General features: G+C 46.5%; 2 protein-coding genes across 2 annotated transcripts; one reads left to right on the top strand and one right to left on the bottom strand.

The window, feature by feature from the left end:
* Positions 1-30,786: 30,786 nt before the first annotated feature.
* LOC125945710 (uncharacterized) lies at positions 30,787-32,105 on the bottom strand. The gene has a single exon (XM_049667961.1). The coding sequence runs from the start codon at positions 32,047-32,049 to the stop codon at positions 30,787-30,789; it is 1,263 nt and encodes a 420-aa protein (XP_049523918.1). The 5' UTR covers positions 32,050-32,105.
* A 7,419-nt stretch (positions 32,106-39,524) lies between these two features.
* Positions 39,525-41,225, top strand: LOC125945711 (uncharacterized). The gene is made up of 3 exons (XM_049667962.1): positions 39,525-39,742; positions 40,806-40,879; positions 40,944-41,225. Exons 1-3 carry the CDS (start codon positions 39,712-39,714, stop codon positions 41,223-41,225), a joined length of 387 nt encoding a protein of 128 aa, XP_049523919.1. The 5' UTR covers positions 39,525-39,711.
* The last annotated feature ends 18,774 nt before the right edge of the window (positions 41,226-59,999 follow it).

The following is a 59,999-nucleotide window of genomic DNA, read 5'->3' on the forward strand; positions in this document are numbered from 1 at the left end:
GTCCCCGCCCGCAGGGTGTGGAAAGCGGCGTCATGGCGCGCAGGACTCAAACACAATGATATAGTTCGACGGGGACTGCAAAGCTGTTGTGACGCAACATAGCATTCTCTTCTGACCCAAACGAGTTATTGAATCTTTCCGGAAGTGAAGGTAAAAGAACAGCTTTTGTTTAAGGAATGCTGGCATTAAGGCGTGAGTTCAGTTGCAGTGCAAGCGGACCCAAAACTGATAACTGTAGTTGTGCTTGTCGGGAACAGGCATGCTTCGGATGACCAGCTTCGTCGGCAGCACCCCGTGGCAACAGTACCGTCAGCCTTCTTCTCGGCATTTTTGTGGAACATGCCCAATTGCGCTATAAAAAAAAAAAAAGACTCGTAGCCGACACCGGGCAGCATCGCTTGGTGGCAGGGGCGTAGCCAGGGGGGAGGGGGTCAAACACCCCCCCCCCCCCCCCCACTACCCCCTTTGTTCTCGTCGCTTCGCGCTGACATAATTCATGAAACCGGTGATACTATCACAATTTCATTCCTGGGGCTTCCGTTTGGGTTGGTAATTTACAGCGAATCATGTATGCATATGGAAAAAACTGGCACAGTGTTGTCAAAGCTTGACACTCTTGTGAAGTTGTGGGCGGAATTGTGGCGGCCGCATTTGAAGCAACAAATGCGCACAAATGCGCAACAAATGACGCAACAAATGCGGCAGCCGAATTTAGATTATGGCGAAACGCTCGAGGCCCGTTTACTTAGGTTTTAGGTGCACGTTAAAGACCCCAGGTGGTCGAAATCTCCGGTGTTGCGTCCGAATCGGCGGGCGCATTCTTGATGTTTCCCATCGAGGCGGCCTTTCATGAGCGTCGCCGAGACGGCGACAGTGCCAGACACCGACGAGACAGGCAAACAAGAGCCCAACTCGGCAGTGCATTCTTTAGGTGCTTCCCACGGCCACCACCTTCATCAGCCGCGCCTACTTGTCGACGCGGCGCGGACACCATGGGACGCGATGACAAGAAGCTCACGAAGCTTGCCCCTTCGTAGACGCGGGGATTAGTGCAAAGGCCATTCTCCTGACGGGCAAGCTGACCGTCGGAGGGCAAGAAACAGGTCACCGACTTTCGTAGAAGGAGTGTCAACCCCCGGTTTCCGGATTGGCCTCGTCCTTGCTCGAAGGTGCAACCTTAGAGGCGGAGTTCAGCGAACAAGACGGCCCGTCTGATTGGCCGCATCAAGGTAATCGATTCCCTAGTCGGGTCAACTAGGGAAGACTCGATGTTTATAAGGAGATACTTGCGTGCAGTGGTGTGTCCTGACGAGTTCTGACATGTGCTCAGACATGTAGTGAGCTTAGACTTTCAAAGTGCTCCCCCATGAGTGGCTTCGATATTTGGAGCCACTGTAAGTATGTAAAATAAACCCTTTTTTCTCTCGCCCTTACCACGGAAGTACATCCCTTTGGCTGAAGGATCACCGGCCCTAAACGCTACCGAGTCTCAACAAATGGCAGCAGCGGCGGATTAATCTCCGACCCGCAACAACGGATGGCAGCGCTGAGATGAAACGCCAACCCGTCCCTAACAACAGGATGGCAGCGCTGAGATGAAACGCAACCCGTTCATAAACCGGTATACATTTCCGCCGCTTCCCTTCAGGTGCCGGTTAGGCCGCGCTCGCGCAGATCGGATAACGTCTCTGGTTTGCGATTGCGCCCCTTCGGAAGGCTGGTAATTACTGTTGTGTTGTTGAATCCCAAACCAGCAATTACGGAAGGCTGGTAGTTGCTGTTTTGTTGTGGAATCCCAAACCAGCAATGTACACACGAAGGGGTTGATGACAGCAGTGAAATTCCACCCGAACTCGCAACAGAATGCACGAAACAGACAGCCACAAGGCATGAATTACTGCTGTGCGCAGTACAGCGTAAGTAAACTCTTGTGCAGGCCGCTGACAGTTCTCGTCGGAGTTCAACGCGTCCTGAGAAATTGATATGTGCACTAGCACTGAACAAGACGGAGTTCATTCCTGCATCACTAGTACACCATCAGTCGAGATGCTGCGAAGTACAAGGCCGCTTCCTGTTTTCACCGGCGTAAGTGAAGCAGAAATGAGTTGCACGCACTACTTAAAATGCGTACACATGCCATATCTATGCTGTGCGGTGAAATATCCTGTACAATTATGAATATGTTGACGTAAAGGCAAATGACGGCTGCACGCTCGCACACAGCGGAAGACACAGCGGCCCATGCACTTGCCGCAGGAAATGCAACCCTCTCGTATTGAGGGAGGCAGGGCGACGAAAGCTTCGAAAAAAAAAAAAAAAAAGCCTTACGCGTTTTTGCGCGTATTTAAGTTTTCTAGCGCAAAGACACAGCGAACAAGCTATTGCTATGGGAGTAGGTATAGCCTGGTCACACGTGCATTTTCATGCGTATAGCCGTCCTTGGCTTGTGAAACGCACTTCGCCCCGACGAGACGACGCCATCTACGGAAGTTAACAATTAATGATGTCTTCTCCGATCACCATGGGATCGTCTCAATGATGCGTTTTTCGAAGACTGGCCATTCAGTGGCGCGATGAGAGACCGTTGCTCCAAACGCCCACTGTACCTATCGTACTTACTGTATTTACTGAGCTTACTTTACTTTTTACTTAATTTCTTCACAAGCAAACGCACACGCGAGGGGGGTGGGGGGGGGGGGGGGGGGGGGGCGTCCCATGGGCGGTCCCATGTCTTTGATTACATGCATAGAGTCTGCTTAAACTACCGGTGAAACCCCCCCCCCCCCCCCCCCCCCCCCCCCCGAAAAACATTTCTGGCTACGCCCGTGCTTGGTGGTGTGGTGTATTTTTAAAATGTGTTTCTCTGTAAATTAGTTTCTGCACTGCTCAATAAATCAGAACGCTCAGGTCATAAAATACTGAAATGTTTTTTCAGGAGAATTGGAGACCACGTACTTACCTTTATTAAGCAGAGTGATTTAAAAAAAATCGCGCTTACAGAAGTATTCTTAAATTTTGGCCTTTATGGTGCATGAATTACACATGATTCAGCAAACGTGTCAAATATAATAATTTCCGGGGTTTTACCATAACCATATGATCAAGAGGCACGTAGACACTTTGAACATTAACTTTGAGCACCTGGGGTTCTGGCATTCGGCCCCCATCAAAATGGGGCCCCCGAGGCCGGGGATCGAACCCGTGCCCTCGAGCCTAGCAGTGCTACTTTTCAAATGTAATGGCGAACGCAGAACCACAAGAATAGTATCAAAAGATATCACAAACACAAAAGCCAATAGCCAGCGGATTTTAATATGCTCAGTTGAACGTGTCTACTGGTGTAAATTCTAGGATTACAGGAATTATGGGCTGTTCAACATGTTTATGATATTTCCCCAAAAACTGCTTTGGTAGCAAACTGAAATAAAATCTGCAAAATGTTCCAAGTCACTAGTTTCTTGAGGGCTGAAAAAACTAAGCATAGACACATATCTTGTCATCCTAAACTCTTTGCGGCCCCGCTTCCGTCTCGTCACTTGACACTCGGCATTACTCGGGACTCGGAACCACAGACGCGCAGTCACTGCTCGCGTGCGCCGCCATTCCAGTACGATTTCAAAATTTTCGCGCCATTCCTGTCAAACTATCGAAAACGATAAATCGAAAAGGTCTAATCGATTAGGCCGATTAAATGAAAGGTGGAAATCGATGAAGGTTAATCATTGTGCTGGATACATTTAATCGATTAATCATTAATCGATATTACCAGCCCTATCTCCCAGTTTCGGCGCTTGCTCGCGAAGCTTGGAGCCGCTTCCATAGAGTTACACGAGTTGAGACGTTAAATAATACGTTCTGCTGTTTTCGCATGCGTTTTCACCGTATTTTATATTGTGTAATACTTTTAGAAACACTTAGAGAGCGCTGTTAACCTGCCAGAAAGAAAGTGATTTTAGTGCATTTCAGCAGAATAACTGCGTTTTTTTTTTTTTTTTTTTTTTTTTTTTTTTGTCGCGTTGTGTTGGCTGTCTGCTGCCAGTCGGAAGTGTTTTGAAGCCAGTTGGCTTTCTCCAGCCTTGGCAAACTTGCGCGTACCACATTGCTGTAGTTTATACACTTTTGTCGTGTTCTCGGTATTCATTGTGCGAATGGCTCTTCCGCAGAATACTTCTCGTTGTTAGGCGGGCCAAGGGTGGAAAAATATTTCCTGCAGCGAAAAGAGTGCGGGTTAAATGCGCTCAAGCAGGCGAACAGAAGTCGCGTGGCGCTTATTTTTTAAGGCATACTACACGATCTCACAAGAGATCGTTACAGGGAGGCATACATATAAATACAAAAGAAGCACAATCAAGTAATTTATACAGTGAAAAACACCAAAACATAAGCAGAATACATTAAATTATTAGTAGCAACAGGGGCGGATCCAGGTTTTTTCTGAGGGGGGGGGGTCAGCTTTTGTCGGTGATGATGATGATGATGATGATGATAGTAGCTTCTCATTTACCGAAATTCACCGTTTCTGCTCACGATAAACCCGCGTTTCATACGGCTAGAACAACACCTGTAGCCCGCCGTGGTGGCTCAGTCAGCTCAGGCGTTGCGCAGCTGAGCACGAGATCGTGGGATCGAATCGCGGCCGCGGCGGCCGCATTTCGATAGAGGCAAAATGCAAAAACGCCCGTGTGCTTGCGTTGTAGGGCACGTTATAGAACCCCAGGTGGTCAAAATTAATTCGGATCCTTCCATTACGGCGTGCCTCATATTCAGAACTGGTTTTGGCACGTAAAACCCCAGAAAGATGAAGAAGCCCTATAGCGAAGCCAGGTATCGGTTTCTCCGAGCTTATAGGAAAATGACATTACCCAATACAGCCATGCGCTTGGCGCCTGTGCCTGATAATACAGGGTGTTCAAAACTAAGCTTGATGCTTTTCTTAAAATTAGGCACTGGGAGGCACGCGAAGACCACCTGTGCAAATAAGTTATGTGGCCAGGGGGGCACAAAGTGAGATAATTATCGCTGTGAGCAGCCCAATTAACTAAAATTGAACAAGAATTTTTGACGACTGCAGTAAGTGGTTATGTTTGTATTGAAAACTTAGAGGCAGTCGTGTGTCTACACAGCATCAGTCGGGAGAATTATTCTAGCCGTGTTCGTGCTCCGAGATATCCCACTCCAAATTTCAATTGTACTGCGCAGAGTTATCGAGTTGACGCGAGAGCGGTTTATGCTTTGCATTGCTGTGGAAGGGAGGCATTTTGAACATTTTTAGGGCATTGACATCTTGATGGGTGAATTGTTGTCATGAAATTTGTGCATGACAACACCAAATTTAAAGCGGCAGTATGAAATATTCGTTAGCATAGCTAAAAAGGTTTCTGCTGTTGATGGTACCGTTGTTGCTTTTGATTTCAATAAAACTTACAATACTTAGAAATCAGCAGTCACTTTATTTGCGTAGCCCAAGCAAGGACCATGCCCGGTCGTCTAGTCACCATTACGCACGCGCACTGCCCTCCGGCTTCTCTGCGCGCGCCATTATCTCGGCATGGCAGCTGCCGCCATTTTTACAGGCTGCGCGGTCGCGTGTTACGACAGCGGTTACGGGTTCTTCGATTTTTTTTTTCGCCAGCCGTGAGGGGAAGGGGGACAGTTATTATCTTGCCAATGCCTCCGCCGCGTTGTCAGACTAAGCGCCGTACCCAACAGCCGCGGCACATCAGGGAGGAGCTTTGCGCCGATCCTCACTCTCTTGCATGCGTAATCATGCAAACGACAATTACAATTTGTAGTTGGATATCTCGGAGCATAGACACGCCATACTCGCGGACAACTTTCTGTGGCAGTGAAGGGCAAGCTACGGGCGCGTGGATGCTGCACATGTGTTACCGCGCCAAGTAGTCCGGCAGCGTTTGACAGTGCTTTTGGTTGCTCGGAACAGACGCTGAATCGACGCAACTTCCACGTGCGACGATTTCGCGTTTGCCCAGACGCGGAAGGGAACAGCCGCAAAATGAGTAAACTTTTACACTCAGTGGTGTGTTCTGTCTTATTTAACTGTTGCTAATAAGCTGTTTATGTTTACTCTTCGCCAACATAAACCAACGTGGATTAAAACGCGGGACTCTTTTCAGAAGCACCCTCACTTGTGAGCGCTTTGCCTCCGTAGCTTTCCCTTCATTGCCACAGAAAGTTGTCCGCGAGTAAAGAAGGATTCTTCGAAGTGAAACTGTGTAGAAACACGACTGCCTCTAACTTTTGAATACAAACATACACACTTACTGCAGTCAATAAAAAGTTAATTATTCAATTTTAGTCAATTCGGCTGCTGACTAGCGATAATTATCATCTCACTTTGTGTCCCCCTGGCCACATAACTTATTTGCGCAGGTGGTTTTCACGTGCCTCCCAGTGCCTCATTTTAAGAAAACCATAAAGCTTAATTTTGAACACCCGGTATATCTAGCCTGTATTGTTTCTTAAAATAAAATTTGGGATCATCTGTCGCAGTTTCGTTATAAACGTGTAAGCACGGGTCCATCTTCGGAGTTCTGTTGGGACACCTTGTTTTCCTTAAGGAGATTCTTGGCGTTCGGCTGAGACACCTTCGTTTGCTTTGGAGCTCCAACGCGGCAACCACTACGCTGGTTGTTTACGATATGCGAATCACCGCGTATGAAGGCTCACGACGCCACCTACAAGAAGAACGATGTGGTGTAGTAGCCGAGAGGGCGAGCCAGCGTCTTCATGTTTTGTTTCCCACGCGACGTCATCCTTTTACACAAGGCGCGCATCTGCTCCCGTTTCTCTAATCACGCGACGCCATCCTATGCCCGCGCGCTGGCGTTGGCCGCTGACGTCACGCTCCCCCATTTCGCAGGCGCTGCTCGAGGTTTCGCCCCGCTCCGCGTGCACGGCCACTCAGATAAACGGATCCGGCGGCTTTGAGCCTCCTATGCTTAATGTACGACAACTGCGAAATTACAATGAAAAACTTGTAGCATACGAACGGTACTGTGCTCGTACTGGATATTGTCAACGTGTAACTGTGATCACAATTGGTGCTACAGTTAAAAAAAAGTCGCCTATGCGTAGTCCTTAGTTTAGCTGTTAGTTGTTATTGTTTATATATGAACACTTCAGCGAGAGATCTCTTTCATTAAGCAGGTTGGTCGCGGAACCGATGACAGCCAATGAGGCAACCGATGACACCCCGAGGGGGAACTAAGTTGATCAGGCGCGAAGGCGCTCGCGCAGACATCGGCATGCTTGGCAAAAGGGACGTCCCCTCGTTCATTCGACGCCACCGACGGTACGAGTAAGGCACGGCCGGCGCCAGGAGGTCCAAGGTGTGCATGAGAAAAAATAACTACGGCAACCTCGCGACACCACACCCCTACGGAATACAACTAAGCTTGTGAGCGAGCTAGCTTTACTTCTACGTGGCTGTTACCACTGGTACTCGCGAAAAATAATTTTGAAAAATGCTGGTGGCCATATTTTTTTTGCGACAGGGCCATCCCCTTGTCAGCGAGGGGGCGATGCAGAAATCTGAGGGGGGGGGGTCAGGACATCCGGACATCCCCCCTGGATCCGCGCCTGAGTAGCAATAAGCTTAGTATGAGTAAAAAATAGAAATCACGAAACATGCGACAGAATGTGCTATGATGCGATCAGATTATTGAAACAAAATTCCGACACAGGTTTAAAAAAAATGGTTCACTGAAACTGCTCAGCATGTACACTCATTTTCACCATGGTTTATGGTAGAGTGTACTAGAATGGGTACACTCTATTTATGGTAAGCTTCGCCTGTATGGCAACCGTTAGCGCAAGCGCAAAGCGCTGAGTCATTCAAAATCAGGAATGCGAAGACCTTTGCAGACGGCGCCAAAGAGCCGGGAGGCGTAAGGCCTCTCCGCTTTAGGGAGGCGCCGACGAGTCGGCGAGACATGACCGTCGGAAGTCCCGCGAGCTGTGTGTGTGCGTGCGTGTGTTTACCAGCGGCGCCTACTTTTCAAACGGACGCTCACCCCTTCTCCCCGTCTGCCGACGCGACAAGTTGGCGCCGGGTGCTAGCAGGTGCGCGCATGCGACGGTTGTGCCCATTTATGGTCCTATCTTGCGCCTGGGTTCCTGATTGGTCCAGACCCTGCCTCGTGTTCTAGACCGCCGTTTAATCACCGCACAGCTCTCATTGGTCGAGTAAATGCAGCCGCTCTTTTCGACGCTAGTGCCGACTGCCGAGGCCCGAAGGCGCCCTTCAGTACGGTCCGCGATACTTTATCAAAATGACAGCGCACATGGTTGTGTACGTCGTCATGACAACAGGAACAGCAGCCGCGCGGCACCTCCTCTCCATACCAGTATTTATTTATTTTTTGCCTGTGCCCGGCGCGTTTTTTTTTTTTTTTCATATTAAACTACACAAAAAATGCACGGCGCGCCACACGCAAATACACAGACAGGGTGTCCCAGGGTGTCACGCAGCACGATTTTAAAGAAGAGGAACGGTGTTACGCGAAGCAAACCTAGTGTGTATTGTTTCCAGTACAGTGGAGTTGCCGCCAGTAATTTCTTCGTTACTGAGATTTAATTAGGTAATTGTAATTAATTATCTAACTCGAGAAGTACTGTCCTAATTATCAAAGTGTCAATGAGAAAGTTGTAGAGCAACATGAAAAACTACCGATACAGCTTTCTGTTGTGCTAAATAAGAGAGTTTTTCCGAGTTTGAAAGAAGCCCGCAAATGCACGCAAAGTGCCTCGAGCGGCCAGTCGCGCGGCGATTCTGCGTGTATTCGCGGGCTTCTTTCACATTCGGAAAAACGCATTTATGTAGCCCGTATTGAGCAACAGAGAGCTGTATCGGGAGTTTTTCATGTTGCTATACAACTTTCTCATTGACACTTTGATAATTAGGACAGTACTTCTCGAGTTAGATAATTAATTACAATTATCTAATTAAACTCCACTGCTCCACTGTACTGGAAACAATGCACACTAGGTACCAATTATCAGTTAAGCGGAAAGATACCAATTAAGCGGAAAGAGTGAGAGCAAGCGCCGCGCTATCTGGCTGCACCGAATAATGCGCGACGATTTCACTCCCACTAGGTGAACTTGATGATATCGCAAAGCTGAGAGACATTGCGGTATCATCGAACTGCGTAAATGCCATAATGTGATCGCTTCTTGACGTGACGCGTTCGCTTTGTAGACATCGGTTTGCCTTGCGCAATCAAAGCGAGAAGATGCTCAGAAATATGCAGAAGCGAGCAAAATGCCACTCGAAGAGCGTCGGAATGCAAGCGGCTGTGTAAAAAAATAACATAATGTAGTGAGAAAATCACTGCAATAAATATCTATCGGCCTCTCAATGTCGAATATTAAAATATACATTTTCTCGTGTGTTGCTGTTTATTACTGCTTAAAATAACGGTAACGCGAACTAAACAACCATGTTTTAGCATATATTACCTTGTACTGCAGTCAGGCACCGTTTATCTTCGTCGAAGTCGATCTGTATCAATCGTTTCGAGCGCGGTAAATGTGCAGCCACGTTCGAAAGCTATTACATCCACGCTTATAAGCGATGCGTGGCAACGCTTGATACCTTTAGTCAGCCTGAAATATCCTCTTGATACACGAGCATCGGGTTCGTTTTGCATTTACAACGGGGGGCGTGCAGTTGAACGCTTCAATTTCCGAGTACATGTAATTTATATCGCGTCTAGCTAAGCAAAATACGGTTTTGCTTGTGGATTTCGCAGAGCCCACTGCGACAACTATCGTGCCGGTCTTCACTATAGCAAGCCTAAAAAACCCGAGGAAAAGCTGCTCGCGTTTTTCCTTTTTTTTTTTTTTTTTTTTTTTTTTTTTTTTTTTTTTTGCAGCGCGTCAAACAGCTTCGAGGTAGCTACGAGGATGAAACAGTCAATGTAAACAAACCCGACAGTCACGTATGCCTGCGACGTATAAAATGCTTGAAACCCCAGTAATGTTGCTTAATTATGCAATTAAGCAATTTAATATATGCCTTGGATAGCTTCCCAACGAGCACAAAACTTATCGGGAAGGAGAACAAACGAAAGGCCGGTCGCTCGAGCGCCCGTCTTTTCACTGGTCTCGCTGGTCTCGCTGCATGCAATTTGGCGCCCGTAAAAACCTTCCGATCGTACTTATCTGTACTGCTTCGCACGCATAGAAGATGCACCATCTCATTTTTTAATGTTAAGGGCGATGAAATCTGTCGATTTGCGATAATATAAACCGCTCAAAGCAAAACTACATAGCTGAGCTGCTGCCGCCCGAGAGATGCGTTGGACCAAATCTGGCAACAACAGCGCAGTGTTGCCTGCGCGCTCTCCGGTGGTTGCGGTACTTTCCAGGTTCCAGTGACTTTACCCCATGCAGCGGAAGACCCGGCTATGACGGAATTCTTTTATCCAAGAAAGAGCTTGAACTTTTTGGCATAGTAGCCACAGGACTGTTTTTCCTTTTCTTCTTTCCTTCAGTGCGTCTTTTGCAGTGCCTTCCCTGTGGGTATATATATGCTTACCAGCTGCAATAAATCAATTGTTGAAAGTAGCGCTCGTCCCGTGTTCTTCCTCTTCCTTGTGTCGTTGTAGCGCTATGTATCTCAGTTAAAATTACTCTGACGGAACGCATCGGCACGGCTCACTGAACGCGAAAGAACCGGCTCCCTTTCTCCAAAAGAACCGCCGTTCACTTTTACTGAACCACGACTCACTCGCTCTTTAAAAAAAGCCGCTCACAAGATCCGGCTCGCTCCTGAGCGACCCATCTCTAGACTCGCCACTTTCGGTTGTATTGTACCACGGCCTGCAGCGAATATCGGGCGCTGAAGATTTTTTCAGTGGTGGCACGCTGCGTAAAAGCTGGACATTATGCAACGTCGAATACGTGTACGCCGTTAAACAAATAAGCGGCGAATTTTTAGCGCGGTGTCAATCTCAAGTGAGGCGAGTCGCGTGCGAAGTTGAACTTCAGGTAAGGTTTGCACGCTGCTAGATACAGGCGCACAAACGCGAGGAAATGCTTGCTATAAATGAATTCACCGCAGCGATAAGCAGACATCATGTGTACGGAACTCTTCGAGCGCAAGACGGTACGCGCCGCGACGACAGCGGTCTTTCAGCAAGCCGCGAAACGGCGGGCCTCCCTACAAACTTTGTTGACTGCATGTCGCTAGACAAGTAGTTATGCCTGCGGTGTAGTGGCGGCCTTTAGCAACTGATAAATAACTGATGCAATGCATATGAGCTCGCGGTAACGTACGTGCGAATCGCGCGCTGCAGCGCGAGCTCGTGCGCTACTCGCTTGATGCAGCTCTTAATGACAGCGCTCGAACATCGATGTGCTGCAATCAATATTGCCATGCTGCGCTGCGTTAACGTGTTGGCTTGAGGTCAAGGATGAGCACAATAGGTGACCCGTAAAACGAGCAATCGCAGGGGATTGTGGGGCGCGCCGTCTGCTAGCAGCTCCCGCTTCGACGGACCACGCGGCGGCAGGCCCGGCACACGTGTTTTTCTACGCGGTTTCAACTGTCAGTCGAGCGAAGCTTTCCGTCCGCTTTGTCGACCAGCAATGTCGTACCATTCATGCAGCTGATTTCTAGGTTTCAGTTCACTCTGGGCGCGACAAAGACGAGCCAAGAAAGGCAAGGATGCGGTTTTATTCATAAACGACCTCTGATTTTCTTTACGGCAGCCTTTTTTGTTTCTGCCAGGTTCAGATCACGACATTTGCCGTTGCTTGGACGCACCCTCACTGACTGCTCTGCCTGCGGGTCAGTCATGTGTGTTAGTCTGTCTTGTGTCTTTTTTTATTCTATAAAATTAATTTGTGTATATTTATCAGCCGATAAATACCTTTTTTTTTTTTTTTACTCCCGACTCTGACTCTTTTCACTGTGCTCGCTAGCGTACGGAACGACCAACCAGCTTGTCTACCCCGTCGATCGACTTCGCGCCGACGACGAATCGGGGACAGCTGTGACAAGCGTATAGAAGCATTACATAGGAAATCGGGTGCTGAGGCGATGGCTACAGCGGTGCATGCTGTTCTGTGATCGTAGCTAAAACCCGATATTGTCGGTATAACGGCACAGCTAGCGCTGAAAATCATAACTTTGCGCACTGTCAACGGCAATTCTCGGTCGAAACTCTAGGTTCATCTGAAGTGGTACGTAGTTAGACGTTCTCGCTTTTTTGTCGACAATGGCCATATCGCCGTCAAATTACGGCTGCGCATTAATTGTCTCTATCTGTGCTGAAGAAGCTGAGGAGGGTTAGTTGGTTACGAGTATTAGGTATGTATCTCGCTGTATCCCGCTTAAATACGCCCTGTAGAACCTCGTTTCATAACACCTCCATATGTGCATGCGAGTACTGAAATAGTTCTGGTTGCCTGAGTCAATGTTAGAGAAAGAAATAACTTGGGGAATCATTCCGTGTCGGCCCTTACAAAGCTAATCATCGCCTGATAAGTGACACTGTACGTTCATTTTCTTTTTGCTCACGGATGGTCTCTGCCTTGTTAAAGTTTTGAAAGTGGCAGCCATTCCTCTGATGCTTGTGCACAGCTGACTCAGCAAGGGTTGCTGCAAGGCAGTAGTTAAATGTTTTCACCTTTAACACTTGAATTTGAGCAGCCAACGGCTGAACAGCCGACGATGGTTTTGCTAGGCACCTGCAACCGGGTAATCTTCGAGTGGGACAAAGCCGGACTGCGAGCGCAAGTAGCTCAGTCAGCTAAGGCGTCGAGCTGCTGAGCACGAGCTCGCGGGATCGAATCCCGGCCGTGGGGACCGCATTTCGATGGAGGCGAAATTCGAAAACACCTGTGTGCATGCTTGCGTTGTAATGCATGTTAAAGAACCCCAGGTGATAAAAATTAATCCGGAGCCCTCCACTACGGCGTGCCTCATAATCAGAACTGGTTTTGGCACGTAAAACCCCAGAAAGAAGAACGGACTGCAAGCGCATCAATGAAATTCAACGGCGAAACCGTGGCGGCGGCTGCGCTGACTCGAACCGGAAGCAGCTAGCAGACGGCCCATCCCACAATCCCTCGCTATTTTACGGGTCACCTATTAACTCTCGAATCTGTGCTGCTCATAGTGGGGTATAGTGGAGTTATCCAGCGCGCCCGACGCTCCGCTGCGTGAGGCCTTCACTCTTTAAAAAAACGTTGGCATAACCACTAACCAAGTTAGTAAGTGCATGTATTTAGTAGCTTCGCGTGTATTTTACTACCTTCGTGCTTGCTCACTAGTAGCCAGCAGTTAGTAAAGCTAGTAAATGCTGCCGTTACTAGCCAGAAAGGGTTTCTTAGTGTTTTCTACTAGCTAACTACGAAGTCACTACTAGCTGTGCATGTAGGGTTGCCAACTCTCGAGTGGACGAAGTCGCGACGAAGGGATTGCGGGGGAGGGTGACGAGGGAAGGGAGGGGCGGCTGGCGACGGCTGACCCAGGAGCCGCCACTTTGTGCGCCACAAATGTCAACTAATTTTCTTGTTGTTGTTGTGCTTCCGTAGCGCGATTTAAAACAACAAAGATGCAGTGTCGTTTTCTAACACGCGTACGAGTACGGATAGTGGTTTCAGTGAAGGGTTAGGGCCTACAACAGAACAATAACTGAGACAAAAACAAAACTGCCTGTGTGTTTATGAAAATTCAACAAAACACAAAAAAGAAGCATGCGAAGACGAACTGTCAGGCATTATGAAAAGGAGATCCGGTCTTTTTATTGTTATCCAGGAGAAAACGAAGCGTAAGTCAAGACACGGAACATTCACTCAAAAGTTGGGACTTTCACACTAAATTTGGGACGATTGGCAACCGTAGTTGCGAGGTGCTTTGGCGACGGCATGTTTCTAATTAATAAAAATACGTGATTAGAGTTAGAACTAGAGTTTTTGGTGCTCCGGGAAAGCCCGCGAAATTCAAAAGCAAGTGCGTGTTAGCGCCCTATTTCAGCGATCCCAGACGACCGATCAAGAAACGAAATCCGCTTGTCTCTGCAGTTCTGTCCGGGACGGGCTCGGCGTTTCCGGTGGCCGCAAGGTATGCGCCACGAACTGCTGACGCGTCATGAAAAGCAAGCGGGCGCCCATGCAGAGTGAACGGCGGTAGTGAACGTGTGTCGCGCTTAAGGCCGTTTCACATGGTGCGATTTTGCACTGCGATTATCGCACCGGAAGTGCGATTTCCGTCGCATGCGACGAAAATCGCAGTCGCAGGGCCGTTTCTGCGATTTTCGGCTGCGACCAACCGGTTGGTCGCAGCGTCGCAACGTCGCAGCAATCGCTGCGATTTTTCCGTCGAAATTGCGCCGAGAGATATTTCGCAGTCTGTTTTGGAAAATGGCGGCGGTCGCTCAACGCAACGTTTATAGATACTTTTTTATCTATAAATATTGGATCAACGAGCCTCGAACAGTGCAACTAATTGAGTGGAGCCTTGGATTACGCAATCGGTACGTAACATCAGCACCGACACGCGAACAGTGCAGATAAAAACTCGTAGGTCAGATTCGGTTCTGTGATTTCTACGAGTTTGTTGACACGCTACGTTGCTAATCTGGCGACGCTGTTTTTTAGGTTGGCTTCGGGTGCTGATAGTACGTACTTTTGCGTGATTTTCCGTTATTCACACGCGCTGCGAGTGTGTAAATACTACGAGGTGTCCCTCACGGGAAGGCATGGCCTTCGGATGTCGTCCCAATTTTCTGGTTCTGGAGACAACTCGCGATATACGAAAACGCCACAGTTTTATCTCCGTATGCTTTTACGGACGGAACAATTTAAAGAATATGCAACTACGGACAAATGCTGTGGTCAATAGGTCACGCTATACGCGCGACCATTTAGTTGCAGTCGGTTGGTTAGGGCTTTCATGTGCATTTTCCCCAATGAATTATCTCATTTCAAGGTTCTGTTACTTCCGCTGCGAGACGCAAAGCGAACGTGCAAACTGGATATCGTAATGAATGTTCTACAATAGCATATTTCACGCTTTGACTGGGAATAAGCAGTATTGCCAATTTATTTTCGAAGCAATACTTAAACAGTTTCTTTCTCATTTTTCTGATGCATCATTTTTCTCCTGAATAAAAAAACTAATAAACCTTCAGTGTGTTGCAGACTTTGTATCCTTACTGCATCTGTATTAACCCTCACATTAAAAGGTAATTGCACATTTCGCTTACTTCAGTGCATCGAATTACTTTTGTTTATGCTGGTTGTAACATATTGCAGTACTCTAAGAAACTACATAGCCATAAACAGTCCTTGCCTTTTCTTGCTTCTCTGTCTCTACTTCCTGTAAAACACATGCAATAATGTGAAAATCAGGCGAACACCTTGTTTTTATAAGCAGTAGATAACTCATAAAACAAAAGCAGATCAAAATTGTGCAGTGAAGTCAGCCGGTTGCATTCCTTCGTATGAATGATAGTATCTTTTCAAGTGTGGGTGGGTCTTGCATGTCCACAGCTCATAAAGTGTGCAGACTCATCACGAGGCGTAGGTATAGCCCATCAAGATGGAGGCAATGTTGCTAATGAGTCTGCACTTACATGTATTACTGCATAAACTCGTATAACCATATCCCATCATTACTCAATCGAGCTTGCTCAGTCATATTCACCAAAATTCTACTTATCCGAGCTTGCTCTGACTCATATTCACCAAAATTGTACTTGGCCGAGCTTGATCTGACTAATATTCACAAAGATTCTACTCAGGCAAGCTTGCACCGAGTCATATTCACCAAATATCTACTTAGCCAAGCTTGCTCCAACTTATATTCATCAAAATTCTACTCAGGTGAGCTTGCACTGAGTCATATTCACCAAAAATCTACTTGCCGAGCTTGCTTTGACTCATATTCACTAAAATTATACTTGGATCAGCTTTCCCCGACTACCACATGACAATATTCACTAAAAGTTTACTCAACTGAGCTTGCTCTTACTCGTATTCACCAAAATTCTACTCAGTCAGGCTGAAACGAACTCAGACTCACGGTTAGTTCGAAGTCTTAGTGAGCCGACGTTTGAGTGAGTTCACCGTGCTATGTATACATTACATTATGTGACCTGTGCGGTGAATAAGCAAACATTGTCTATGAGTACGTGTTGCATCGGGTGAAATAAGGACAACTGTAAACACTGCAGTTAGTTTTCTACAGTTCAACTGACCGTTGCGTGAAAGCTTCGCCTCATGTCAATTCAAGCAAGTGCATTGGATCTGCATCATATTTTTTGCCCATCCTGCTGTCTGTCCTAACCATTACTGGGTGGCCACATTTTGTACATTTCAACACAAAGTTTAATAAATGACTGTAGTGCAATATATTAAAAAAAAGATGCTTGCATCACTGCACGTATAACAATCAGAACATGACACAAACACATGCACATAAGATGCACACAAACGATAAATACATAAACAGATGGAATCAGCTAGCCACCACCTATTGAAAAAAAAAAAAAAAGCCCAGGGACTACGTATAACCATTCCCCTTGCCAGGTACATGGGCTATAGGAGAAACACACGTGCAACCTAGCAGTTACCTCGAGGTAGCAGCTATGGACGTTTTTGCATTCGCAGCTGGCCACTCAACCACTCAAGTGTGTTCAGTGTGCACTTGTACTTAGGCACCCTTTTTATTGTCTGTATCTCAAAGATTTAATGTGGCTCCTCAAATTTTTGAGAATGTTTGGATTCTGAGGCTTGCAAAGGTAAATATTTTTATTCCATTTTCGTTCAAGGTGAAGGCTCATACAAAAGATTAGAGATATTGTCAGTGCCCCTCACTTTCTCTAAGAACATAAGTGGTCTGTTATTGAGATTCTAGCAGCTTTTCAACAGCAAGAAAGGGAATCAGCTTCCCCTGTTTTCAGCATTGGGTTAATGCAGGCAATTCAGGGAGGCATAAAGTGTTGCTAATACAATAGGTTCGGGAATACCAGATTAGACTGTACCTTGAAACTTTCCTTGCACTTTTTTATTTTGGTGAAATAACCCAGTTTTAAATGGCTCCAGTTAGCATACTCTAACATTGGTCTAATATAGGTTAAGTACATGACTAGCTTAACAGACTGGGATGCTGGCTTTCATTTCCAGGAGAGGAATCATAGCACCTGCTCCAGTTGCATATGTTTTTGGTTATCAGGGGTATTCAGCCTCACTTTAAGGATAACGTGCTGAAGCAGGTAGAAGCACACGCATGCCATTAGCGGATAGTTTCGATAGCTTCTTACCTTACACTTGCCACCATGAATACAAAATTTTAGCGTTCGATTTTGTTATTAAACAAACAAACGTACTCCTAACAAGGTATTTTAATGTTAGCCGTGTGGCTACGCGGCTGCGCTACGTACTGCAGCATATTAACTTAAGCTTCTTGATACAGATTCACAGCACACTAACAGCGCAAGAAACAGGACGATAAAATAGACGACGCCCATGTCTGCCAGAATGATACGATACTACGTACACAAGTGACTGCAGCTCCTAAAAAAATGTGGTGTCGGCTTTTACGCCTTTCGAAATATTCAGAGAGCACTTGTATGAATAATTACAGCACAGGCGCCGAGACGGACGAGCCAGGCTGGCGCTAAGAGAAACGTTCACAACACAAATTCCATTGCACGTTCAGTAATTACACACAGATCATTTGCGGCTTTGTTCAGGGGCAGACGTGAGCTTTTGGGTTGGTGCTTGCTGCTAAGTTTGGTGCAAGAATATTGCTAGGAGCAGGAACCACTAATGCGCAATCACGAGCAATACACACACATCCGTTTTCCAGAAGCTGACGGGTAGCGCGAGGGTCTCTGCGTTGACATGACGACTCCGCCGAATCCCGAATACTGCATATGCGATGACAACAGCTATAAGGGCATGTTGATAGGTCCTCTTTTAATTTGTTTAACCGCAGGTAGAACGACACAGGCATAAAACACACACAGAGACAGCACACAACGCTGAACGACCACCTGCGAACAGCTGTTTACGTCCGCCATTTCTCCTCGTATTGAACTTCACAAACCGCTGTTGCGCACTCCAAAACAAACTAAACTTTGAAGCGCTTTTAAATTACAAAACGCACGTATTATTTGGTCCTAATAAAGAGAGGTCAATTATATTATAACGCGCACGTCTTTTTCATTACATTAAACGAATTTATGCGGCGTGTGCGACAAAATCTGGCAGCAAGCAACCCTGGGCGTCGCATAATCGCATTGTTGACATCGCACCATGTGAAATGGCCGTTGCGAATTTCGCATCTGCGAAAATCGCAGCTGCGAAAATCGCAGTGCAAAATCGCACCATGTGAAACAGCCTTTAGACGTGACGCGGCATAAACATATCATTCGCTCCACTTGTGGAATGAAGCTCGAACGCGCAGGGAAAAAAAAAATGTCTGGTTTGAGTAACTGCTGAACGCAGAACTGTAATCGGGAAGGAAAATGCAATTGTCAGGTTCTTCTATCCGTTCGCGATCGTATCTTACCGGCGAGAATTGCTGGCGCGTACCTTGCGGCCATCGGAAACGCCGAGCCCGTCCCAGACAGCACTGCAGAGACAAGCGGATTTCGTTTCTTGATCGGTCGTCTGGGAGCGCTGAAATAGGGCGCTAACACGCACTTGTTTTTGAATTTCGCGGGCTTTCTTTAAAGGCAATTAGAAGAAGCTCCATCAATGGTACTTAGCTGCAAACACTTCAGTCGGCCATTTTTAAGTGTGATCTACAACTTTCGTATTGGCACTTTCTTGGTGAAGGCAATATTTAAAAAGTTAGGCAATTAGTTAATACTAATTAATTGAGTTTTCAAAACGAGAAAAATACCACAGACTAGGACACGTGAACTTCAACACCACTGAGTTGGTTTGAGCTTCCTAGCACACTCCATTGTTTTTAAAACATTGGCTACATTTAGCTCCCTGTTTAGCACCGTGTATACAAAGTTTATATGAAAAGATCTATGAAGTGCCATATAACCTTTGTATGCTAACCAAGTATGTCCATCTCTCTTTTGCATAATGAAAACCTATTTTCCTCCAATGCACCTGAACGTACTATGTCAGTTCGCTGTATCTGTAAAGCTCACCAATCTGTATATTGAATGACAAATTATATTTAACGGATTCTTTGATTGACTTTAATTTCTTTGATTTATTCGGCATTATTTTCCACTGGGTTATTCTTGGCCACTCCTCTAGAATGGGTGCCCACTACCTACAATTTCTACATAAAACATGAATATATAATGACAGCTCACATATATCAAAGCATACCACTAAAGCACACCAATTTGTGATCTGGTAATAAAATGGTTAAGGTTGAAGACTGGGCGTGTTGTTATAGCATACTAGAGGTTGGATTGCGCAAGATTTTGACGAGACACAGAAGCAGTCGCCGGACAGCTTGGAATATCTTTAAGAAATGCAAGATTGTAAGCAAAGATGGCAGTCAAATGACGCGAGAGATAATCGAAGCTGCTGAGATTGCACTTGTGGGAAGTACGTGCGTAAGCATGCCATCCATCTCCCTTAGTGCAAAAGAGATTTCCTTACCTGCTAATCTGAAATTTAGTACCCTCGTTCCTTTTTTTGCGATGTTGAGTTCAGCAAAAATGAACATGTGACAAAGCCGGCTTGGTATTGGTGGATGGCCCTGTTTGTAAAGTTTTTTGTCACTCTCCCCCTTTGAGTATCTTCCTGTATTTATTCCGCTGACAAGGGAATAAATCGATAGTTGCAAGTAGCGCTCTGTGGTGTGTCTCGTCAAAATGTTGCGCAATCTAACCTCTAGTATAATAAAATAGTTCTTTTTATTTCAAGAATTCTTTGATTTACTTTACTCTCTGATTTAGCCGTTCAGTATGTTCCACTGGGGTGTGCCCATTCTTGGTCGATCCTCCAGAATGGGTATGTCCCACTGTAACACTAGAAGTACAACATCCCTAAATGTTGCTTGATACCAGTCATACGTTTCTCTGCATACACCTGTCATTACCATTCTTCCCTCGACAAGCATCATACATCGCCGTTGTCCTTGTGACATTCTGTGTATATGCCTTGCACTGTGTATCCGCCTGATACAGTTATTGCATTTCGGCATAGCTTGTAAGTGATGTAATGCACATGTATAAAAATTGGATGCTAATAAGGTTTCCACCTTTGTGGAGGATAAGCATAAGCATTTCATGGAATTGCATATTGCATAGCATGAAGTAAAAGAAAATCGTATGCATTGCTGTTAAATGAAAACAATTCACCCACTTCACCAAAGCTTCGCTTCACAGTGATTCCAGCACGAGTGCTGCATCCAGAATTACTTTTATTGCTCACATCATGTTGTATCATGCATGCGCCAAGTTTCGTATCTAAACATAATAGTGATGATGACTTTGGCTGGCTGTGAGCGCTTGAAAGAATATTCGCTTAGACATATTGCCATATGATCCGCTTAAATGGAACCCATTGACTTCACCACAAACTTTGAGTCTGTATTTATTAAACATACTGGTAGCTGAGCAGGTTTCTAGCAAATGGGTGTGCTCTGCATGCTGGCTACCTCAGCTCTGCAATTACAACATGCCCTCTAAATATGTTAATCTAAAAGGTAAATAGAGATACCTTTAACTAAATTACAGGCAATTATCACACAAGCTTCCATATCTTCCATTGCAATGAATCTTTGGCAGCAGAATTATCATTTAGGAAAATTATAACTGCGCTAAAACGAGACACGAGAACGAAGTGGACAGTCCTGTCCACTTCGTTCTCGTGTCTCGTTTTGGCGCAGTTATAATTTTCCTAAATGTCTTACCAACTAGCCCCCCATCAAACGCTTCTAGAATTATCATGTTGTCTCGGAATTCCTTATTTTCACGGTTTGATAGAGTCATCGCTGAAACACTGGGTATACTGCAGGTGATTCAGGAATGAATGTTCATGATTGCTAAACACAGTACAGTAGAGATAAAGCGATGGTGTTTTAACAAAAGAATTATGCATGGTTGATGAACATCAAGATGCTGTCAGACAATTACTAATTGATTAAGTAGTGAACTAATTCTATGAGATATTGAACGGGAATAGGGTACACATTGTAATTACAAGATTTTAAATTTCCTAACCTTAATAAGCACGCCTATTTGCTAACAGTCACAAGACTATACTCGTGGACCATGTTCTATGGCAATAAAGGAAAAGTTATGAAGGTAAATCAAGCACACACAATTAAGAGCGCTTGCGGAATAAGTTCCATATTCATTCTCATGTGTGTTAGTTTAAGCTGGGAAAGAAAAAACAGTGTATCATAACTGTTGCATGACTACATAACCAGAGTATAACGCAACCTAATACCACATCACTGCTGCTGTGGTAGCGAGCTAAAGCCGAACCAGCATAATGATACACTAGCCTCTGCCACCCTTAGGTCACAAGATTTACACATCAGTCACTCTAAGGTACCATAAACAAATATCAATCAACTATGCCAAAGATAAATTAATCAAGCATCTTCCAACTTCACGCAACCAAAGCATTATTATTCAGGCTCTCATTTGTGTGAGAAAGCATTCAACAATAATGAGTTTATTTAATCATTGCAAGACAACACATGGTTGTTCTGACAAAAATAATCTTGCTATATGAAACAGAATACACACAACTGTAACAGTGTCTCTATGTGGCCCACAAAACTGAAATGAAGTTATATAAAGAAAAATTTGAATAAAACTTGCAGTCAACAACCTGTATGTTTTAAACAGCCAAATCAATCACTTTACTAAACATAGCCACAATCCCAACCAATATGCACTAGGGAAGCTCCAGAAACCGTACTGCTCTGGTATTCCGTGTTAAAGTTTGTGTTATTATAACAGCACCGCTGACATGAGCAACAACCCAGATAAGACTGCAGATAAGCGAAATGTTTGTTCCCTTTTGCACCTAACAATAAAAGTTTACCTTAATTGTAAACCTAATGAGACTCTAGACAAATGAAAAAAAGCAAAAAATTATGCTCCCCTCATTAAAGCGTCGCCGCTGACATGAGAAACTAAAAGAAAACTAGAGATAAGCGATGCACTGCATAACTAAACCCTGACTACAATTTAGAGAAATTAAAAATAAATGTTCCTGCCCTTTCCCGCTCACTAGCTTTTTTGGGCTGGTCCCATCAAACAATGCCACCACTGCGATAGCAGGGAGTTCGCTTGAGCACACCATGTCACGGATGACAGCTGAACGAAGGCGTCTCTCCTGTTCCCTGTGCAAAGCGACTGGCATTGAACATCTCATTGCTGCCTCACATTTGGTGGCACATGGAGGCACCGCTTGGGTGCAGTTTCGGCACAATGATGCATTTTGGAGCAGAATGGCACAGGAAAAGCAGACTGGCAAAGCATGGTGTAAATGGTGCAGCACCTGCACCCCCAGTAACAACGGTGTGGTTGTTAGATGGAATGTAGTGCCCTATAATAATATCCATAATTCTACCTGCAATGACCGACATTACTTCAGTCTATTGGCATTACTTCTGGTTTCAGCATCAATTCGCATCCCGAATACAAGTCAAGCACTTGATAAGATGACAGCTCAAGTGGCTTTACAGCTCTCTGTTCTGCTGTCTTAGTCACCAGGTATGACCAACGATGTCTTTGAAATGCCATGGTTTTCAAAACATTTACAACAATGAAAAGACTGCCACAGTACATGTACAGACCAGCGATCTGTCCAAAACGAGGCAGTTGGCACTTTTCCAGAATGACGACATCCAGTACTCTGTACGTGGAATGCTGGACAGTGGCCGTACCAACTTCCCAAATAGGCACATCAAGGCCAAACACTTGTTGGAGACATGGAACTAACTGGTCATAGTTAATCAGCTTTGCTTTTGTCGTTCTGATAGTTTTGTTCAACTGAATGTTCGTGAACTCAAAGCTTTGAAGCAGCTGGTGTCGCTCAGCAACAGACTTAGAAATGTTCTTGAAGTTCTGATTGCGAGATGCAACAGATTTAATGTACTGGTGCTTAGCTTCGTAACGCATACACCAGTACTGCTTGAGCGGACCAAGTTGGTTGATGAGCCTTGAATAATGTAATAAAAAATGGAGCTTTGGCGTGATTTTCGAAGGGTAGAGATGAGAAAATGAAGACAAGAAGTACTTTATCTCATCTTGAAGCCAGGCAAGATGGTCTCTTGGAATCTCATCCGAGAATACTAAATCTACAATTCTTCTGAGTCTCAAGTACACATCCCAGTGCTCATTGTCTTCCAGTACAGTATCTGCATATATAAGTGAAAGAAACCTGAACAGGCACCATTTTTGGGATGCTGTACCTTTGCAGCCATTCACCCCGTTCACAAAACCTCTGTCCAAAGCTTCGGGCTTATTTTTCCTATCGTGGAAGCCATACCGGAATGATGCCACCCTTTCTAGGTCACAATATGCAAGGACATTAGACGTAATCAGTCCCCGCAACACTTCTCTAAGGACATGAGGAATGGAACCTTCGAGGAGGTCATGCATAATGTCAGGAGGAAGTTGCAAAGTTACATCAAAGTACCCAAGAGAATTTAGTGGTGACTCGCACCTTACACCATAAAGGGCTGTACTTAATGGTTTGTTTACATTTGCAGTGTGAAGGTGGCTATTGTGCAGGGCTACATCTCGTATTTGAACATCCTTTTCATGGAAAATGGCTTGGAACTCTGGATGCAGCAGTACAAAATCGGCATGGATGCCCTCTGCTAAAGCAGCATGTGAAACCACCCAATCTATTCATTGACAGGTTGTCACCACAGAATGCAACAAGGACACCGCAGATTCTCACTGTGGCAGCACCCTGTCTACTGATGAAGCCAGTTTTTTGCAATGCTGACACATCACGCAACAGTGGCTCTAGAACTGCTTCGATTCCATGCTCCACAACAATCTTGTAGCGTGCAATAACTGCAACATGGATGGTGCAAAGCTGTGACCTGTAGCAAGCATGCAAGTTCAGTACACTGAAGTACACAACAAGAAGCTTGTGGATGCCACGTTTAGAACCAAGAGGATTAACAATCTCTATCTCATCACTGTACAGCACTAAGAACAAAGTGTACTGTGATCCATTCTGCAGAATTGCTGAAATTTTTTCCTTGTACATGAGTCGATCACAAAAATTGCGCAGCATTGCCGATTCCTGTTGAGTTGAGATGCTGTGATCCAGCGAATTACAAAAATTCTCAGACATCATCAAATTCTGCAGCACACTGATAATGGGTACATACTGAAAAGTGGTTCCATCGCGCAATGCATGTTCCTCTGGTTTCACATAGCACAAGTGATTCCTCGCGAACTGCTCCCTCTGATATTTTGATGACGCTCCTTCGAAGACATCGTCGAAGAACTCTGGAGAAAGAAGTCTGTCGATCTCAGTATTTTCTTCTGGTCCAGCAGCAACGTGGTATTTAATCTTCTCAGCCAGCAAGCGTAACATATCCATAAATGTCACCTTAAAATCACTGAATATCTCTTCCGTCGTTGAATGTGGTAGTTTGTGGACTTCTGCTATTCTGAAAAAAAGTAGACACAGCTGCTTCTTCACTTGTTGTTTGAAGTCATCTGTCGTCTTGTTCGTTCCTGAACTGAACCTCCCATCTTCCTCGGTATCAGTAATCGGCGCGTCATCGCTGAATGACTCAACGTTGTCAAAAGTATCTTGCAGAACGTCACTATCACCGTTCGCAGTAGCTCCCGCAGACGATCCATCACAGTGGCCTGGCGCAACATCGGTGGGTTGCTCACTACTTTGTGCACTGTCAAAAGTACCTTCGATGTTCTGGACTTGCGCTGCAGATCCAAGCTCCATGTAGTTTCTGTGCTGTCGGTAGAGATGTTTTCGATACGACTCGAAGTTCCGATATGTCGCTGGGCAGCCTTCGACGCCGCATGTAACAAAGAAGTTGTATTCATGACGATGGTCTCTCAGGTGCCAGACGATCGTGCTGAGCTTTGCCGCTGAAAACGGAGAGCGAGGGCATGCGTGCAACATCTTAACACACTTAAACGTGACAACAGTTCATACTGGGGGACCGCATTATTAAATCGTGAACGCTGGCGAAAATTATACTGACTCACTCAGCACAAAGCAAAAACGTGCGAAGTCACGCGTGGCCTGCAGCATCTTGGATTCTGGATTGGTTTGAAGTAGTTTTTTTACTTACTTTTTACAAATCGACGGCATCTTCGTAGTTATTGCACTTTATCTCAAAGGCCATGCTTTTGTGTACTGACGGTACAAGAAGCAAAGCGTAAAACGATTCACTGTTGGCAGCAAGAACTTAATAAATTAGTATATATATATCAAAAACAAAAGCCTGCCAAGAATAATACGCAGATGTTGCGCTGTAATTATTGTGTTAATAAACTTACACAATTGTTGTGAGTAGTGAACGTAGCCTCCGAGAAATGAAGCCGCAGCGCGGCGACCCAATGCAACACCCGCAACACCCAAAAACCCTGATGGTGGCGCTTGCCAACACACCGTTTCAAAAAGGTGCTTGTGCCATTTATCCAGGTTGAGACAGCTATCACAGACACGCGGTAATTTTCAGCGTGACGGCGTGGTCTACCATGTGGTTTACTGTCGTTTACAGTCGGTGCACGTTGTCGTGTTTTCTTTGTTAACTTTCGCGCCGAAGCTGAAGCGTGCCGATGTCTTCGGCTCCTGTGCAATGCCTTGTTCTCTGGAACCAGCGCAAAAAGGTGATGCAACTCAGTGGCAAGAACCAAAAAATGTGGTTGATCCCTCTTATATAGGAATCGGTATAGAACACGAAAGTGAAACGTGTCTTCACAGAAGTAGTGTAATGTTTATTGCACATTGATATATAATGTCTATTGGTGTTTTGTGGCTAAAGCGCCCTTAGGCGTTGATGCACCCACGCTGACGCCTGGTGGCACGTCTCCTCCATCACGACTACCAACGTCGATGACCATGAGTAACCGTCGTGCATATGGAAGCTGCACTACGCTGCACACGCTAGCACAACGCGAAAGACGAAGCACGTAACTGACACACTAATACAACGCGCAAGACAAAGCACGTAACTGAATCGTCACCGAGTCAAATCAGCGCGTACAGCGCGTACAGCGCGTCGTAATTGCAGCCTCCGCGATCAACTTCAGAAACATTTTCAGAGCTAATTGCGGAGGCCACGCTCCGCTGTGCTGAGTAGTAAGTAAGTAAGTAAGTGTGTGGTCCTGATCCCTTTTGACGCAGGGCAGGCGTTTGTCAAACGCCACAGGATATGTAGAGAAACAAGAAAGGAAATAAAGTGAGGCGTATAAAGTAAAGAGAGGAAAAACATAAAACACAGTTCGTCACTGTACAGTGCACTAGTAGTCACAGTCTTTGAGGCCGTCTGGTTGGTCCGGTACGGTGAACGCCACCTAGGTGGCGTTGGTAGTGCTTCTTGATGCCAGCGTCCCTTCGAATGCTGGCATCGAGGCGTCGTAGTGCTGAGACCACCGAAGCGTTCACTGTCGGTGCGCGTTAGTGTCATAATGCAGTACTTCTCTTTTCTGCTCGTAGGCGGCGGCACCGCCCCGAGCAAGAGCGCGGGTACACGGAGGAGTGTTAGATATATAAGGCGCGTCTGTGTAGCTCTCTGCAAATGCGTTTGTGGCGCAATGGGTTAAACGCTCGGCGATCTATCGTCGCGGACCGAGAGGTCGTGGGTTCGATTTCTAAATTTCGCATGTTTGTGGAACTTTTTCTTCTGGTTTCTTTCTCTGTATTATGTTCTATGACGTATTTCCGTGACGGAAATACGTCAGTGAAGTCTTGGTGGACCCCGGCATAAAACACTTTCGTGTTAAAAAGCGGATTTGATTTCTGCTTTGTAAAGCAGCGACTTTCGGGATGCAGCTGATTGTGAAAGGATTGAGGTAAGCTACCTATTTCTAATATTAGGGGCGAAGCTCCTTAGGGTGTGGGTCTGTCCCTCCTCTGTAGTAGTAGTCGTCGTAGTCGTCGTAGTAGGTAGCCACGTCTACTTTTATGAGAAAAAAAATTCCGAGAGTTGTGGCCGTAGCGGAATCGAACCAGGGACCCCTCGCTTCTGAACGCGTGGCGCTAACCACTACGCCACGAAGCTTTTTTTTTTTATTTATTGCCACATTGAACAGCACAATTACACAAAAACATACATTCGAGGGAACAGACTCCTGGAACTGGCTTCGCGCTATCCCGTTAATATTCGGGCATGTTTAACAATGCTCCAACTCTTGGGAGCCATTCAGGCTCTGGGGTTTGAAACTGGTACACAGTAATAATTCTATTAATGCTTTCCTTGAAATATAGCCGTATCGGTTTCGCGTCTATGTCAGCGTTCCGCACTGCCATCCTAGATCGCCAAATGCTGTGCAGGCCCAGGAGCATAATGAGGTCAAATGGAATACCATCCTCATTTTCAACTGGCAAAAATCGTATACCGAATGAGTCCACAGGTAGGTCTTTCTTGAGAGTACGTTGCAAGATGTCCCAGAAGAAAAATGCTTCCCTACAGTCTAGGAATACATGCTCGATCGTTTCTGGCTTCCGACAAATGAAACAGTGAGTCCCCCAAGGTACAAAAAATCCCTTTTCTTCCAAATAAGTTTTCACATCTAATGTATTTGTATGCAATTTGAAGAAAAATGTTTTAACTCCTCCTGGTACACTCATGCTTTTCACTCGTTTGAGAACGTTTGCCCATGGTCCGGCACAGCATTGTGATTTATACAGAGGAACTGGTAAGACAATGTCACACAGATCCTTGTATAGTTTTTTCCGCGACACAGTCCAAAGATAGTCCAATGAAAAACGAGCCTGCAGGAAAATACATGACAGGTAGACCTCTTTTAGGTATCCACCCAGGCCTCCCGGCATACTTTCCGACGTGACTACAAAGTTTGGTAATACTCTTCCTAGTCTAACTTGACAAACAGTTCGTAAAAAGGGGTCTGGTACATCGCGAAAAAACATGAATCGGTTTACTAACTGCCTTATATAGAGATGAGACAGACTCAATCCTCCGTAGCGCACACGTCGAAACAGGTTGGTTCGCCGTGTGCGCTCCCACGTAGATCCCCAAATGAAAAGGGCAAGAACTCTATGCAACTTTTGCACATTCACGCGTGAATAATAAATTACTTGCATTATGTACCAAAGCTTGCCTATTAAAAACAAATTACACATCGTTGCTCTCGCAAAAATTGACCAGTAAAAACTCTTAAGGTTATCAGCCTTTTCGCGCACTTCGACAACTTTCCGCCGCCACAAAGGCTCACTGTCCTTGTAATTTTCCAAGGGCACTCCTAAATAGGGTGCTGGAGTAGTATCCCACCTGACGTTGCAGAACATGTTTGGGGTCGTTGGCCAGTTTCCATGCCAAAATCCCAAGCACTTTCCCCAGTTGATTGCGCTGCCACTAACCTCACAGAAATCTTTAACAACTTTAACGGCATTAATGATGTTTTCATGATCAGCACAAAATAGTGCTATGTCGTCAGCATATGCAAGCAGACGTACTTCCGCTGCATGGAGACGGAATCCTCGTATAGTGGAGCTATTGATTATGCTCAAACAAAAGGATTCAATGTACATGGAGAAAAGCAATGGCGAGAGAGGGCATCCTTGACGTACCGAGCGTTCCACTTTGATGCGCGCTCCAACCACCTTATTTACTATCAAACGCGTCGTGCAACCTCTATACGCCATGGCGACACCCTCTCTTAAAACGGATCCAACGTTCACGTGTTGTAATATCGCCAACAGTATATCGTGAGGTACTCTATCAAAGGCTTTTTCAAGATCAAGCTGTAGCATTGCAATGCTGTCAGCATTAGCATCACAACACTCAAGAACGGAACGGGCTTTATGTATATTTGTAACTATTGATCGACCTTTTATGCCACAAGTTTGGTGTTCACCGACTAATTCTTGTATTACAGTTTGCAGCCTCTTGGCAAGAATTTTCATGAATATTTTGTAGTCTATGTTTGTAAGTGATATCGGTCTGTACGAAGTAACTTGCATGAGCTTATTCTTGTCTTTAACCTTAGGTATAAGAACAGTGTTTGACGTACGAAATGATGGTGGAAGTACTGACATATCGAAAGCCTCGTTAAAGAGTGACACTAAGACTACAGCTACTTTTCCCCTTAGAACCTTATACAATGATGCTGTAAGCCCATCTGGGCCCGGGGATTTCCCAGGATTGAGATCATTAATAGCTTTCTTAACCTCTTCCAGTGAGATCGGCATTTCCAAATTTTCTTTCGTCTCATCGCTTACTCGCGGCATTAGAGTAAGAAATTTATTTTTAAATGTGTCTACGTCGACTTCAATGCACGAATATAATGCACTGTAGTATTCATAAAACGCTCTTTGGATACCTTCCTTATCTGTAATAACAGCGTTTTTCCACTCTACTTTTGCTATTTCGTTAAGGTGCGCGCGACTTTTTTCCAATCCTAGTGCGCGCTTGGTAGGGAACTCCCCACCCATTAAGCGCTCGGACCGATCTCTGACTACTGCGCCTTCGTACTTCTCCCTATCTATGAGTTCCAATTTCTGCTTTATGGTACTTATGTCTTCTGTAAACGTTTCGGGCTGTCTGCACTCTTCTGAAATGAACGTGCCTAGGTTAGCTCGGAGCACCTTTTCTACACTTTCTTGCTTGTGCTTTATGGCACCTGACCTTTCAATGGCTTTCATTTTTACTTCTTGCTTAAAGAGCTCCCAGTGTTCCCCAACTTTTTTATAATATCCTTTGTCAAATTTCGCGATTGCGTTTGTGACATACCTTATAAAAACGTCGTCTTTTAAAAGCTTATCATTAAGTTTCCAATTTTCCCAAACAAATTTACACATTTTATCTTTTCTTTTTCCGACACGGAATGTTACGAGGCAGTGATCGCTAAATGATACCGGCTAAACCCGATATTCTCCGATCAACGGTACTAAATCTGCAGATAAATAGGCGCGGTCCAACCGCGCGTGGCTTTGACCTTGAAAATGTGTAAAGCGAATATCATTCCCAAACCCACAACATTCACCCACGTCTTCTAAACAATGCTGACTGATGATATTATTTAAAGAAACAACACTGACATCTCTATAAGGGGTCGAGCTGGTTTTGTCGTTTGCCATGCATACGCAATTGAAGTCACCAATTACAATTACAAACCGATCTGTAACACAGTAGTTACTGATAACTTCAAACATTTCTTTTCTCTGTTCCGCGTTTGTATATGCATAAACGCATATTATTCGCCAATTGCGTTCAAATAATGTGATGTCACAAACAATGAAATGGCCTAAATTACATGTCACAACGTTCTCTACAACTGCACCCAATATTCTACGTATCATCAGCACACACCCCGCCGACTTTCCCACTGCATGACACACACATACATCGTACCGACTAGTAAAGAGGCGCACCATACTATCCGTCTGTTCTTGACTTTCGATTTTAGTATCTTGAACTGCTACAATGTCCAAATCTTTTTCAGTAATTTACCTGAAAAGCTGATTTTGCCTCCTTCTTGAGGCCAGCCCTCTGATGTTTAATGTCGCTACAAGCATATGCTTTTCAAAGGTAGCCATTTTTAGTTTTGTTATTGCAGCCAGGCAAACAGTATGGTGCTCACCTTAACATACAGACTAACATCCCGCGTGGTGCTGATGAAACAGTATTTACAACTTCTCAGTGTCGTCGCGGGGAAGCGACGACGAGCGTTGCGCTCTGGTGACACGCGGCTTTTTCCCAGCGACGCGCCACTCCCGTTCCGGCTGACGGAGTCGCTGCTCCTGAAGAACGCTGGTTGCGCCGTCATGGCGACGCTTAGATGACGTGCTGTCCAGATCCATCGACGCTGCGTGGTCGTCTTCCACACTTGCCGACACGTCGCCCACCTCTTCAGCTTCTGCCATCGATGTTCCCATTGAAGCAGCGGAACCACTAGCTCGCGTCAGCACATGGTCACGCTGTTTCTCGCTAGACGCGACACCTCCGTCCTTCGCGTCTGTCGCCGTACTCGCTGATATTGCCGGAGCCTCCGCGGTTGCATCAGAGAGAGACGCTGGCTTTTGTCCCTGGCTACCTTCTTGGGCGCCACTCACATTAGCTGCGTCTGCTCCTGTCTCAGCGTCTGAGGCCGCGTTTGCAGCAGCCTGTTCCGCTTCATCTTCGTCCATTACCAACTCGCTGCTTTCTGCCGTTCCTCGAAAAGCAGCTCGAGCATAGGACCTTGCACATTCCGCCTCTTCGTGCCCATAAGCACGGCACTTATTGCATCTGGGCACTTTACAGTCACGGCGGATGTGTCGTGTAGCACGACAGCGTAGACAGATGGGCGCACGGCCTGGCACTATGACGAGTACTGTTCCGTTTCCGATGCGCATTTGGTGTGGTATGCGTTCAAGGCTTACCCCATCACGGAGAATAAGCCGCACAACACGCGTTGTTGAGTCAGCGTTGTCGAAGCCGCCTGTCTTCCACTTGTCGCCAGTGACTTCCTTCACCTCCCCGTACTCTACGAAAGCCCGTCTCACTGCGTCGTTGCTCACATTGAAGGCGCACCAATGCACTTTCAGCCGCACTTCCTGCCTCTGTGGGTCGATTGCAACGCAGGTCCTACCTTTGACAAGGAAGGGCTTGGTTTCCAGCAACTTCTTTTTCGCTTCTTCAGTGCGGAAATTCACTAACCAGACGTGAGACATCTGGTAAGCCCCTATTCCACCAACCTGCTCAATAATGCCAGCGTTCCTCATAGGCTGACTAAAGTCCTCTATTTTGTACGGGCGTCCTGCTATGTCGCAATGTAGAACAACCATAGTCTTCAGTCCTTCTCCGGTGGGCATGGGTGGCAGAATGATCCTGTAGTCCTTGGGCACGTCAGAGAACGAAGATCCACGGCCAGCGTCGGCCGTTGTCGCAGCTCGTGAGGAGCCAGCCATCCTGCGTCCGCACGCGTCAGTGACCAGAAGCAGAATGACTACGCCACGAAGCGCACATGGACAGACGCACCTAGATGGCAATAAATACCCAACATTAACGAAAGACTGCGCGTTTATAACGCCTTTGTGCTAGCGCGTTACGGCCCGTGCAAGAAGCTGGTGTAAGACGCCGTGGCCTCTCCGCCTTACCCCCGTATTCATAAACGCTGATGGCGTCGGCAAACGCGGTGCACGTTCCGGCATGTGTAAACGGCTGAGTAAGACGCTGTGGCCTCTTCCCCTTAGAGTACTGCACGTTTCTAACGCGTTTGTGCTAGCGTCCCCTTAAGCGGGAGATGGTGCAATTATAATGAAGGGCGCTGTTATAAAATAGGAATGACGTCACATATGGCGCGTGTCATTGGTGGAAGTCAATCATTCGATTTAGTGCGGCGAGACTGGGCGAATTACACGGAAGATTCACGGTTTACCGATGATTCCCTCCGGAGCTTCGCCCACTCATCATCATTCACCCCGTGGATATGCGGTGTTTTTTCCTTGCAACTCGTGCGTTAGCAAAGCGTTATCCCAGAGGTGTTCAGGCGACCTTGCTGGCATAGAGAAATGCATAGAAGCATGCGCAATCTTGTGTAACATAAAGTATGAGAAGAAAGGGAACCGAGGGGCCAGATTTATACTAATCATATCAGAGGAAGCCAGCACTTAAAAGACGGCATTTTGTACTGTCACTCCATTGTGAACAAGGGACGTACGAGTCCTGAAACGTCCTTCTTAAACTTTTTTTTTTGCGAGGGTTCCGACATCGATTCGTATTTGAAACATCAAATATTCGCCGAGCCCTCTATTCATAATGCAGCCATTTTTGGTGACTGGTGAAATTACTGCTTCTCTGCTATATTTGACCACGATCAATCTGCGAGCTTTAATATATATATATATATATATATATATATATATATATATATATAGTTTTTCAACCGCCATATCTTCCATAGGACCATTCAAATTACCCTTGTGCCGAAATTTGCCTTTGTACGTTTCATTTGCGATGCATGTTTACATCTCGATGAATTTGCCTCCCTTGCGCATTTCATAAAAGATGCTCGTAGCCAATTGGTTGTGCTTGTATTCACATCTGCCAGCTAGAATTTAGGTGTCATTGTTCAACCTCCCCTGATCTTAAATGCACATTCTCTCCGTTTGCTGTCCTGAACTGCCTGAATGACAGTTTCCCAGGCAGGCCAGGACAGCAGATCAAGGAGACTGTTTCTCTAAATGTCTCTTCGCCACCTTTATCATATCTCCATACTGCCTATTGAAGGGTATGGATACTACCACTTTGGCTTCATGCATTTGAAATTAGGTGCTCTTATTGTCACAATTGGGCAAAAGTTGCTTGTTGGTAGCCTCACTGACTGGTGGTATGCATGCCTGTTTTAATTTTTGACAGGTGTACAACAGTCGGTTTGACACATTTGTGGACATAGAAGACGACCACACCTTTTGTGATGGAGATAGGATCCAACTTGTGGCTCCACAGCACACAAAGTAAGTAGTTAAGCTATAATGTTTTGTATGCCTTATTTTATTATCACTACACATTGTATGCCATTTACATTAATTCTATTTTTATGCATGTTCTTCAGCAAAGAGGTAGAGTACCAGGATCATGGAACGAACGAAAATGAAGATGTGCTGACAAACAATGATGAAAGCGACGTAATGTCAGCTGCAAGCACGTCGGGCCCAGCCATCTTCCCCAGACATACCCATCGTGGATATAAGCTGCCAGCTATGCCTTTTGATATCAAGGTTGATATTGCAAACCTCAAACAGGGAGAGCTGTCTTCCTCCACAAAATCACGCATTGTGTCGTGGATAACAACACACCTCCGCACAATAAGCTTGTGAGTATTTCCCACTGATGTCAAGTTTTTGTTCAAATGCTTTGTAATTTTAGTGAAGTTAACTGTTTGAGGAGCAAAAAAAAATAAAAGTTCAAACCGGTTCTAGTCTATTTGCATAACCGAAGAATAATTACAGGAAAACAGCGCAAATTTATTTTCTATGAAAATGTGATGCTGCTGCTAAGCTGCCCTGAAGGATAGTGCCAGTTGTGCTTCAGGTTGCACATAGTTGCAAAAGACGTATGCAGATTGAACATCACTGCTGCAATCTATGTGAAGCAAAGCTTTATTGAGGGTGAGGGTAAGGAGAATATATTGAGGAAACGCAGAGAATCCTAAAGCCTGCTACTCTGCTCAAGGGAAGAGGGGAAGGAGTGCTCGTCTGGGCTGGTTGGTACATTATTAGGACGGGAACAAACAGCGCTCGGATTGGACGAAGTGAGTGGACAGACAAGGCGCTGAACTAACAACCACTGGTTTATTGTTGGGAATGCAATATATAAAATACACAGGTTCAACGCAGAAGGCCAGAAAAAACACGATTCCTCTGCCGGGAAGGGAATAAAATCATCACATCACACGTGTTGCCATAGCAGGTTATTTTTTAACAAGTAGTTAATCTCGCAGCTATGCAGAGTAACAGAGGGTACACTGACGCAGGAGTTTCCGTGCAATTGAATGCAACACGCTTCCCAAATCTCGCGTGCACTTTGTTCTGTATATCTGCCTAGTATTGTGCAATCTTCAAAGAGTTACTGACAAACTGGTCAACACTCTCGCTACGAAGAGCTGACGCCAGACTCCTCCAGGTCGATAAGGAGGGGGGCTTCGTGCTTTCGCCAAGGCTGGAATACGACTGCAAAGCCAGCGTGAAGGCGTGTGCATTTGGTCCTGTATTGCTCCTGTTCTAAGCAACCTTGTGCTAGCACGTTTTGACAGAAGCCGCATGGGCTGCCTCCTACCGACCAGCGTAACTAAAGTATTTCGCTTTGTAGATGATTTCCTTGTGCTACTCAAAACTGACGAAACAGGCCACCTCTCACATGCGAAGGAAATTTTCGACATCTTTCAATCAGTAATGAAACCTTTGGAACTAACGATCAAGCCTCCCTCCAATAATAAGATAAGGTTTCTGGACCTACAGATATTGTTTGAAAGGGAACATGCATGTTGGGCATACAACCCCCGTTTGAAGAAAAGTATTCTCCCCTTCATGTCTCAGCAGCTTTGACCCGTTCATGCCACCACCAGGTGGCTAGCAGCTTCATGCACCAAGTGCACCGGCTCATCCAGGCTGGTTACCCATAGCCGTGCTGACGGGTGTTTCAGAAAAGCTTTTGGTGAGCCTGACCAGAGGAAGGGCAGGACGTGACACCCAGAACAAGGGACCATGCGAGCACAACCGCCATACTGTCAAAACGTCCATGGGGTCTCGCATAGTTTAAAAAAGGCCGCCGGAAAAATAGGCACACGCGTTTTGTTCAGCGCAGGGGACAAACTGTCGTCGCTATGCCGCAGGGTAAACAAGGAAGGCACCAGAAAAGCAATCTGTGAGAAACAACAAAGAAAACCTCACGTTGACTGCACATACGCAGTTGTGTATAAGATCCCGCTCAAGTGCAAACGCTGCTACATTGGCCAAACAGGCCGATGTTTGAATGACTGGCTGAGAGAGCATGAATACGCAATGAAAGGGTCTGTACCCAGCCGCCCAGCACTGCAAAGAATGCAGCTGCAAACCTCCCTTTGAAGATTGCACAATACTAGGCAGATATACAGAACAAAGTGCACGCGAGATTTGGGAAGCGTGTTGCATTCAATTGCACGGAAACTCCTGTGTCAGTGTACCCTCTGTTACTCTGCATAGCTGCGAGATTAACTACGTTTTAAAAAATAACCTGCTATGACAACACGTGTGATGTGAGGATTTTATTCCCTTCCCGGCACAAAAACCGTGTTTTTTCTGGCCTTCTGCGCTGAACCTGTGTATTGCATGTATTGCATTCCCAGCAATAAACCAGTGATTTTTAGTGCAGCGCCTTGTCTGTCTACTCACTTCATCCCATCCGAGCGCTGTTTGTTCCCGTCCTGAAGAGTGGGAAAGTACGCTACTGAGTAATGATGAGGACAGGCAGCAGGATGCCATTATATGCATGCTTGTGTTCGAAGTGCCCGCTCACAGACTTCAATCTAGGCCTTTGTTAACTAAATATTTTAGGAGAGCCTTGATGGTTCGCTTCATTGATATATGTGGTCAATGGCCCAGCAGGGACCTTTTCACTGAACGGCCTGTTTTTAATTGGTGCTAATCAAGAGGTCAATGCCTGTTGTTCAAAATCATATTGGGGACAAGCAACAAGTATGTGTGCCCCATTGTTTCAGGTACTTTGTATATGCCTAACAGTCTGGCGAGTCCACACGTCGGATACAATGCAAATATTGTCGCGTTAACAGAACTCCTAGTCTGCCCCCCTGACGCAGTAAGCTGAAAACTGTTGTAATGGTGCTGCTGCTTTTAAAATCACGGAAATATGGCGTGTCTATGCAAATGAGATAACATAGTTGAGCCACAGGCGTAGGGAATGCATGAATGAAAAGATGGCCAGCTTGAACCGAAAACCATTATTTTTTTCTTCCAGTTTCAATCTGCAATGAAGAAAAATTGTAACTTTCTGGTTCAGTTCTGGTTCCAGCAAAATAACATTTCAGTTTCGGTTCAATAGCCTGCTCGGGCTGCCGCAGTGCTGCGTCTTATTGCTAACGGAGTGCTACCCCTTGGAAATGAGCCAGTTGTGGTATCCAGCAGATTTTCTGCTCCATTTTAGACAGTAGCAGTGCTGCACTGCAATATTGGTTTTATTTTTGTGTAGAGGCAACAGTTGCCTCTTTTTTTTAGAAGTTTTATTTATTAAGAGCAAAATTTTTATACTACTTGACCACACAACTTAATAGGATTGCACTAAAATCTGCCTTTTAATGTGCAGAAGTATGACACATCGCCCAACCACAAAACTATCAAAATGGTAACATGTCATCGAGCTGAGACCAGATGCCAAAATTATCCGTGAAAATATTAGTACAAGAAAACCACATCTAACAGAATCATAATTAAATGCATCAGTTATCAGAAGTGAAATTTTTTTTAATATTTTGTCCTTTTTGTTAATAACTGCACACCGATGGGAAATGTACCATGTAGAATGACTTAACAATTAACAAACAACCTGTAAACACAGTACACAAAAACAAGAGAAAGTGACAGACGGTTAGACTGCGTCAGCCATGGAATATCGTGCGAAATCACCGCATGCACGTTTTATATGGAGCGTGGTCGATTACTGTGAAGTTATGAAGAGGCTTCATACAAACACAGGTGAAATCAGGGTTGGTAGGCTAGCAGTGCTTTCGCACTAAAACTTTATGTTCGTCATTTCGCAACAAAATTAAGGGAACCTTTATGTGAGGGCCGAATGGTTAATACCTAAATAAAACCATTGAGAAACTTGGTTGTGGCATCACCACGCAAAATAGATAGCTTACTCGGGCACTTCTCTCCGGCTTGCTTACTCAAAACAGCTTCCACGATTTCGTGCTTAGTTCGATCTCTAGCTTTCATGGGAAATTTTGTGCCGTGAAAAAATGGTGGGCATCCATTCGGCTCAGAAGCCACCTGCCTTACTCCGCATTTTAAGACTGCATTTTAGCCGTCTTATTAAAATCTACCTGTTTGCCGCATGTACTGGCAAACGCAGCTTAAGAGGAAGCTTTAGCTCGGGGGCATCTGTCTAAATACATGGAAAAAGAGAAATCGTTTTTATCGGCAACCACTGTACCAAATTAGATGAGGTTTGTTGCATTTAAAAGAAAAAGTTAAAATGTAGCGACTGTTAGTTGGTAATTTTTTATTTAGGTAAATTTTTTTAATGAAACTTGACAGAAATCGCAAATCTTCAGAAAACGAAACTCAAATTTACAGCGCTAACTCGGCAATGAAAAATATCACAAATCTGTAAATTACACCTGATAGTACATCTAAAGCGGGCAAAATTGATATGTTATACATGGCTCTCAAATGGACCACTAATTTGTGAATTTTCGCAAAATCTTTGTAAACAATGTAACAAATTCACATAAGATACAAATTAACTTATCAAATTTGTCCGCTTTGGATGCTCTAATGATTGCTGCTTACAGAACTGTGATAATTGTTCTAGGTGCAGAGCTACGAATTCGTAAACGTCACTCTTCTATATTTCTTAATCTTGCCAATTACTGAAGGTTCTACTTAAACAATCCAGGCCCAAAATCGAAATTCTGCTTCCAATAGTCATTAGAATTTAACTTTTTCTCTCAAATGCAACAAATTTCATTAAAATTGGCCCAGTGGTTATCTCGTAAAAGCGTTCCTGCGTTTTACATGTATTTGTATAGGCGACATCAGAATTGGGCCCGAGCTAAAGCTTCCTCATAAGGGAAATTCACAGAGGATACTTGCCACACAATCTATAAATTTAGTTCTATGTTGTGTTGTGCACTGCGGCAGCTTGTCTTTGCCATGACACACTGGTTTGATTCTACTTTTTATATATTGTGGGAAAGTTTATGAATGTAGGGAATCACCTTCACAGGCCTTTACTGTTCGTTTTGAGGTCAGTGTATTTATTTTTCATTAATGATGGAGCTTTTCAGGCAATATGAAAAAATTGCCCTAATGTGGCAGTGGGGAGTGGGGTTCATTTTTCTTTTCACTCCTGCTGTCTAAGCTTTTATTGTGTGACATTTGTGCTGTAGCATATTTTATGTGAATACTAACCGATTGCATTGATGTGGGAAGAATTGTTACCCAAGTGCTTTCCATCCAATGTTGAGATTATAACACGCTAAAATTGCTCTTTATCCACAGGACTCATGGAAGGTGGCCTTTCAGTACAGAATGGGCAATGTGCGTAAGTTGATGGGCAATGTGCCTGTTGTGCAAGAGGCCAGAAAGAAATTTGGCCATAAAAGAAGTGTACAGGACACTTCTCGGTCTCTGAAGCAATGCCGCATGGTAAGTCTAACACTTCCATTTTCAACACACTGAAGTATGCTTTTACAAGCCATTCTTTAGTAGATGCACAATTCACCGCATTCTTCCGTGTATTATGCAAAAACATTCTTACAAGTGCAATTTTCACCTTCAGTATGCCAAATCGGGCATGTGCAGCCCCGTGGCTTATATTTTCTTGCCTGCTCCAAGTTTCACAAATTGTTTGTCGTGAATTTCACCTGGCATGATTGATTGATGATTCACAGGCTATGATTGACACCCCTGAGGAGCATGTCGACAGCGTGTCACTGTCGGGGCATGTGAGCTTCATGAAAGCAGAAATGAAAAGACGGGTCCCAGATTTGCTTAAACTGAGGGACTCCATGAAGAAGACACTGGGAGAGAGAAGGAATTGGATAAAGGACGCCAATCCATCGACTGCTCAAGTGCTTGAAAAACATCCTGCTTTATCAATCAGTGACATTGTGAGTCTACCTTTTTCAGCATGTGTTTTATCGGAAAGCCTTTTGGTGTTTCGGAGCAATGTATCAATAACACATTGTGTCTAATTTCTTTGTTCAGCTACACCAGGAGTTTCAAGCTGTGACTGGTGTCAACCTTGAGAAAGAATTTCTCAACTTCATCAATGTGCATGGAGACAGGTGTCTTTATTTAACAAAGACACTCCGCAGTGCAAAGGAGCCTCTATCAAAAATAGAGACTGAGATGGCCACACTTGAAGGCGATGCTAAGAAACGTACGTAGCAAGGTCTGTTTGTTTTATAGAGCTTGTGGCATGTATTCATTTGAGTGCACGGTACACATAATTTAACACCAAAAAAAAGCAAATATCACTTAAACAGCACCATACAGCATGCACTGAACTGTCTAATAGATGCCTAACTTTGTGTACAAAGGGCGAATGGCCAGTTATAATTAACCCAATCAACGGAAAGGGCAACTATAACATATTTTGTTAGCAGATAACCTTTACAATGGCTTTAAACCCTGTTACCCAGAGAGCTGTTTTCATGGTCTTCCCATAAATGTGAAGTTTGCGCTATGTCAGAATACGTAATGTAAGTTAATGTGTAATAAAGAAGTGTTGTTTCATCCCTGGAATAATTTTTGGGGGGGATACCGTATTCAGATATAGGTCGACTTTTTTCTCTCCAAAGTCTTACCCAAAATGAGCTATTAACCTATATTCGTGACCGAAGAATCTCAACCTATAATGGCAATAATTGCTGTAAAGCATTTTTTTTTCTTTTAAAGATATCCCCGAGAAAGAAAGATGTCATACTTCTGTGTTGCAGAAATTTTTATGGGGCATACTTAATTTAAGTGGCAATGGACCTGAAATTGTTTAACAATTGTTTTATAAACCTTTTTATGACAGGCAGTGCAACATTGAAAGACAGACTGGCAAGGGTAAAAACAAATGATCAGAAATGTTGGCACGTAAGACTACCTTTATTCCTTTAAACACCCATGATTTTTCATTAGGAAATATGAGGTGTTTGAGCACACCATGTTTGACCATCACAGATGTATTTGAAATGATCCACTTGCATGCACTGCCCACATTTTCTCCTCATTGTTCTGTGTGTGTTTCTATTTTGTTTAAGCGTGTATGTTATGGGAAGATTAGTCGGAAATGTCTGTCTTGTGACAAACCTGATTCTCATGTTTTCACGGCATTAATGTGTTGTTTTTACTCCTTAGTGCCAACTATGCTGCCTTTTATTTGAGTTGTCATTCCAGTCATCACTTCTTTTCACAGCATCAATTTGCATTGGTATTTTTTTTATTGCTTACAGACCGCTTTGCTGTTGGAGTGGTCGAGATATTGGCCTTCCTGGTGAAGGAAAAACCACATTTTTTAGGAAGGCTGGTAAGAAATGCTTTGTCTTAATATTTTACTCTTGTGTGCTTACCTTTTGTGAATGTTATTACAGGATGTCTACCCGGCACTTATCACCAAGGACACTGAAGATGGAACGATTTTGTTTGCGGCATTTGAAGGGTTGGAATTGGAAGCCCTCGACTTGATAGGAGGATTTGTTCTGCTCATGGAACTTTACTGGGTTTTCAATGTAAAGTACTGTCACAAGAACAAAAATGTTTTTGCACTTGTTGAACATTTTTGTGGACTGCCATCATCAAGACCAGCAACACTTGGGACACTGCAGGCAATTTCAGCAATTAAGAAGCTGCAGACCTTCCCAGAGAAGGAATGATTATATACAATAATTTAATAAAATTTATTTGTACAGTTCCTGAAATGTCTGCTTGGTTCCTCTACTGCATTGCACTGAAACACCTGATGCAACTACAATAATGCATCATTTCTGCTTTTTGTGCGAGTATACAATCCTAATAACATGCTTTAACTTAGTGATATTTACTACCCTGATGGTGTAGTGATATAACATAGCTAATTAGTACTTCCGGCTACCAATAATGGTCGTACCTTTAACTAGCCAGTTAGTATTTGGGTTAGTATTATTTACTAGCTAGTTAGTACATTCAACTACCCTAGAAGGTAGTGCTATTTACTAGCCACTTAGTATTTGGGTTAGTGTTATTTACTAGCTTGTTAGTACTTTCAATCACCCTAAAAGGTAGTGCTTTTTACTTGCTAGTTAGTACTTTTAACTACCCTAAAGGGTAGTGCTTTTTACTAGCCAGTTAGTATTTGGGTTAGTGTTGTTTACTAGCTAGTTAGTACTTCCAACTACCCTAAAAAGTAGTGCTTTCAACTAGCCAGTTTGTATTTGGGTTAGTGTTATTTACTAGCTAGTTAGTACTTCCAACTACCCTAAAAGGAAGTGCATTTAACTAGCCAGTTGGTATTTAAGTTAGTGTTTTTTACTAGCTAGTTAGTACTTTCAACTACCCTAAAAGGTAGTGCTTTAACTAGTCTGCTAGTATTTGGCTAGTGTTGTTTACTAGGTTCAGGAGATTGGGTTAGTGTTTTGTACTAGCCTCAGAAGCTAGTGATTTTCACTACCACCACTTTTACTACCTGCATTTACTAACTGGGTAGTGCTTTTTGGGACTAGTAACGTCTTAGTATTTGGTTAGTGGTTTTGCCAACCTTTTTTTTAAGAGTGTTGAAGTAAACAGGTAGAATATGATGTTGGGATTCAGGCCTTCTTGCTCATGGCAGCCCGCGACGCAGCAGCAACGATGGTGACGCTTTTTCGAGGCTGAGCTGGGTCTCTCCGGATCAGCGTCGCCGATTACTTCTGCTTCCAGCATTAAGGCCGTTTCACATGGTGTGATTTTCTTCGCACCGGAAGTGCGATTTCTTTCGCATGCGACGAAAATCGCAGCCGCAGGGCCGATTCTGCGATTTTTGGCTGCGACCAACCGGTTGGTCGCAGCGTCGCAACGTCGCAGCAATCGCTGCGATTTTCCGCCGAAATTGCGCCGAGAGCTTTTTCGCGGTCTGTTTTGGAAAATGGCGGCGGTCGCTGAACGCAACGTTTATAGATACTTTTTTGCCTATAAATATTGGCTCAACAAACATCGAACAGTGCAACTAATTGAGTGGAGCCTTGGATTGCGCAATCGGTACGTAACATCAGCACCGACACGCAAACAGTGCAGATAAAAACTCGTAGGTCAGATTCAGTTCTGTGATTTCTATGCGTTCGTTGACACGCTACGTTGCTAATCACGCGACGCTTTTTTTTTTTTTTAGGTTGGCTTCGGGTGCTGATAGTACGTACTTTTGCGTGATTTTCCGTTATCCACACGCGCTGCGAGTTGGTAAATACTACGAGGTGTCCCTCACGGGAAGGCATGGCCTTCGGATGTCGTCCCAATTTTATGGTTGTAGAGACAACTCGCGATATACGAAAACGCCACAGTTTTAGCGCGGTATGCTTTTACGGACGGAACAATTTAAAGAATATGCAACTACGGACAAATGCTATGGTCAATAGGTCACGCTATGCGCTCGACCATTTAGTTGCAGTCGGTTGGTTTGGGCTTTCATGCGCATTTTCCCCAATGAATTATCTCATTTCAAGGTTCTGTTACTTCCGCTGCGAGACGCGACTGCTTATCAAGCTCGCAAAGCGAACGTGCAAATTATATATCGTAATAAATGTTCTACAATACCATATTTAACGCTTTGACTGGGAATAAACAGTATTGTGAATTTGTTTTCGAAGCAATTAATATTTAAACAGCTTTTTCTCATTTTTCTGGTGTATCATTTTTCTCCTGCACAAAAACCAATAAACCCTCAGTGTGTTGCAGACTTCGTATCCTTACTTCATCTGTATTAACCCTCACACTGGAAGGTAATTGCATATTTCGCTTACTCCAGTGCATCGAATTACTTTTGTTTATGCTGGTTGTAAATATCGCAGTACTCAAAGGAACTACTTCGCCATAAACATCCTTGCCTTTTCTTGCTTCTCTGTCTCTACTTCCCGTAAAACACATGCAATAATGCGAAAAGCAGGCAAACACCTTGTTTTTATAACCAGTAGATAACTCATTAAACAAAAGCAGATCAAAATTGGGCAGTGAAGTCAGCCGGTTGCATTCCTTCGTGTGAATGATAGCATCTTTTCAAGTGTGGGTGGGTCTTGCATGTCCACAGCTCGTAAAGTGTGCAGACTCATCACGAGGCATAGGTATTGCCCATCAAGATGGCGGCAATCTTGCTAATGAGACTGCACTTACATGTATTACTGCATAAACTCGAACCCCCATATCCCATCATTACTCAGTCGAGCTTGCTCAGAGTCATATTCACCAAAATTCTACTTATCCGAGCTTGCTCCGACTCATATTCACAAAAATTATACTCGGCCAAGCTTGATCTGACTAATATTCACAAAGATTCTACTCAGGCAAGCTTGCACCGAGTCAAATTCACCAAAAATCTACTTAGCCGAGCTTGCTCTAACTCATATTCACCAAAATTCTACTCAACTGAGCTTGCTCTGACCTATTTTCATCAAAATTCTACTCAGGCGAGCTTGCACTGAGTCATATTCACCAAAAATCTACTTGCCGAGCTTGCTTTGACTCGTATTCACTAAAATTATACTCAGATGAGCTTGCCGTGACTACCACATGACAATATTCACTAAAAGTTTACTCTACCGAGCTTGCTCTTGCTCGTATTCACCAAAATTCTACTAAGTCAGGCTCACACGAACTCAGACTCATGGTAGTTCGAAGTCTTAGTAAGCCGACGTTTGAGTGAGTTCACCGTGCTATGTATACATTACATTATGTGACCTGTGCGGTGAATAAGCAAACATTGCATATGAGTACGTGTTGCATCGGGTGAAGTAAGGACAACTATACACACTGCAGTTAGTTTTCTACAGTTTAACGGACCGTTGCGTGCTCTGGCACTTCTCGACGATGAGAGAGCTGAAATATTTACTGACTCGAGGGCGGCGGTTCGGGCATTTGCCTCTGGTACCAGCCGAGGAAGCTCATCGAATTCTCAAAGGCAAAGTCATCCAGCCACATACAATCACGTGGTTCCCTGCACATCTCAAACCCCAACTCGACTCCCTCCCCACCCTCAGTGGCATCGCACACGTCCAAGCGAGTGAACTAACCCTCCGCGCTGACGCCACTGCGAGTCGAGGCTCCGTCGATTCTAGGCTCGTCGAGTTCCGTGACACTCTCTCCACATTTAACGAGGTTACCAAACACTACTACCTTGGTAGGAGACTATACCCTCCCCCACACGGCACACTAACCAGCCCTGAAGCTGTCACACTACGCATGCTACAGACGGGATCATATCCCAACCTGAATTTATTCCACTACATCAATCCAGACTGCTTTAGTCCAGACTGCTCTAGATGCGGACAACGTAGTACTTTAAACCACATGCTCTGGGGATGCCCCTCGTTACAGAGGGGCCCGCATCGATGCACTGCAGAGGAGTGGAGCTCTGCTCTCCGGAGCTCCAACCAGTCACGCCCAATTTTGGGCTGTCCAGAGAGCCCACGATGCGGCGCTGTAGCTCGGTCTCCCCGTCCCGACGTGGGTGCGCCCCGCGGCTTCATCACCTCCCTGAGAGGGGGCAACGGAGCTTCTCAGCAATTCAGGGAGGCATAACGTTTTGCTAATACAATCGGTTTGGGAATACCAGACTAGATTGTACCTTGACGCTTTCCTTGCACTTTCTTATTTTGGTCAAATATAGTTTGAAATGGCTCCAATTAGCATTCTCTAACATTGGTCTAATATAGATTAAGTACATGAGTAGCTTAACAGACTGAGATGCTGGCTTTCATTTCCAGGAAAGGAACCATAGCATGTGCTCCAGTTGCATATGTTTTTGGTTATCTGGGGTTTTCAGCCTCACTTTTAAGATGTGCTCAGGCAGGTAGACACGTATACTATTAGCAAATAGTTTCGATAGCTTCTTACTTTACACTTGCCACTATGAATGCGAAATTTTAGCGTTCGATTTTGTTATTAAACAAACAAAGGTACTCCTAAGAAGGTATTTTAATGTTAGCCGTGGGGCTGCGCTACGTACTGCAGCATATTAACTTAAGCTTCTTGATACACATTCACAGCACACTAACAGCGCTAGAAACAGGACGGGAAAGTAGACGACGCCCATGTCTGTCAGAATAATATGATACTACGTACACAAGTGACTGCAGCTCCTAAAAAAAACGTGGTGTCGGCTTTTACGCCTTTCGAAATATTCAGAGAGCACTTGTGTGAATAATTACAGCACACGCACTGAGACGGACGAACCAGGCTGGCGCTAAGATTAACGTTCACAACACAAATTCCATCGCACGTTCAGTAATTACACACAGATCATTTGCGGCTGCCTTCAGGGGCAGACGTGAGCTTTTGGGTCGGTGCTTGCTGCTAAGGTTGGTGCAAGAATATTGCTAGGAGCAGGAACCGCTTAGGCGCAATCACGAGCAATACAGACACATCCTTTCTTCAGAAGCTGACGTTAAGCACGGGTAGCGCGAGGGTCTCTGCGTTGACATGACGACTTCGCTGCAGCCGAATTCCGAATACTGCATATGCGATGACAACAGCTATAGGGGCTTGTTCAGAGGTCCTCTTGTAATTTGTTGTACCGCAGGAAGAACGACACGAGCATAAAACACACACGAGACAGCACACAGCGCTGGACGACCAGTTGCGAACAGCTGTTTACATCCGCCATGTCTCCTCGTGTTGAACTTCATAAACCGCTGTTGCGCATGCGAAAACAAATTAAACTTTGAAGCGTTTTTAAATCACAAAACGCACATATTATTTGGTCCTAATAAAGAGAGGTCAATTATATTATAACGCGCACGTCTTTTTTCATTACATTGGAGGAATTATGCGACGTGTGCGACAAAAGCTGGCAGCAAGCAACCCTGGGCGTCGCACCAGTCGCATTGTTGAAATCGCAGTTAAGTGAATGAGCCCTCAAAAAATCATATTGCGACGCGTGCGATCGCAACGATTTTTTTCGCTCCAGTCGCAGAATGTGAAACGGCCTTTACGTCCCACGGCACACAGAGTCCGTTTTCATAAAACTAAGCTGCGGCAAGCTCGCAGCGTGGTCTGTGAGAAGTGACGAGCCTTTTCGCACTCGCAACAGGGCAAAAAAACAAAAACAAAAAACAAATGCGGATCAACGGAAAACTCGGGCTCGAAACGTGCTTCGCCGCAGCCAGGGCTCAGTACTACCCAAACTGGTACTACCCAGATACCTTTTCTCGCTGCCACCAGGTGCCGCTACTATACCTCAAACTCCAGCGTAAGACCCCCATAGGTGAGGCTCGCTGAGGACAACCGCGTTCTCTGATTGGTTGGTATATGTGGGGGACGTGACTCAAAGCCCCACCGCCAATATATGATGGACAGGTCATCTGCTTAACGAGTTGCCCACCCTCGAGGTGTGTAGTCATCATGGTCGAAGCTCGTTACGTTAAGAATCCTTTCAGCGCGAGTCCAGTGTGCGGCATCCATCGCTTAGCCGATGTGCGCGCTGCCGACGTACTCGCACGAGAGAAAATTAAGCGAAATTTGTTCGACCCTCGGAAACTGAGTGATTGCCGTGGAAAAGGAAATACGCTACTCATGTCACTGGTTGCGAGAATAGCCGCGCGGAGCTATTTAGTACACTGTAGCGCAGCAAAGGGATGAGGCGCCGGAAACTGATCCGTAAGCTGAAGGATAGTTTGGCTCGTCGTAGGCGCCTAAACCGGAAGTAGTGACGCCTATGTAAACATCCTTAATCAGATTTCAACGGCGCTCTACGGTGACGTTCAGTAGGCGGGGCGTTACGGGCACCACCCCGCTCAGACGTTGAAGGACCGGGAGCACCACGTAGGGGATCAAAGGCCATCTTTGATTGCCAATAACTCCGCTTCTGCTGAACGCTGTTGTGACTGACGGTCCCTCGGGACAAAGAATGCTTCACCGGCAGACATGCAGCTGTGGAGTGCTGTTCACGCTTCGTCGTTTTCTCGAGGCCAAGGAGCTGACGACTAATTCAGCGTCACCTGGGGCGAATGAACGAGCAATTATGTCTCGTACCTTCGGCCGTTAGACTGCCCAGAGCTGATGGGCGAGACAAGTTCTGGGACCCAGGCTGCAATAATTCATCGGCCTCGTGCGGCGCTAAAATGACAACGTCGTTTTTGAGGTGTTTCCTGGAAGCACCAGCGCCCGCCCGGACTAACTACGACGAGGCCCGGCGCCGACTGTGACGCGCGAGCCAGGAGCCCCCTTCTGAGACGGCAATAGCCGCCGTCTTCCCTGGAAACGGTGGCTTCCGCGAAGGACAGTGTCTCCAGAACCTGTCAAACTGACCGTCACGGAGAGGCCACTAATACTTGCAGGGGGCCAACGTCGAGCTTTCCCGTGGGAACCACGTAGACGTTTGATTACCAAGTTGGCACCTGTTGCCTGGTGTGCGGGGCAACGGGTGCAAGTATTTCTGAAATAGTGTATGTTAACGTTAAATGCATTTCTCGACATCGATAAAAAAATTCAAGCAGAAACTCCACCGCGATTTGTGTAAAATATACGCAAGCATTGTGCCACTTGTTCATCGCCATGCAGCCCAGTGTAATTATCAGTGTTATGACACTTGATCAGGCCAGTACAAACGACAGCGCTGCGGCGACACAAACTGGTGCGGACGGAGGCGCAATGTGCATTGATAACGCAAAGTACTGCAGGCGGCGGCGCCATGGGCGCTGATGACGTTCCGATCATCATAAGCCGTTAACTCTCTTTAGCTCCTAGTCCATCCGTGTCAAACCGTTATCAACCGCGATCAACGGAGTCCAGCGGCGGCACGGACCGATCAAACGTACTCTGACACGGCCATGCGGACCGTATTTTGAAAGCGATCTGCGAAGCGGACAGGGTGTGCCGACTGCTAACTCCGAGTGCTGTGTTTTCGCCGCTTCGTTTGCGTTGAAGCGCCAGGCGGCACGCAGGTTAAGTCGCTCGCTGCTGCGGACTCTTAAAAGCGATCGTCTTACGCGAGGGACGGACGGACGGAGGGACGGACAGTTTGCTCGTTAGGTAAGCATAGAAATGCTGACGCATTTATAAGTCACAGTTTTTGTCCTACATGCATTGCAATAACAAATTATTAGCTAACTACACGAAGTAAGGTTAGCCGTTTTATCAGCTGCACAAACTACTGTAAGCATTCCCCCAGTAAATTACCCAGCACGTTGTCACGCGCGTACATGCAAACACGAACACATATCACTCGATGACAACGGTCACTCGCTTCAACTAGGCACGCGAGAACACAGGACACACGAAACCATCAGCTATCTTCTCAGGTCAGCTAGGATTCTAACCCAGAGCAGATTGCTTCCAAGCACGGTGAAAGAATATTTAGGTGTTGACACTGCGCGCGAGCGAGCGTCCAGATTATGTTCGGCCGCGCGCGGGCGCACCGAGTAGCTCTGCTGCGAGCAGATGGAGGGCGCCGCGGCCAGCGGTCCCAGCTTAGCGGCGCCGGCGGCTTGGCATTCCTCTGCCTCCGCTAAATTTTCGTTCATAGTGGAATGAGTAAATCTCAAAGCGCGAAAAAAAAAATCGTTATTTCACATTAAAATGATATCACATGAAAGTGATAAGTGTACCAGGCTTCGCTAACATGAAGGTTCCTTGTGCAGGGCGTGGATGACGTGAACACGGATCAATCGGGCAGCACTCAAAGCCCACTGAAGTTACCCTCGCGCGCGCAATTTGTTTCGTCCGGCCTAGCCGTTCATCCAAGCATAAAAAAATGAAAGTGTTAGCCCACGTGCTACCCCTCGATCAGAAGAAAATAGTGACCTCACCAGAAAATGTATTTCATGCTTATCGCTGCTTCCATTCACACTCAGAAAACCGTTCAATCATCGTTGCGCGAATTCAATGCGGCCGCGATATAAATTAAAAATGAAACGGCGCGAGCTTCCGATATGCAATGCATTAGAGCAAAGTGGCTGTTCATGGCTAGAACGTAAGATGAGAATGGACATCAGCTGTGTAAAAACTCTTTCAAACGGGAATTTATTAGGCGGGACGAAGACAGGCGTCTATCTTGAATTAGAGCATCACTACCACACTTTACTGATGAAAACCTGAGCAAATGCCTTTTTTATTCCAATTCCACTTAACATAGACCGTGTATATTATTCATTGGGCTTTCGTCCATTGAGGACTGAGTGGCTCTTGCAAGATAAAAAAAAAGAGGTGACTTTCTTTTTTCTCAAATTGCATATGAGAATGTGCCAATGTAAGCGTGTTTGACACTGCATGCTACAGCCTGTCCACAACTACACTTACACCCACCACACAATAATCCCATAGACCCTTTTTTGCGAAGGCACAATACGAAAAAAACTTGTGCATGAAGCAGCTCGATAATTTTAATAGGTGATAACGATCCCAGAAGCTTGCGGTCTCATACACTCCCACAATGGAAAAATGTATAAAAACATGCAAGCGTGTAATATACACCGCACGCGCATTGTTAAAAAAATTCAGTAGCCAGGATGGAACAAATTTGAAAATCAGGCACACATCTGCACAGAAAACAGCAGTATTTTACAGGGTGCACAAATATTTCAAAATATGCAAATGTCACGTAGCTGGACAGAACCATAGTAATGTTGTTGCCGTCCCTTGGAGATACTCGGTTATTTTTTACATTCTGCCTAATTAGATAATTAGTCGTATTTATTGATCAACTTCTCAATTATTATAATTAGATTAAAAGTGTCAATGAGAAAATTGTAGAGCAACATGAAAGACTCCCGATACAGCTTTGTATTGCTCAATACGCGCTACGTAGAAGTGTTTCTCCGAGCATGAAAGGAGCTCACGAATACACGCAAAGTGCCTCGAGCGGCCAGTCGCGCGGCAATATTGCTGTATTCGCTGGTTTCGTTCTCGCTCGGAAAACACTTTTATGTATCACGCATTGAGCAACAGAAAGTTATATTGGGAGTTTTACACGCTGCTGTACAATTTCTCTTGTTCATACTTTTTATCCAATTATAGCAATAAAAGAGTTGATTAATCAATTATGAAAATAATTATGTAATTAAGCGGAATAAAAAAATAATCTGAGTATCTCCAAGCGACGGCAGACAACATTACCTTGGTTCTGTCCAGCTACGTGACATTTACATATTTTCCAATCTTGGTGCATGATAGTAAACCACCCAGTATATATCTTTTACATGCAGCAAAATTTGCACGAACTACTGCGGCACACAGGAGGTTCTCTCTTCCGCAGCGGCTTTCGAGGTTTATTTGACCGTGTGAGGTTCTTTGGACAGTTTGGAAATAAGGTGGGAATCCTTTTATCGAGCGCTCCGCGTAATATTGCCACGTGTCTAGCGCGGCGATGACGATGGCATAAGACACATCGGCACTTATGAAAAACATAGCAAGAAGAAGAAGAAGCAGTGACTAGCGCGCTATTTTAAAACCGTCCGTTCTTGTTACTGCCTCTGCCGACAAGTGCGTTTCGTTTGTCCCTCGATCGATCTTTCGACGTCGTGACAATATGCCATCGATATCGTATCTTCTGAAAAATGGCTGGTGCAGACATGGTCGGTAGGCGTTAGAGTTCGGTCTGCCCTCAGATTTGCACGGCGTCACTGCTCTTGACGACCGCTGTCGGACGGCGCTTTGAATAAAGGCACACGCTCCGCACAAGTCAGGTATCCAGAATTGCAGTTCGGAACGAAGCACTTTCTAGCCATTTCAAACGCCCCTCAGAAGGCCGCTGCCACCTTCGTCGAGGGCCCGTGGCGACAATACCCAAGCACAAGCTCATGAAACAAACGCGAACAAAAATCGTGCCTTCAAAACAGCGCAACCGCACATGCAAGCAGGAAGACGAAGCAGCGGCAGCACGCGCCTGCCGCCGAGGCTGGGACCGCATACCGCAGCGCCCTCTACGACGGCGCCGAACCAGCTGCAACCAAGCCGAACATAATCTGGACGCGAGCGAGCGGCGCTTTCGCGCGCGTTGGGGGGAGAGTGTCAGCACCTCTCCTTATTCTTACATCGTGCTTCCAAGGTAGGACGGGCGCGCCCGCGCTCAGCAGCCGCAGCTGGAGTAGAAGAGATGCACGCTAACTCCTCACCCCCCCCCCCCCTCCGACTCAACCCCCCCCCCCCCCTGGGGCCACTTGCGCGCGGGAGAACACGGTGTGCACCCTCCCAGCGTTCCTCCTTTGCGAGCGCGAGAGGACATAAGTGGTTCTATATGAGGAAGGGAAATGCTCGCCTTATCGTCTACAGCACTTGAGGGAGCACGGAGACACTGTCGCGTCAAGAAGTCACCATCCTTCCCGGACGATCCTGTCAAGCTTTCGCTCGCACCTACAGCATACTGTGCGCGGCCGCGATGTTATCGCAATAGGACGGAAATTCACGGCGGGGACGACGGCCTCGAGTGTCCATATGATTGCTATCGCAATACAAGTGGTTCAGGACCCCTTTCAATATAATATTCGGATACGTAATACCCCACACAGGCAACCCACGCGTCGGGACCAGAATACGAGCTTCGCGGCACGAAAGCCACTATCCAAAGCACAGTCTCTCGAAGCGTTGCGAGATCTCACAGCTATCGTTCGACGCTGAGGTACCACCGGAGTACGGTTATGCACTGAAATTAGAGAATAAACAGCACGTAGGAGACACGGTTCATTCACACGTGTTGCATTGGCACAAAGTGATGTCGATCCTTCGAGTCCGTGTACTTCGGTGCGGTTAACAATCAACTAAAGGCCCGTGCCTCTGACAGTTAATCCGCTGCTGCCTAATGATAAAGGCGTACGGGCAACAGCGCTCTGCGTTGTGGTTGCATGCTCGGGCATGCGGCCGCGGAGACGAACAAAAGGCGCGGCTACCTTGCGGCACTGCAACTTGCCGGTTGGCCGCCGCGCCGGTACCGCCGACCGCTGGCAAAAAATGACTCAGTGAAAAGCACCATTGGCTACTTACCCGGCATTGCGTTGCGCAGAAATCAAACGATCGCCGAGGTACCGAGGCAGGTGGCAGCACTTCGTTCCAACAAACGTACAAAAGGGGCGTGCAATAACAAGGATTACGGCAGGTTGAAGTCCCGGATAGCCGCTGCGCGACGCTACCGCTCCTCAAGATCACTGAAATTGGAGAAGTACTGCGACGCTTTTTCTCTTCACCCCCGTGCTGCCGATTGGCTAGTTTTTGTCACGTGACTCAGAAGCCATAAATGCATGGAGGAGGGAAATAAATCAGGAGGGAGAATTACGTCACGTAGCCAGCCTTGGCAGGCTAACTCTTCGTGGCGCCATCTCCTTCGTTCTTTCCTTTCTCCGTGTTTTTTCTCCCTTAGAATGTCAGTCCAACAAGTCACCCTGCAGGCGCTCGGCGGCACGGAGGAAGGAAATTTGCCTCCTCTTTGTTACGCGGGCGGTGCTACAGTTTCACTGTAGCGGTTCGCTGTAGCCCAGCGTGTTTGGTTGCCGGTAGGTTTTAACCATGGAGGAAGGTAAAACTGAGGAGGGGCCCTGACGTCACTCTTTGTGAAGGTTAGTGACGCCGAAGTCGGCGTTATTTTGCCAACGTGTCGGGCCAGATTCTCCTCTCTTGTTTACATTTCTCGCGAAACCACGCCGCGCTGCGCGAAACCGGGCTGCTGAGACGCGCGCTCTCCGCAGCGATCCTAAACCGAAGGATGTAATCGCAATTTGTCATCGCATTAACGTTGCCGAAGTCATATTAAAAGAAGTTCATATTGACACGCGTGCTCTAGGCAGACGACAACGACGATGGGGGCATTAACGGACTCCGTCTAGTGGATCAGTGGGATTCTTAGAGGAAGAAGACGTTTTTCTCTGTTCTGTTTTGTTGGAACAGGTCGTCCTGTGCTGTTCTTGAAGAACGTGTCCCTGTCTTCTGTTCGCGTTGTACCGCGACACTGGTGGAGGTGCTGGGTATTGACAGCGCCTGATGCCCCGGACTCCTTCTGGGAGTCGTTCATCTAGCCCGGACGCATTGTCAGCAGTTACGACACCCGTGCATCGCTTCAGTCGTCGAATGCTAGGCCTTGCCACGGAGTTCTCCCCTCTTCGACCACCTCCCAGGAGCTCCACACATCTGGCAATGGACGAAACCAGCCCACCGCAAGCACCGAAAAGCAGCCGGTCTCCCAGCCCGCAACAGGTAACCGTTCTTCATCCGCTGGTTCCCGATCGCTATCGTGGTGCAGCCTTCGAAGACATTGAAGACTGGCTTGACAAGTATGACCGCGTCGCACAGATTAACCAGTGGACAGAGCAGCAGAAGCTCTCTTACGTCTATTTCGCCCTTGACGACAGTGGCCGTACTTGGTACGAGAACCGCGAAGCTGGCCTAACGACATGGAATGACTTTCGGCAGAAAATCACAGATACTTTTGCAAGTGCCGACCGACGCGACCGCGCCCAGCAGTTGATGGAGCTACGGGTGCAACAACCCAACGAGTCGGTCACAATGTTTGCCGAAGACATGGCCCGTCTCTTTCGTAGAGCCGACCCGAACATGACCGAGGATAGAAAGCTGCGCTACCTCATGCGAGGTGTAAAAGAGCAGTTGTTCGCGGGGCTTGTACGGAATCCTCCAGTCACCGCCGCTGATTTTATCAAAGAGGCTGCGGCTATTGAGCGGGCCATTCATCAACGGTGCAGGCAGTACGATCTACTGTCCAACAGCACCGCAATCAATGCCGCCGCATTGACTCCACCGTATCAGAGCTCCTTGCGGGAAATGATCAGAGAGCTCGTCAGAGAAGAACTTCACAAAATTATGACACCGACAGTGGATAGACTCGTCGCGTCAATCGCCGAAGTGGTACGCGACGAAATCAGGCAGGCGTTCCCGGCTGCCGATCTTCAAGACCAACAGCGTCCCATGAGTTACGCCGCCGCCGTCTGATGTCCCCCACCCGTTACAGCCATGTGCACACCGCCGTACCACCAGCCTCCGACAGCCGCTCCTTGGTCGCCGCCAAAAGAGGAGGCTTTGAGGCGCGCACCCGTGATGCCGATGCAGTCATACCGTCAGCCGTCATTCGCCGCGCCGTGGACCACGTCGCAAAATGACCCTACGAGACGGCCACAATTTCGGGGATCCGACGCGTGGGGCACCGCCGACAACCGCCCTCTCTGTTTTAACTGCGGGGGTGCCGGCCATATTTCGCGCCATTGCTGGCATCGCGACTCATCATTTCGACCTCTTCGTCCGTGGTCTGATGTTCGACGTGCAAATGACGACTCCATGCTACGCCGCGACGACGCTGCTTTTCCTCCAATAGCGCACCCGAATCAAGCATCTGCGCCCAATGATCGAACTGATTTCAGCCGTCGATCACGCTCTCCAACCCCTCCACGCCAGATGCCTGCTGGACGCACTTTTGCTGACGTTCAAAGACGAAGGTCGCCCAGCCCCCACCGGGGAAACTGAAGGCGGCGACCTCTGGGGGTAAGGTTGCAGGCCCGCCGCACGACCATAAAAAGCCCCCAACTCTCCCGCTGCAGAACGCCAAGAAGCCGATAACCACTGACCCCGAAGATATTTTGAGCGCCGACCTTGATATTTTCGTGGATGGACAGCCGGTGACAGCGTTAGTCGACACTGGTGCCGAGTTCTCTATAATGAGTCAGGAACTCACCCTCCGGCTGAAGAAAGTACAGACGCCATGGATGGGACCTCACATAAGGACGGCGGGTGGACAATTGCTGATGTCTACTGGAAGATGTACTGCTAGGCTTAACATTGGAGATTCGTCTTTCGTGGCCGCTTTCATTGTTCTTCCCGTGTGCTGTAAAGATTTGATTATTGGAATGGATTTTCTAAGAGAATATGGCGCCGTAATTAACATCCCAGACCGCATGGTGACGTTTTATAAGAGCCCTGGTTTAGTCCATTGCTTATCGCCGCAACACAACTCCTTTCGTCTAATAGAAGACGACGTCGTAGTCCCACCTCGGTCATGTATCCTTGTTTCCATGGCATGCGACGTACCGTTTCATTGCGAAGGAGTTGCCGACCAAATAACCATTTTGTTGTTTACTCACGGTATCTCTGTCGCACGAGCAATTGTGAATGTCACCGACGGGCGCACGAATCTATTGCTAACAAACTTTAGCACAGAGCGACGGCACGTTCCAAAAGGCACGGCTGTGGCTTATTTTGACGGCGTTGCGGTTGTTCGCGGCTGCTGTTCACTACTCGAAAAAGCGCCTACACAAGACCCAGCTCCTGCACTTGACGTCAGCACTGTTTTGCCGCAGCACGAACGCGAACGGCTTCTTACGCTATTAGCCAAGTTTAACGACTGCTTTGCGTCGACGTCAAGAGTCGGTCGGACGCCTCTAACAAAGCAACGAATAATTACAGAGGATACGGCAAGACCAATTCACCAAAATCCTTATCGTGTGGCTCCCAGAGAACGTGAAGCCATACAACAACAGGTGACGAAAATGCTTCAAGACGACGTGATCCAACCATCAACGAGTCCCTGGGCATCCCCTGTAGTTCTAGCCAAGAAAAAAGACGGCAGCTTGCGTTTCTGTGTGGACTACCGAAAACTAAATCAGGTGACGAAGAAAGACGTGTACCCGCTTCCCCGTATCGACGATTCCCTCGAAAGGCTTCGACACGCACGTTACTTCTCTTCCATGAACTTAAAGAGCGGATATTGGCAAACTGGGGTAGACCCGAGGGACCGTGAAAAAACTGCTTTTGTGACGCCAGATGGCCTATACGAATTTAAGGTTTTGCCTTTCGGCTTGTGCTCTGCCCCTGCTACGTTCCAACGCCTCATGGATACTGTGCTTTCGGGTCTGAAGTGGAAAACCTGCTTAGTGTACCTCGACGACGTCATCGTGTTCTCCGCAACGTTTGAGGAACATCTCGCACGGCTTGAAGCGGTTTTGCAGTCCATACGATCCGCCGGCCTGAAGCCGGAGAAGTGCCACTTTGGCTTTGCGGAACTACAGTTTCTTGGTCACGTCGTCAGCCATGCCGGTGTCCGCCCAGATCCTGAAAAAATTGCGCCGTCGCACAGTTTCCTGTACCATCCGATAAAAAGGCTGTCAGGCGCTTCCTCGGTCTCTGCGCCTATTACCGGCGGTTTATTGCCGATTTTGATCACATTGCGTCGCCGTTAACTCGCCTCACGAGAGACGACGTTACTTTTGTATGGGGCGACGAAGAGCAAAGTGCATTTAACGTCTAGCGGCAACGTCTCCAGACACCTCCAGTGCTGGCCCACTTTGATGAGACTGCTGCTACATTGCTCCACACTGATGCCAGCAATGTTGGCTTGGGAGCTGTTCTTGTGCAGCGGCAGGAGGACACGGAAAGAGTGATTGCCTACGCAAGCAGAACGCTCTCACGCACAGAGGCAAATTATTCCACAACTGAGAAAGAATGCCTCGCCGTGGTATGGGCGGTTATGAAATTTCGCCCATATTTGTATGGCCGCCCATTTAAAGTTGTCAGCGACCACCATTCACTGTGTTGGTTGACCCTTCTGGACGATTGGCGCGTTGGAGCCTAAGGCTGCAGGAGTTTGACATGACAGTCATGTACAAGTCGGGGAAGCGACATACGGATGCTGACTGCCTGTCTCGATCACCGATAGAGTCGGCTTGTTTACTCGAAGAAGATGAAACAGCATTTCTTTGTGTTCTGGACACCTCCGCCATCGCTCAACAACAACGGGACGACCCTGAGTTGCTTGGTCTAATCAGTTACTTAGATGGAAGATCTGCGAAAGCACCTAGAGTTTTCGCAAGAGGATTGTCATCGTTTTGTTTAGGGGCCAACGTCCTTTACAAAAGAAACTTTTCTTCGACCGGATCCCCCTATCTGCTCGTCATTCCTGCAGCTCTTCGTATGGAAGTACTTCAAGCCTGTCACAACGAGGTGACTTCTGGTCACTTAGGCTACACACGAAGATTGGGCAGAGTGCGGCAAAGCCACTACTGGCCGAGACTTACCACCGCCGTGAAACATCACGTTCGCACTTGTCTCGACTGCCAGAGGCGCAAGTCGCCGCCGACGAAACCAGCCGGCCTCCTACAACCTGTTCAGGTTCCACGAACACCATTTCATAAAATCGGAATGGATATTTTGGGTCCACTTCCTACTTCTACTGCGGGAAATCGCTTTGTTCTCGTCGCAACCGACTACCTGACACGTTACGCTGAAACAAAGGCCATCCAGAGAGGCACAGCAGCCGAGGTGGCGCGATTTTTCATCGAGAATGTTGTGTTGCGACACGGCGCACCGCGCGTCGTAATAACCGACCGAGGAACCGCATTCACAGCTGCGCTTTTAGATCACGTCTTGCTGCTAAGTGGAACGGCTCATAGGAAGTCAACCGCCTACCATCCACAAACCAACGGATTGACGGAGCGCCTCAACAAAACAATTGAAGACATGCTTTCAATGTACGTGGATGTCGAACATAAAAATTGGTATGACATCATCCCTTATATCACGTTTGCGTGCAAAACGGCGAAACAAGAGACGATGCGCATGACTCCGTTCAGCATTGTTCACGGCCGGGAAGTACGAACGATGTTGGATGCTATGCTTCCACGCGAATTTGACGACACTGACACGGACGCCGATGTGTTTGCCCAACGCGCCGAAGAGGCTCGGCAGCTCGCGCGCTTGCGGATCTGCCAGCAGCAAGACTACGACGCAGGCTGCTATGATGCTCACCGTAGAACCATAACCTATGAAGTCGGCGACCTAGTGTGGGTTTGGACACCCATACGGAAACGAGGCCTCTCCGAGAAGCTGTTAAGGTGATACTTCGGCCCATATCGAGTATTGCGGCGACTCAGTGATGTCACCTACGAGGTACTCCCTGATAGTCCCAACTGTACGCGGCGCCGCCCGCACCGCCCTGAACTTGTGCATGTTGTGCGCATGAAGCCGTATGTGAGCGAATGACTATGCGAGGGACCCTCACTTCCGCAAGTGACATTTCTGGTCTAGCATCGGGGCGATGCTCTTTTAGGGAGGGACAAATGACACGCGTGCTCTAGGCAGACGACAACGAGGATGGGGGCATTAACGGACTCCGTCTAGTGGGTCAGTGGGATTCTTAGAGGAAGAAGACGTTTTTCTCTGTTGTGTTTTCTTGGAACAGGTCGCCCTGTGCTGTTCTTGAAGAACGTCGCCCTGTCTTCTGTTCGCGCTGTACCGCGACAATATATAATCAACTTCGCAAACGACCGCGAGGTCGAATACGCTGCTTTTACCCGCTTTTATGAAAATAACGACGCCTCATCAGCGCAGCCTAATTAACTGTTCCCATCAGCCGCAGGTATCGGTCGCTGCCCAGTTCTTGCGTCCTTTTAAAAAGATGACATTTATCGCACGCTTCTATACTTGCTTTTCTCTGCTGGGACTTGCTGGGGCCCTCAGATGGACTTCCGAGCTAGACGCCCGGGGATACGAAACAATTCTACGCACTGTCACTGGACTGCAAATGCACACACCGGCCCATTTGCAATCCATCTGGAGTTTATGAGCGCAAACACGTGTGCTCACTGTGGCTTGAGGAATCGTCGTGCTTTATTGAACAAATTTCGGGTGGCCGCGCATCCCTACCAAAGCGCCGGCGAGGAGGCAGAGAACGTCATTTCGGACTCTGCGTTTAGATACACTGCCTGTGGTGCACTCTTCCCATGATAACTGAATTTAGCTTCACGGAACCAAATATTTGTGGTAGCCGGCGCACGGTGCCGAACAGTGCGCGCTTAGACCCGGCCTACGCGCGGCCATCCGTATATATACTGCGAGAAACAAGCAACAGAAACAGCAACAACGGGTATAGAGCACGGTCCAGATAGTACAGCGCAACAAAACACGGATACTAACGCAAACCTGCCCACAGGATACGGTACGAGACCTATACGAAGCAACAAGTGTGAGCGCCATCAGTCGGCAGTGTGGGAGAAAACTCACTCACACTCACTCACCATAATTTTTTTCCAGGCCCCACACTCACGTTCACGCTCATCTGCATTCGCACTCACTGGCACTCACTCGCACTCACACTTACTAGCACTCACTCACACTCGCCCTCACTTCCACTCACACTCACTAGCACTCACTGGCATTCGCACTCACTTCCACTCACACTCACTAGCACTCACTCGTACTCACCTGCACTCGCACACACTGGCACTCACTCGTACTCGCACTCAGCTGCACTCACACTCACTGGCACTCACTCGAAGTCACCTGCACTCACACTCACTGGCACTCACTCGCACTCGCACTCACCTCCACTCACACTCACACTCACTGGCACTCACTCGCTCTCACCTCCACTCACACTAGCCTTCACTCAGACTTACTGGCTCACACTCCCACTCACCTCCACCTACATTCACTGGCACTCGCACTCACCTCCATTCACACTCACTCGCACTCACCTCCACTCACTCGCACTCACCTCCACTAAC

This window comes from Dermacentor silvarum, chromosome 5, assembly GCF_013339745.2.
Source record: "Dermacentor silvarum isolate Dsil-2018 chromosome 5, BIME_Dsil_1.4, whole genome shotgun sequence".
Lineage (NCBI taxonomy): Eukaryota > Metazoa > Arthropoda > Arachnida > Ixodida > Ixodidae > Dermacentor > Dermacentor silvarum.

Bases quoted from the DNA above. Each gene is read 5' to 3' on its own strand.
- LOC125945710 (XM_049667961.1), bottom strand. From the start codon at position 32,049: ATGGCTGGCTCCTCACGAGCTGCGACAACGGCCGACGCTGGCCGTGGA.
- LOC125945711 (XM_049667962.1), top strand. From the start codon at position 39,712: ATGGCCACACTTGAAGGCGATGCTAAGAAAC. The intron at 39,743-40,805 runs GTACGTAGCAAG...TATTGCTTACAG, and splicing joins TGAAGGCGATGCTAAGAAAC to ACCGCTTTGCTGTTGGAGTG. The intron at 40,880-40,943 runs GTAAGAAATGCT...ATGTTATTACAG, and splicing joins CACATTTTTTAGGAAGGCTG to GATGTCTACCCGGCACTTAT.